Source organism: Rissa tridactyla, chromosome 3 (assembly GCF_028500815.1).
Source record: "Rissa tridactyla isolate bRisTri1 chromosome 3, bRisTri1.patW.cur.20221130, whole genome shotgun sequence".
Taxonomy (NCBI): Eukaryota; Metazoa; Chordata; class Aves; order Charadriiformes; family Laridae; genus Rissa; species Rissa tridactyla.
Genome location: NC_071468.1, coordinates 16,418,403 through 16,488,434, shown reverse-complemented (window position 1 = coordinate 16,488,434; position 70,032 = coordinate 16,418,403). Strand labels below are relative to the sequence as shown.

At 38.2% G+C, this 70,032-nt stretch overlaps 1 protein-coding gene across 1 annotated transcript; it reads right to left on the bottom strand.

Moving 5' to 3' along the window:
* Window positions 1-49,482: 49,482 nt before the first annotated feature.
* Window positions 49,483-67,148, bottom strand: LBR (lamin B receptor). The gene is made up of 14 exons (XM_054195088.1): window positions 66,303-67,148; window positions 64,829-65,009; window positions 63,096-63,284; window positions 61,382-61,465; window positions 60,529-60,706; window positions 59,746-59,942; window positions 58,916-58,970; window positions 56,705-56,899; window positions 55,294-55,397; window positions 54,952-55,077; window positions 54,687-54,855; window positions 54,285-54,365; window positions 54,067-54,189; window positions 49,483-51,961 (listed from the first exon to the last, which is right to left on the bottom strand). The coding sequence occupies exons 1-14, from the start codon at window positions 66,314-66,316 to the stop codon at window positions 51,801-51,803; spliced, it is 1,857 nt and encodes a 618-aa protein (XP_054051063.1). The 5' UTR covers window positions 66,317-67,148; the 3' UTR covers window positions 49,483-51,800.
* Between the last annotated feature and the right edge of the window lie 2,884 nt (window positions 67,149-70,032).

Below are 70,032 nucleotides of genomic sequence, written 5' to 3'. Positions count from 1 at the left end.
AGTGTCACTGTAATTAATGCGAAAGCAACTCAAGAGCGCAGTCCCAGGCTGCACTCATGATAGGAAAAGAGCCACTTGAAAAAAAGCAAAGCCAGAGAACACAACACTGTGCTGGCACTATGTTTTGCATGTGAGATTCAGCATGTTTTCAAGCTAAATGGAAGCAGTGATGCAGCAAAGGGATTCCCGAGGGGCTTTTGAACTGACTTGGCTAGGAGAGCCTCAGACGCTGCAGAGAAACTCTGGCTTCCACCATTTTTTCCCAAAAATCAATGGACACTTGGTGTTGCTCATACCTCTGCAAAAACCATTCACAAAGGCTTCTTCAAGAGATCTCTTCTCCAGTGGATCCTGCATGAGTGTCAGAAAGCTTCGGCCACGGAAGTTAGGCATACAGTTGCATAGCCTTTGCTATTTAGGGCCAGGGTTTGGTACTTCAGCACAACACAAGGTGAGATACTGTTTTTCTTTGGATGGGGTACTAATTTTGCTGGAATAGACATTTGATTCTGGTTTCATTTTATACCAGTGAGTAAAAATTTTCCTGTATCAGTTCCTGTGCTAGTGGACTCATAACGATGAATAGATTTCTTCTGAGTCCATAGCTGTTTATCCATGTCATTCTTGGGATTCCCAACACAGTGGAACCTTCATCTGTTACAAATATTCCTTCACATGACTACGATACAAATACTTAAGTGAAAATCTGTAGGATTTGGGTGGATCTAACTGCTGTGCTGGTTAGTGTGTTCTAGTAATTTTTTACTATACCTAGTGAATGCACTATTTAAAGATTTAAAGACTTTTACTTAAATACATTTGAACTTATGAATCAGACTGGAAAAACATGGTTCCTCTTAACATTACCCAATCATTCCTGAGTGCCCTGAGATTAGTTTTGTAATGATTTAGGTTCAAAATTCTTGTAGGAACATTACTTCATATCCCCTAACAAAGTACAGTGATTGCTTTAGCAAACTGTACATTTGTCAACATATGTTCATTTTAATTTTGTTTTCCTTATTTGGTTAGGAGCATGTAACGCTTCAATCAGTTTTGCAGTAATGTTATTTATCTCAGCACAAAGGGGACACAAAATTCCCATCCAAAGAGAAATCACCCTTCATAAATCTACAATGTGTAAATGTAGTCATATGTAACAAAAGAAGGTAAAATACTTGAAGTTAATTTCAAAGCCACATAGAATGTTTCTGGTTTCAAGTGTTAACCAGATTTGTGCAATTATATAAGCCAGCAAACATAGTGGGAACTTCTCAAATGTATTGCATCCAGATTCATAGCAGCACTTAGAAAAGATTTTTTATTCTTGGATTAAAAGTGTCTTTTCAGCTGAACCTGTCCTAGAATAATAGGATAATATTGAAAGTCTCAATTCTCAGGAGTCATCCTTTCTAAATCCTTCATAAACCCCAAACATTTATAAACAGAAAAATCTGCAGATACAAATTAAGCCATACATTTTAATGGCTGGAAAATACTAATTTTTTTTTAGCATTCCTATTTTCTGTATTCTTATAACTGCTCAATGTTAATTACAAGTAGCTTCAATGGGAACTTTGCATGTAAATCTCCTGTGCATAAGTGGAAAAACAGATAAGCTTCCTGCAAGTACTTAACTATTTTTTATAATCTCCTGAGGTTGCATTTCCTTGGTATGACACTTGTTACTGACTCACCAAGCCAGACTTATTCATATTAATGTGTTTGAAAAACTATATTTTATTTGAGTATAAGCATTTCACGTTAACAAGTAAAGGATTAGTCACCATTTGCATCTTTAGGGAAAAACATGTATGGTCAAATCAAGTATGGATGAGGTAATCCTGAGCAGACTTTTATTTTCCTTTTCAGATTTCTGTCAGTCTGGCAGATCAGATAAAATATCCTTACATTTCTTAAAGTATACTTTGTTCTTTTAATTATGAAATAATGTTGTGATTAATGAGAAACAAGTTGAAGGATATAATCTGTTTACACAGGGGACTCAAGAAAACTTGTAAGCAGACTGATTTCAAGATACTGAAGTACTAAATAGTTTTACCTTAAAAAAAATCCACTTTGGTGAGGGTGTAACAACATCTGATTATTTCATCTAAGTATTTGCTTTATTAATGTCTTCTTGAACTTCCCGCAGCTTGAAGTGTCTCTCCATGACACAGACCCATACTACAGAAATTGTTGAAGGAAGTTAATGAACTCATTTACTACTGGCTTTACTCAGCATTACCACGGAATGGTTTTCACCAAAAATTGAATGATTTTTTGCCAAAACTAACCTTACTTCATCTCTCCATTGCAGGGTTTTATTGCTGCATGACTACCCTCCAGTTGGAGGTCGGTACATCCCAAACCAAGGCCGGTGCTACAAAGGCCAGATGTCACAGCCTGGACAGGGAGAGCCGTTAGCCCTCAGCAACTCCCAGGGGTGCCCCCCAACGGCTCCCAACGGTCACCCTCAACCGTCCCCCACAACAGCTCCCTAACAACCACCACTTGTGGCCAGGGGCCCTGTCCTGTCCTGTCCTGTCCACCAGCTCCCGGCTGGAGATAAGGGCCAGATTAGTGGCCACAGAGATGGTGAGCAGAGACGGGGGGCTCTGGCTGCTTTTTCAGTGTGGAAAGAAAGCTTGAAAGATCAATCCTCATATGCAGAAATATCGAAGCAGTCATCTGTCATGTAAAAGTAGGGTTTCTTTTTAGCCATGGCTTAGCTTAGGTTAACTTTCCACCTTTCCTGCATTTACAGGGGGCTCCAATACGATGCCGGGAGTAGAAAGAAGTGGACTGTGCCTGTTAAAGCCAGGCATGGCATGGCTTACTATCCTGAACTCTTCAGGACAGTAAGAAAGCAAAACCAACCCTGAAGAGTGTAAGATTTTGTGATACTACAGGCAATAAAATAAATTATCAGCTGAGAGTTACTAAACCAGCGTAACTTCTGGTTCAAGGAGTGTCTGAGGGCTGGTAGTTGTCAGCATTGCTGTATGAATATCCTGGCGCTTGTGGTCTGTCTTTGAGCTTGGGTCACTGCTCCTTGTTAGAAAAAGCCAAGCAGTTAAGAAAGGTGTGTAAGAAGCCATTAAATAGTTCCCAACTACAATTAGATACAAGTTAAACAAGCATCTAACAACTGCTGAGGAAAAATCATCTTGCAAGATATCACTGATGTATCCTGGGTGTCCTGTCCCTCTTTATTACAGCACCAAACTTGCAGGTTTCCTTTTAGATGTGCCTAAATTTTGACACGCATGGATATCTACAATGCAGGTAGAGACTCTAACAAATCATACATTTTTCAAGTAGATATGCGTTTTATTATTTTCTCACCATTTTTTGCTGGCAATTGAAAAGATCCAGTATTTTGATTGACTGTCAGCTGGGTTTCAAATCTTTATATTATTTGATCAGCTGAGTCCTTAATAAATTATTGACTATTTTTTATACTTTGACTAATAAGTTTTGATCCTTACGCCAAAACGAAAGGCAGTTTTAAAAAGGCAGTTTGTGTTCAAGAAAAATGAATGGTGCCTTCAGTTTTCTTCAGTTTTCCGTCCTTTTCAGCTGGGCCATCTTGCTATGCTCTGAAAGTTAATTAAATGAGTGGGTCATAGTCTTCCTCTCTGTTTTCCCCAAGGATGTTACACCTCAAGCTTTTGCACAGTGAGCTACCATATGTTGAGCCAGATCCTACCCCTAGTTTTGCAGGTGTTGACCTGCGGTTACCTATTTTGATCTAAATTTGGGTTTATGCATACATATTTGCAGTTCATAATTAACTGTTGCAAATCAGAGACACCAGTTAGAGTTTATAATACTTAATAGTTCTACCTCGTTATGTGTTACCATGTCTGGGCTATGATGATGCTGTGATTCTGAAGCATGTGAGGGAATGGAGAAGGTAGACCTAACTGGGAAAGTAGGCTAATATGATATCTGAGTGAGACTTGCAAGTCAGGAATGAAGACCTTTGCTCTGTCCTGGTTTTGAATGCTTTTTTTTTACTTTGTACTAATATCTTCCTGGTTAGAATGTACAATGGTCTTTTTGAACTGGATTTTTCAGGGTGCTATTTTTGGCTGGATTCAGTATTTTAAAAAATCCTCAAAATATCTTTTCAGACTCTTCTAAACTTTCCATATATACTCTATATGGTATACGACTCTCAAAAAATTCAGAAATTCTTTTTTTTTCTTGTAGACCCCTTGTAAAAATTTATGTTCTTCTTTTATCTAAATTGTGATTAATGCAGTAATTGTTTGCTTTTGTAGTTCTACATTATTCATTTTTCAAAGCAAACAAATTTTTAATTTGCCACTTAGTGGACAATTAACTGTTTTTAATTTGTCAACTGTGTGAAATTTCAGTTCCAACACTGCAGAAACGAGTATCCAAACACCACCTGATTTCTAATAAGGCATGCAGATTTTCCAAGTATGAAGTTCACGCTGAGGGCATAGCGGGGAGACAGTCATTGCTGCAGATTTAATTCAATAGTTATTTTCTTACTGTTAAGATGAAGAATACCTACGGCAGATGGATGAGCGAAACAAAATGCTGAAAGAAAAATTAGTATCTCGTCTCCAGTTTGAACCAGAGAGGACAGAGGTACTGCTTATGGTAAAAGGCAGGTATAGTGTGTGTGAACCGTCTGACAGCAGTGAAAAAGACAACAGTGAACTGGTGAGAATATGCATGATTTTAAGCTAGATTATGTGTTAAAATTTTAATTGCAGTTTGTACCCTCCTAGCTATATTTCCATTATACTAAAAGTCTGACTTAGGGTTCGCTGTTACCATTATATATTTTCTTAAACTAGTGTTAAATACAAAAGTATTTACATTCCTGAATCCTTTATAAATCTGGGTGTCCAAAAGCCCAAAATTAGATCTTTAAAAATTCCGGTCAGTTGCTGCTAATCCTGGAGTCAGGGTTAGCTTGTGCACTGGTAAATTAAAGCCAGTGCTGTTGCACATGTGCTTCTGGACCCGACTCTGAGCTTGGGCAGCTGGGACTGTTGAAAGCGTAGCCTTGCTGATCTCTTCAGAGTGGTCCAAAAATGAAATATAAACAGATTTGTAGTGGAATACAGCTGTTTGTAGAGCCCCTCTGGGAGTTTGCAACAGCATTAATACTAAAGTAATTTTTGCACAACTGGTTTTATTTGCCAATGCAACCTTGGGGATATGGGGATGTTTTGTAAGACTGAAAAAAGTGATGTTAACCTAATGTAGACAGGCATCCTTTCTATGGACAACCTTGGTATATGTAGTATAATCCTGGATTTACAGTGTTTTTACGTACAGCAAGTTTTATTGCTTTTTTTAATCTGGGTTCTGCCTGGGAAAACGTTATCTGAATACATGTGAATTACATGTTTAGTGCCTGCACAGCTGTGGGAGCTAAATTCTTCCTCCTAGGAACCTTGCAAGGAAAACCTCAGAGGCTGCTATTTATCTTCAGGCATCTTCCTGGAGGAAGTGTTTGATACAGAGTAACAATTAAAATATGGGAATTTGGAAGAAAAGTGTTTTTGCTTAAAACCCAACTAAAGTCCTGCCATTGTTGATGGAATCTCCTTAATTTGTTCCTAACCCACTCCCCTCTGTCTCTCCAAAGCAGAGTACAATGGAGAGCCTCACATTCCTTAATTGCTCTTACCAAATATGCTACAGTATGAGTTCTCTTCATATACCAGTAAACTGCAGCTCTCAAATATGAGACACAGGTGTTATATTCCGTTTTACCTTATCTTAGCTTTTACTTGTCCTGTGTAAACTGTTTAGTCTCATGATTCATATAAAGTAGCAAGGTTCTGTTCTATGATGCTAATTTAACCAAAATCGTACCTCTACATTTTATGTATGTGAATCTCTTCTTACTCCATCTATAAATCCATGTAAATTAATCTGTTTTCATTTAGTTAGTGTTTGGCTCAACTGCCTGAAAAATAATGATTTGTTGTTCTAAATTTAGAATTTCTTTTTCTGAAGATTTGCAACTGTTTAGACTTAGGTTGATGGAAACAGGAGAATGCAATTTTATACTCCATGTGAAAATACTAGACATTAATTTTAGTGCTCTGAGCACAGTTATTTTAAAGTCATTTGCTAAGATTCTTTTTAATAAGTAAATTCTCATGCACATAAAATGCTGTATATCTTAAATATAACTCAAAAAAAATCAGTAATGAAAGATGAGTTAAGCTGTCAGTTGTGCTTTTGAAAATGTTTTCCATAGTTGTTAAAAAAAAAGTCTTCTCTGGGTTTTTTGGATTATAATGTATGACCGCTCACTCAATGGTTATTGAAATTAGTGTATTTCTCTGCCCTTTGTTCCCAGTCATCCTCAGTAGAGACAAAATACTCAATTCTTCGCACAGCAGTTTACAGAGGAAGCACAGAAAGGAAACACAAAGCAACAATAAAAGAGCAAGGCGTGTGTTTTGGAAATGGGTATGTGAAATGATACTTCTTTATCATAGCTTTTTGTTCTCTGCTACTTAAAATTTGAAATGGCAATGGATGTCTTCTACTGAATTATTCGACTGCTTCTTTGCAATTCTGTGAAGCTTGGATTGACACTTCAGCATAAACTTAATAATTTTTGCCCATTGCAATAGAGTCTGATGTTGTTTATGTCACTGAAAATCTGGAGAAGTGCTAGTGAAGTCCTTGCAAACAGAATCCAGTCTAGTCAATGGGGAATTATATACTATATGAACCAATGCAAATGTATTCCTATACACTGTGTTGTTTTCACCTGTGAAGAAGTCAAGTGCTAGTATTTTTCAAGTTTAATGATGGAATATAATGACTGAGGTGATTTAATTGTTTGATATTTATTGTCTCAAAGTGAAACTAAAGGAGTGTTCATATTGATCTCAAATATTGTATCAAAAACCTTTGAAGTGGCATGACAGGGTGAAGGGGTGAGGTATACTTGCCAAGAATTAAAGGTTCAGAAAAATTGCTATAGTGGGATCAGTGAAGTCCAGGATTCTCTCTCTAACAGTAGCAGGAGTAGAGGCTATTTAGGGAAACTGCATTCTGCAGTCCCTTTCCCTTTTACTTCCTTGGCATCCATAATTATTGGATTATGAATGTTTAGGGCTGCAGCTCTGCCATGTATCTGTTTATGAACTTGTTGACCAGGGACTTGTCTTCTCCCTTTTTGGACCTCCTCATACTGTCATCCTGCACAGATACCTGTGGCAGGTAGCTCTAGAAGTTTGTAATCCCCAGTCTTCTGGCACAGCTCATCTTTTGGTTTCCTTTCCCTTTCGTAGAGGTGATGAGGAAGGAAAATATTTTTCTGAGGCTGATGAGACAAGTTTGCCCTTCTTGCAGGCAAACCTCCGGTCCTGAATTGGATTAGAACCACACTTGGGGTATTTTATCCTAAATTCCTTTTTTAAAAAAATGAAGTTTGTCTATCAATTTCTTCTCAATGGATTTTTAACTAATTGATCTCTTGCATCGAAACTTATATGAGAGGTGATGTAGACATCTGGAAGATGTGAACTTCTCAATTTGTGAAAAATGAGATTTTGTGTAATGGAACCTCAATTTTCATCAGTCCTGAGCCAGACAGAATGGTCTCCATGCCAGATATCGGAAAGTTTCTGAACAGTAAAGATCTGCATTCTGGCTTGTATCACCATCCATAATACATGCTGCTAATTGTCTTGTTTATTTAGTAGGTGACGTGAAAGAAAGCTGAGAGGAGGAATTCGGGCATGGAAATTGAAGATGGAATTATTTCTGGGGAGTGATTAGGGAGTATTAAAGTACAGATTGGGAAACTGCCAGTCTTCATTAGTTTCAGTGCTCATAGTGCAACTTATTTTGCATTTCTGCATTTCGCCCAGATAAAATTTTTGGCTTCATACATCTGTTGAGAAAAGCACAGGAGTGCTGCTATTTGTGTATCAGGGGCTGCTAGCAGAGATTTCTGTCCTATCTTTCACATACTGGATTTGACTTTGCCAGCACTTTGTCATTCTTCAGTGAACAGAAGAATCTTACTGGGGGTTGCCATTTACGACCTGAAGTTTCACTTTTTTTTCTCTCACACTTCTCTTTTCAGAAGGCAAAACTCCTCTTAGCACAGAACTGTCTGCACCGGCTGCAGCATCCAGTTTAGTACAGTCTAGTTCTCCACTCCTTTTTTAAATTGTTCTGACAAGTTTCTTTAAGACATCTTCTCTGCTCTAACTGTGAGACTATGAAGAAGGGATTCTATAACAGTTAGGTCTTAGTCCAAAAAATAAAGAATGTCCCTATATCTTTGAATTAAGGAAGGTCAAGTCTACCTTCATAGACTCTACAAGATAATTACTAACTACCATAATCCTTCTTTGCAGCCAGGGAACCAACCAGCACCTCTTACCTTTTGGAATAAATTTTCATGTTTGATTGCATGCTATCACATGGAAAATGTAATTCATAGCGAAAGAGGGCCATTACTGAGGAAGATTCTACTAATCTAGTGGTCTAGGTAAGATGACAGCAGACCAGCACAGTTCAGCACTATGTCCTAGCTAGAAAGAAAAAAATTCTTTCCTCCTAACAGTTAGCAGAGGACAGCTGCATAATCTTGACCCAGGGAAGGGTAAACATGCAAAAATCAAACTTCATTTTAGTACAAAGAATGCAATTTATAAGACCATGTCAGAGTTTGGTCAATTTACGCTTCCTCCAAAAATTCCAGATCTGAGTGATGTTGGTGTCTCTCAAAGTGACAGTTTCATGAGGGAGATGAGGACTTACTTGTCTATTCTGAGACATGTTGTCTCCTGCATCTACATGCTGCTGTGTCACAGATTTTTCTCAGATATGTGCAAGGAAGTGACTCTGGTCTCTGCCAGATAACCAGTAAATGTATTGATATCTAGGTGATCGTTGTATGTGCTTATCTAGATTGTAGATAATCACAGCTCTGTTATCAGGTCCTCTCTCGCTTTTTCCCACCTTTTTGGAAAGTGGCTGCTGTTCCCATTCTTTCTGATTAGTCCCTGAACTAACACGTGGAACGTTCAAGGTCTCTAGTTCAAGGTCTCTAGAAGAGCCATACTGCGAATGCTCAGGTAGCTGTTACATCTAGCTAAGACTGCTGGTGTATCAGGCAAAGTTGCTCTTGTTGTCAAAGACCTGAAATCAGTCTTCAAAAGAACAGGCTGCTGCTGAAGAGCTACCCACAGCTAAGTGTGCATGAACCACAAGAAAGAAGTTATGGAATAGAGTAACTTCTTTGAGGTGTATTTTTGGTATGAACAGTGCTCACCCTTTCTTTCCTTTTAGTAGTTTGTATTATGGAACTCTGTACTGGAAGAGAAACTTCAAGACTTGTGCATTCATCGTTCATGCTTTTGTGGGAAGTGCGTATATAGCATGCGTCTGCTGCTAAAGCAAAAAGTTCTGGCACATGAGTTTTAGACAATTTCAGCTGCTCTAAGTCTTCTTCTTTGATGTCATTGCCACTTTAGATTTTGAATTATCTTGAATTAGATTTTGAATTAGATTTTGAATCTAGATTTTGAATTATGCTATTAGTCTGAATTATATAGTCTGAATTTTTTACAGCATATCCACAACAGAGTGAGACCAACATTTAGCTGAGGCATAGTTACCTTAATTAATTTTTCAACCATTGAAATCATTATTTCCTTTGTGGTTTTTATTTATTTTTCATTTTATCCTGACAAGTTAAATTAGTTGGAACAGATTAAAAATTTATCTAAGATGTGTACACTTAAATGTATGCAGAGGCTGTCACCTGCAAGATGTGTAAGAAGCTGGTGTTGCTTACTCTCCTGTGTCCTTTTCTTTGTATTTTAACTGCTGACGACTATTTTCCTTATGTTTCTGTTCAAGCTAATATAGTGCATGTATTTTTCAGAGCTCTCTAGCTTAATCTTGAATTACTTTTTCATTCATGTTGAACTTATTTAAGAGATTTTCAGATTAGTCTACAAATCTAAGAATGAGCTTGAAAAAAACCCCAACAAATCCTGTATTACAGTATTCTTACTTACTTTTTATGCTTTTTCTAGGAAAGAATTTAATTTTGAAAATACAACTTATTACTTGTTTTTCTGCTTTCATAGTAGATACCATGCTGATGGAATTACTAAGAATGAGAACAAATTATACCATTGATTTTTTGAAGTATTGTTTTCTTAGTTGTGTTTCACAGAGCTTAAACTTAGTTTAATCTTGAAGCTCTCTTACCTTTGAGACTAATAAAAAAAATTATCAGTTCTTATGTAATAATTCTTCTGATGCCTATAGTGTCAGAGCACAAGAGGTAGAGCTGTAATTTTATTTTTATTTCTTTTGCCACCCTCACTGTATATTTTATTCATCATGAATAAAGCTCTAACTCTGTGCCATAGGACAGCTGTATCTTAATCATAAATGCAAACCATTATACGAGTCATATTTTAGTTGATTGTTCTATTTTGCCTGTATGGCTGAATCTTCAGGTTTTACCCTACTAGAGTATATTGTTCAATTTTAGGCTCTCAAGAATACATAAGGAGGGAAGAGAAGAGTCTGTTTGTCAGCCTACTAGCATGTCAGAGCAAGAGACAATGAAGTTAAAAAGGAGCATAACAAAATCAGTGTCCTTAATGTCAAAGAATAAGAATTTGAAAAAGACAGTTCCCACAGCTTCTGCTTGCAAAGGAGTTCAGCATGGTTTTGGCTCATCACCTTCTTCTCCTGTATATGGTAAAGTACCCAAAATGACAGAAAGTGGAGTAATGAAAGATACGATTTTCTTTCTTCATCATTGTAGCAATTCTTTTCCAAGCACTTGTAAATATACAGTGTCTTTGAGTGCATTTTTAACAAAGAATACTGTAAGTCATGAGCATTCCAGTTTTTACTTCAAGTGTGGTCTGATGATGATTTTTTTTGTTTTTCTACTGAAAATAGCAGTCTTACTGTAGGGGAGAGATAATATTGCAATGGGCAGCCATAGTACAAACATACACCCTGTCCTCTCTAAAGCCTTTAGAAGCGAGCAAACAACGCTTTCTTTGTAGGTAGTGAATACATAAAAAGACTCCTGCAAAACTTTTAAAAAAACATATTTTAAAAAACAAAAAGAAAAAAAAGTGGAATAGTGGAGATATAACACTGACTTTAACTCTTTATACCAACTGCAAAGCCTATGCATAGAGTATGCATTTATTTTGGTTTTAAAAGGTTATAGTTATCCATACTTCTTTTCTGTGTAGGTTTGCCTATTCAAAGTTTCTTTAGGTGAGAAGGCTGTGTAATGGGTCTTGAATATATTTACTCCACCAGATGTTAATGAAAACTAAATATATGTTTGTCTTTCCTATTGTCCTCCAATCAGCTTGGGTTTTTTTGAAGTGTGAAGTGAGGTCATCTCTCTAAAATATAAAATCATAATTCATGGAAGTTGTATGTATGATGAAACAAAACTCACAAGGACTCGGTGGCCTTGTGATCACAATTCTTGTTCTTTGAAAGTCATTGCAAGTTTCAAACTGACTTCAACAGGTCAAAATTCAAGCAAGTCCGCAAGCTGGAGTTCATTTATATTAGTAATTCTGGGACCATGCTTTGAGTGAAACTTGCAGAAAACACTTTTGAATCAAGTGTGTCCTGTAAATCTTCAGCACCTAAAACATCACTATTGAGAAACTATGCCTTGTTAAACAAGGTATTGAAGTGTAGGGTTGTACGGGTTCTGGCTGGCATGGAGTTGATTTTCTTCAAAGTAGTACATATGATACTGTGCTTTATATGTGTGACTGGAAAAGCGTTGATAAGGCACCGATGCTTTGGCTACTGCTGCTTTCCTAGGGTCTAGGCTTTCTCTGTTTCAGAATGGATTAAAAGGTTTTTCTAGCAATAAAGAGGGACAAACAAATGACAAAAGTCAAAGTGAATGTCATCCTTTTTACTTCATGGGATACACAGGAAACAAGTATTACATTTCTTATCCAACCATGCTGAAGTAACTGATGTCAAGTGATGATCTGAGTACAAGTTTTAATGTATTATCTACAAAAAGAAACAGCTTCTTGTGTCTCTAAATACAAGTATTAAAACCATCAAAATGCATTTGGGGAAGCGGACACAAACATGTAAACTTGTAGGAAGGTTAACTTAAATTAGTGAAAAAATGTGCAAATGATCTGCTTTAAATTACTGATATTTTCCTTCTTAATGTGTTGGTTGCAGATCGTATTAGAAAGACTGAAATGCAAACAGCTGTTTTGGAATCAAGTTGCCTTAAAAAGACTCGTGAGCAATCAAAAGTTGAAAGATCTTCTAAAAAGACTTTGAGAAGCAAAGTTCATACTTATGATAGAACAGGTATGTAAGTTGTAGGATTGGGGGGGAAGACTGTGCTGTTAGTTATGCCCGTACAGCCAGTGTATTTACCTCAGATTTACATCGATATAAGGGAGAATATACTCACCTGCTACTGTCTTTCCTCATCTTCCTCCTGCCTTTACAGTTAAGAGTACACATGTAGGGCAGAGCTGATACAGCTGCAAATGAGAGAGTGCTGTCATTTTAAACCTTATTTCAAAGGCTAACAACTTCAGCCTCTGTATTCACCTTCTGATGTTTAGGTTTTTTATACCTGATCTCAGAGCAGACTTTCAGGCAGAATTTGAATTTTTATTTTGATGTTGTTTATATTTTATAGATAGTTACAGTAAGTTTTCTTTTAATTAGAAGATTTGTAAAGCGTAGTCGTGTTTTCCTACTTATCTTCCAAGATTAGTGTCAGGAAAAATAGATTTTGATCATTATTTCTCCATTAAAAATATCTGTTGCTGAGTCTGAAAGCTGGAAGGGAGTGATACCACAACTGGATTCCAATATTACTTTTTTTTCAAACTTTTTTTCTATGCACATTTTAATAGGGATTAAAAACCACAACAAAAATATTTCTAATGCTTTCCAGGACTTCTCAAATTGTTTTCCATAATGTTATAGAATCTTTTGTTCAACTGGAGTGTTCTTCTCCTATGCAGGACTAGTTTGGTCTGATTTCTGCAGGGGTAATATGTTTCCATGTAAAAAGGAATTTCTTTGAAATATTAGAAAGAAAAGTATTATTGGTATTCTTTCATTTTCAACAGTCTTTTTGTTTAGCTGAGATTTTGCTCTGCCTTCAGAAGTCTTTTCTCATTCTTTCAATGTTTTTAGCATTTGAGAACATCTTTGGCATGTAAATCATATTTTTTCTACTGAGTACTTTGAATTTTGATGTGTAAATTACACCAAAGATCAGTGTAAAATCACTGGAAATTGAAATTACTTTGAAGTCAATTGAAGCACTGTTCTTCAATTTCAGGAAAAAAAGCATTTGGAATATCTGATGGCTTTTTTTTTTTTTTTTTTTTTTTTTTTTTTGAGAAAGACTGTCTGAGACATGTCTTCAGGGTCTTCCAACTCGGTCTAAATAGCATTAGATGAACCTTCCACACTTGTTAAGGCTTATGCAATGAAACTAAAGAATGAATGGCTGGCTGGCTCGTACAATGAATCTAAAGGTTTTATATTTAAGGGGAAAAAAACAACACTTTTTTTTTTTCTTTTCTTGATGTACCAGAACCAATTGATGATGATGTTATAATGCATATTTTGAGGCTTCGAGGCAAACTTGGCTGGCAAACAAAGTTACCATTGTGTGAAGAGTTAGCTAGAGAGGCTGATGTCGCCCGACTTCAGATGTTCACACTTACGGTGAATTTTACTTTCCCTTCTCCACATCCTGTGCAGTTACACGTACTAGAAATGATGCTGGTTCTAATCTAAAACACTTATTTCCTGGAAGTTTTTTTCCTCTGAAAAAGGATAGCTCTGTCCTTAGAATCAACAAAATGTTTAAAGAGAATAAACTATTAGAATTCAAATTATCAGGATTGAAATACAATTCTTAAAAACAGGAATTGGAAGCTAAATTACCCTTTGCAATGGTCAGAGCCTTAGCAGCGTTCTGGGAGGAAATGGTCATAATAGTGGTACCCAGAATTATTTATTCCATCTCTGGGTGCACAGCAATCACTTAAACTTAGCACTTAGCCAGCGCTCCCCATAGTTGAGCTATTCTAGCACTGAGTTGAGTTGTGATTGTGTCTGTCCTGAGCAGACATGGCAAGAATGAGGCCAGTATTTGTTGTGAGTGGTACTGGGCAATCTGTTCTTGATGTAGCCAAATGGGATTCTGATTGTATTCTCTTACTAATTTGGTGTATTCAATGACTGACAGACACATATCTGGTTTAATTATAATTTGCATAAACACTTTTTCATGGAAAAAAATAAAATAGGCAATACAGAAAAAGTGCTTCTTTCAATGTGCACCATCTTGTGAAATATTTTGGATGCACAATAAAAATAAAATCTATGTTCTATTTTGTCCCTTGGGACTTCTGATTTCAGATATGTCTGCAGAACTTTTAGGAAGCATTACAGTTGTCCACAAAACTAAAATTTCTTCCAGTTATAATGACATATTTTCAAAACAACTAGGTATCACTGATACTTACAATCTTTAACCGTATAGGTGTTTGCTACTAAAGAGCTTTACAGTGTTTTTTTGATCTTAACAGTGCTTACCACTGTTTTTATAGATTGAGAAACTTAACTACTAAAAAGTTTTTCATTAGTTGTAAGTTGTAACATTAAGTTTTAACATTAATAGGGTTATATGAAACTGTTTCCTTAACAAGAACTAGTAATACTTAACTAGCTTTGGTGGAACTGAAAAATAATTGTTTAGATTGGAAATAACAGAAAAATGTGATGATAACAGAATAACTTTCTAGTCAATTCAGCACTTCTGCTAAGCTTTTTATCAGAACATTTGGGTACTTTTTATTTTTGTTCTCATAGTAAAATATATAGATATATAACTTGTAATCATGAAAAATAAATAATATATATACATGTAAATAATTCCCTCTCTTGACAGAGACCATTATTGCTAAAAGATACTGGGGAATATATATACTGTCTTCAGCGAAACAGGAACAACTTAAACGCTCCCTACAACCCATATGATTTACAGGCTGTCTCTACGAATACAGCTATGCAAAAGAAAGAATATTGGACAATTACAGCTTCATTTGTGTCTAAGGTAGCATGTTGTACAGCACACAGAGCAACATAAACCCAGAGATTTTCACAGAAAGAACATTTTTCTTTTTATTTATTATCATGTCACATTCCCATTGCAATTATGTTACCACCTTTGCTTAAGAGCTTACTGGTCCCTCCTAAAGACGAGTGCTCTGTTGGCTTTGAGCTTAACATAGCTCATCCTTTTGCTCATACATATATTAAGATCTTGAACCATGGTATCCAGTTTGAACCTTAGCACACTAGGCTTATCGGAAGATGGGTAACTTAAAACTTAGCACCCTGTAATCCACTAATTATCTACATTTCTGGGCATAGTAATGCACGACGGGGAATACATTCAATGTCCTGCATCTTCTCATCTCAGACAAGGACATACCCTCTGCTGATGGCTGTATATAGAAACTGGTAACGTTCATGTCTTATCTTTGCTTTTTCTGTTCTTTTACTCTTTGCATTGTAAATAGGTAAACCTTCAGTGACTTATTGATTAGTCTTCGTTTGGTCTTGACAGCATTTCCTTTTTAAAAAAATAAAAGAGCAAAGTTTATTCTCTAACTCAGGATGAGATTCCATGACTGGTTTAAGCCTGTGTAAGGCTGAGAAGAGAGTGGCTCTAAGACACCCTCTCCATTGCATTGACAGTGGTGATTTCGTGGCCAGTGTGTTGGATCATCTCACTAATTTAGCTGAAAATGAACGAAAATACTTTATATGTGTATTTATCCGCTTGCCAGGTTAATTTTCAGTCAGATTAGAGTGCTAATCCATCTCACCAGGAGCACAGAGTACTAAAATAATACCCTAATAAAAATAAAACACAGAAGCACTAAAAATAATACCCTTTAAGAATATGAGCACCTCATCGCATGACGTTTCATCAGTTCTTCAGTGTTTTTGAAGGCAACTCAACTTTGAAGCTCTTTTTCTCGTTAGCATCAGAGAAGTTTAGAACTAGTATGACACTAACCTTGCCTGGAAGAAGTGATAATTGCATAATTTACATAATTGGATTGTTGCTGGATGCTAAAGTTAAACTTTTTGTTGCATGTATGAGATACATGATTTGAATGTCAGAAAATTACAGACATGGCTTAGGAACTGATGCAATTACTGTTGTTAAAACGGGCAAGATGTTTTTGCTACCGGTGGAGGTACTAAGCTTTTATAAAACCAGACTGGAAGAAAAAAATAGATGTTGGGACCCTGACTGGGAAAAAAAGGCTGCGACCTTGCTCCTTCGCCTTTAGAATGCTTGCTGTAGCACAGAAATTTGAAGTACAGCCTTTATTTGAATCCAAAGTGATTTGTTCCAAAACGTCCATAATAAAAGATTTACTGCTTGCTTTGACTGAACCACAGAATGATTCATTCAAAACAATTAGTTACTGCTTAGTAGCCAACCTTCTCTCTCTTATACTCCTATGAAAGATAATAAAGATTTCTACAAAAGTACATCTGTCCATTGCCATTTTCATGTATTGTTGTCAGTCAGACTCCAGTCCATAATTTGAAAAGGAATTATGCTAATCTACAATTTGTAATTTTTATATCCTTTCACACAGGCATGAAAATTCTCTTTGGAGAACGAAAATCTATTTCCTTACCCCATTGTTGATTTGGTTATAAGATGCTGTTTGCCTACATGAAAAATACGGCAGAGGTTCAAGAAAGGGCGTTTTTTGAGTTTGCTGCTAGAAGGTGTTATGGTGACCACCCTCTGGGTGGGTTTATCTGCCTGCATTGTGTTGGAAATCTTTACACAAGTCTAATTCTCTTTTCCTCTTATTCAGTATTGTATCTTGAAGTGATGGGAAGAAATCGATATTCCATAGTTTTACTTGCTAACAGCGAATAAGTACATTCAGATTTCTTCTCCTTATATACTTTGTGTGAGATAAACCATTAAAGAAGAAAGATATTCAGTGGGCCTAAATAAATGGATTTTCAAATGTTCTGAGGGCCTTTCCTAACTACTGACAGACTTAAACATCTGCCAGAATACTTTCCTGAATAGCGTGTATGTGCCATAATGACATATTATAAATGATAGAAACATCTTAAAGTTTAAAATAATAAAACCATGTAGAAACTGGAAGCTTGTTCAAAATAAAACAAAACCTACATTGGTAGACAAAATAAAATGTGAATTTTGCCACCACTGATGTCATCAGTATTCATGCTTTTTTTCTTTGATAAAGAAGGTTCAAATTATTTTTGAAAGTGACTTGTATACTTTTTCTTAATGTTTTCCCTAGTTTTCCGCAAGCCATGAATTAGGAGAAATGGAAATAACACCAGTTCCACAATGGCTGCATGAAAGACAGATGTATTATAAGTTACTCAATTTTAATTTCTTTTCCAATTTCAGGTAAGGAAATGAAAAATTGAAGTTAACCAGTTAGAGTAATAATTTTTGATATATTTGTATGATAAAATACCAACTTAATGCTGTTTTAATTCCTGCATAGGCATTCAAGAATTTCAAGAATTACAATATCTAAAGACTACTCAAAATCTTTTTTCATTCTTATGTCTAAATCATTAAAGGAGCTAAATATCCTCTTTTCTCTTTTGTTATTTTTTGTTTCTTCTTATGTATTTATCCTTAGAAAAAGTAATAATATCTCTAGTAGTATCTTCCTATGCACTAAATTTTAGGAGGCAAGTTAATTCTTCTGTTTGTTCTCTTTCAAGTAATATAGACTATGTGAAAGAGCTAGTACTCTTCACCATACATAGAATGCATTCAAGCAAATTGTGTAGTGTAAAATAGAAGGAAATATTTAATGGTGAAATTGTCACATTCTTCTGTCTGGCTGTTTTGGAAACATCAGTAAAAACATGATAGCTGGATTGTAACCTCTTGCTTAGACAAATATTAAACACCCATCTCCTACACATTTGTTTTAATATTTTATTTTAGTTACTTTTTAGTGGAATATCCTTGTTTCTGGTTTATTTTTGGCTTTTATCTATAGACTATTGCTGGAATTGATTCAATTTTGGTACTTGACCCTGTGTCTCATGTTGGACTTGTTCATGCAAGTTTTTTGTGCATGCATCAGTCATCACAATGATGGCATCACAAATTTCACACATTTTTGAAATTGTATTTTATGTTTGCCAGTGCCACTTTCCACATACAAAAATTAACCAAAGTAATCATGATCTTATTTCATTACATTGCTCCACAAAATTCTGGTAATATTTGTTGTTACTTGTGTTTATGTGTCAAGTAGAGAACTAAAGATTGCTGTGATGGGAATGTTTAGAAGACAGATAAGCCGATTTTAAGCTTTTTAAAAAAAATTTGCTAGACTGTCATTCTTTAACAACACACTTTCATTATCGCTCCACATAGTCACACAGTCATGATCGCTCCATAGTCAGTTAGTCCTTCACAATCCCTATCTGTGAGTATGCAGTTCCACAGAGCTGATGCGGTGGGTGTGATTAGCACAGTTCTTGATTGCCTGGGGTTGAGGTGGTAAGACTCAAAACCTGCCTACCAAGGGAAGCTGAAATGATAGTGAACATGCTGCGTCTCTTCTCCCTGCCCGACCACATTGGAGATCCTACCCATTTGTAAATGTATTGTGTTTATATAGTTTCTAGACAATTGGCCTCTGCCTCTGGGCTAGGTGATGCAAAAGCTTAATGGGTACTTTTCCAAGCTGTAGCAGGTGTGTTATGCTGTAGCTTGGCTGGGTTTTTTTGTTTCTTTGTTGATTTTCCTTAGTTAGCTGCTGCTTCTCTTCTTAAAGCAAAAGCAATGTTTGCCCAGCCTTTGGGGTTGTGTTTTATCACTGCCCAGTCATCGACCATCAGTGAGTTCTGGGACCCCTTGCTTCAACCTGTGGCCATATTTTCAAGGCCTTTACTGTTACCCTGAGCTTAACGTACATCCCAACAAGAAATGTCTTGTACTAAGGTCCAGTTTACACAGGAAGTTCTCAGAACAAGTTGGTAACAAGCCTAACCAGCCAGGGCTGAGGCTTGGTGCAGTTAACATTGGGCACAGTTAGCGTAAAGCTTCTGATTTATTACTGGCAGTGGCAGTATTATTTTTACTTGGCACAAAAGTGCTTAAGCAGTTATGGTACATTAAGGAGCTTAAAACAAGCTAATATTAGTGTTTGCGTAGTGTACTTTGTCTTTTGTGGGTACAACAGGCCTCTGCTTTAGCTATACACTTCATACATCCATCAAGTTAGACGAAGAGGTGTGGAGGCAATGTTTGGGAGCAGATTTAGAAAGCAGAAATTGGCTAAATAGGTCTGCATCTGTCTCCCAACAGTGTAAGTGCCGTTACTGAGCTGTTGCAACAGCAGGTGTGACAGTCTGTAGAATTTACATGCATAAATAATTATTTCTGTTTCTTCTAGAATGAAGAAATACCTTCTAGTCTGGAAAATCAATGCTAGAAGAAGCAAGATGAACAAGACCGAGTCAGTTTGAGTGTAGGTTTTTCATGTGAAAAGGATTAAAGAATACATCTCCTGCTGTACACTTTAGCAATTTGTTTCTTATTTTCCTTAAATACTTTATAAATCAACAAAGACCATTATACAAATGGTGGATTACCTGTTGATAACAGCATGGCAGATTTACTCTAATAAAATTTTTATGGTACTTTCATCTTGCTGTGAAGGAGCCTGGAATTTTAATCTAGAGAAACATGAGCTTTAATTTGATGTTTGTCTAGTTCCAAGCACAGTGGGACTCTGCTTTATGACTAAGGATTTTCTGTATAAATGGGATGAAAATAATAATTAATACAGTGTTACATTGTAAGATGAGGGGGGTTGGACCAATTCCAGGCTGAATAGGGGCTGAATGAGAAGATGGAATTCAGTCTATATGTTGAGGTGAGTAAATAAAATCCCATCACACTTCATCTGTTTTCCTTAAGGTTGTCCATTATTGGCATGTAAATAATATTTGTATTGTGTAGGTTTGATGATGACAAAGACACTGTTAACCCTTCACGAGAAACGGAAGAGAATTTTTTTCCCCTTTTATGGAAATGTATCCTTTAGCTAAGCTTATTCTTACAGGTTTTTAATTAGCCCTTTTGTTAGGAAGACGCTGTTTCTGGGATTTATATCAAAATCATTAGTTTTGTGCTGAGAGCATATGGATTCAATCTTTCACTTGTACCTAGGGTTAAGGAACTGTGAAAGGCTGATGACCTTTTTCTTCCATTTGAATAGTCAAGAGGAAAAGGCATAAACTGTCAAGTAGTCCTTTGTCTAATTCTAAAGTTACATAAATAGGAAAAGTATTCAAGTAAACAGTGTTTTTAACTGTAAAATCTTAAAACTGTCATTTATGGAACGCATCATTAAAAATAATATATGATGAGTCAGCTTCTGAAAAAAAGTCATGTTTTCTCTTTGCCTGGCATTAGTCAGAGACACAATCATTAATTCATACATTAATGCTTAGCAGGTACATGGCACTTTACCTAAAAGCAGATTTTTTGTAGGTGGCAAGTTCATCAATATTCAGTTGGGGCACTTCAAATGACTGACTATAGAATATTTTTAGTATGTTTTGTCAAAATCAGATTTGTCTTTTGAGATGTTTTTATGTCCTAAAATCATATGACCTTAAACTGTAACCTTTTTATAAATTAGAAAGTAGTCCTGATACTCTCCACACTTCAGCATTTGAATAAATTTGGGAGTGAGTTGTTCCTGTAAACAAAGATGGTGAAAGAGAGTATAGTCCCTATAGAGTCCATAAATTTGTTTTGTTGAGTTTTTGAGTTTAGTTTTATTCCTCAGCATGTTACTGCTCACATAAAGTTATTGGACCTTCATGTAGGTAGATTAGTGCAGGACACTTTTTCAAAAGGAAATTGTTGACTACACAGCCTGTTTATGCAACTGATTGTTCATAAAATGATTTGGATCCCTATGCGTTAAGAAAAGCAATATAAAAGTTATTGTTTTGGATTTGTTCAAATTCTTTATATTTTTTAAATGTCATGTTGAGGCAAAGCTCTTTAAAGTTTATTCATGCAATAAGTAAGTTTGGTTATGCTATTCCTTATTTTAAAGTCATTAAACAGTATGCTCCAAACATGGGTAGTGAAATGCAAACCACTTGAACTACACTTTGACAGTTTGTTGTCTTTTCTGTCCTCTACACAAAGGTGTGCACATTGCTTCACACAAATCAGAAAAACAAAAGAAACCTCAGAGTGGTTATGTTTTGATTTGGAGACTATAAAATGGATTTTGTATTCCCCCACAGAATTTGAGATTAAGATTTTGTTATCAGGAGCATCTGCTGAAAAGACAGCCTTCTTTGGAATATCCCAGTGCTGTCAGACAGAGGCATAAAACTCAGTGCTGCTTCTCATCACTTTACAAGTCCTTCCTGGTATGTAGTGTGGCATGTTTTAACAGTGTTATTGTAAAGATGTTGTCTGTTAAATAAATATCTGGTATCATTTTAGTTGTCCTAAATTCTCAGATTTTGGATTATTAATGGTTTCAGTTATTTATACCATTGAACAATTGGTTATGTTAATCCAGACAAAACTGTCTAAGATGTACATAACTTATTTTCAAAGACTAGAGAGTGTTTAAATGAATCTTATGTAAACTAAAAAGAAAACAAATATTCTAGAAAAGACCAAGCACTTATCAGCTCTCCAGATTTGCTAGGGTAGAACATAAGATTATGCCTCATGGAATGAGGCATGGTGCTATATCTAGTTGTTCAAGGATTTTCAGAAGTATTAAAACCTGGCGCTTCACCTTTAAAAAAAAAATTAAGATCTTTAGACAACAAAGGAAATCATGAAAGTCAAAACCAAAGCCAGTACCGGTCTCCTAGCCATCTCCGTTAGCCCCTTTTAGATTCAAGGTCCATAAATCTGTAACCTGACTGATCTGAAGGGTGGCTAGACAAGGACCCATTCAGCAGCTGATGAGAAAAGCCACCAGGGCATCTCAGTGCTCACTTGCTCCCGACTGCTGTTGTTGCAAATGTGGTGAGAGTCATCTAAGTCTTGCTGATTCCACTACCGATTACTAGAGTCCTGTTATTCATAGTAACTGTTCCAGTGCTTTCCTATGACAGTGCATAATTTGTCACTGTTCCCCTGTAGCACCAGAATCAACCACATTCTGCTCAATCTGAGGATATACTGGTGAGTGTCGGCATTTTTTTCTTTTTCATGGTATCAGTACTAAGCTCTCCTTTGCTCATATCTAAAATTATTTGTGGCCTGTTACCTAGTGTTGGTGTTAATCCTGTTATGGCATGAGAGAAACGCCCCACCTTGCAAGGACTATGTCAGTAACAAAAACTAGATCCTGACCATGTTTTCCCTTCTTTGCCAACCAAGAGGCACTGATCTAGGAGGAGTACAATTCAGAATTATGAATAAACATAAGAAAGCTGTCTTCACAGTGTTTGATAACAGTCTGCATATTTGCAAGGCTGCTATAACGTTTCCTCTGGAGATACATGTTGTGGATAAAATCTTTAAACAATAGGTATTACTGTCACTTCTGGTTAAGGTTAACTAGATAATCTGTTAATGGGAACTTAAACAGACATAGCCATGTTACTATGACAAACCCCTTTCTTCAGAAAGAAAAATCAGCTGCTTTCAGATTTCAGAAAGAGCTTGCCAAAGAGAGCAAGGTCCTACAAGTAAAAATAAAACCTCAAATAATAGTATTTCTTTAGTAAGAAAAATGGCCAATAAGAAAAAACAGTACAAACAGAAATGTCAAATTATTGTCTTCCAGACAAGATATGATTTTATCAAGTGAAACTTTCTAAGTTTTCACTTTAAAAATTTCCATAATATTTGAAGGTGAAATTAAGATTTGTTACCATAGAGAAGGTTAACTTCTGGCAAAAATAGTGCTGGAGGAAACCCTGAATATGAAAACCAGAATCTTCTGGCACTTCAGTCAATAAAGTTGTCCAGACCTTTCTGACACCATTTTTCTGTAATGTTAGCAAACACATACATACTTTTAAATAAATAGAGTTTAAGAACTCTGAGTATTTCTACTTAGTCTAAAATAAAAATAACAAAAGCTGTAGCCCTGCTAGAGGCAATTGTTTTACCCCTCTAAAAGAACCAGATAAAGGAAGAAATATAATTTTTTTACATTTTTTTTCCCCCTTTCTGTTTATTGCTGCATTATATCAGCAGTCTCCTAACAACTTCAGGGCAGTTAATTTGGTCATTACGATTGACAAATGCTATGGATTTTTCTGTGTCACTTCTTTTTTGGGAATAGCAACAGAGTTATTAAATGGACATTCAGTTGCTCTGCCTCCTCCGCTTTCATCTCCATTCTTTGTTCTTATTTAGGACTTCCTCTGTCTCAAGCATAAGGGTCTCAGTTATTCGGAATTTTGAAATTGGGATTTGTTTTTTGGGTTGGGTTTTTTAAATGTGTGAATTAGAAATGTGCTGTCCCTAGTGTACTCCTTACTATGAAACTCTGGAGAGCATTTTTAAACTCATTTCCCCCTATAGCCAAGTATTACTTGGAATCCTCTATGTAAACACCCTGGTCATGTGCTATAGACCAGAATCTACATGAAACCTATGTCAACTATTCTTATTTTATAGTGAAGGAACTGAGAAGTGAAGGAAGAAGACCTGCTTTTTACTTTGTTTACTGAAGGTGCAGGACATTCATGGAACAACCACTATCCTGAAGGATGCTCTGGACCAATATGTTCATTTTATATACAGAAGATGCACAAAAATAGAATAGGAGAGCATATAAGAGAAAAGATACTTACTGTACAGTAACTGCAATTCCTTGAGAAAATTCCCCAAGAGGTAAGGCTGCCATTTTTACTGTGTGAGCCTTCTCCATCTGGTTTGAGTAGCTCTACAGGAACCTGTGTCATGATTCTTTACTATGAAGAGTGCAACAAAGAAGGGTGAGAACAGTGTCTAAAACAAAGACCAGATTGGGAACCACTTGTAGGAACAGACCTATGCTACCAAAACAATGCACAAGATTAAAAAATGCGGCTTACGTAGCAATGGTAGTTTAACTGTAGAAGAATAATTTCAGAAAGTCTATATTTAAGCCCCAGAAGTGTGTGCACTGCTATATAAAGTGAAGCAATATCTGTCCTGAAAAGTTAACATTATAATAGCAAAACATTGAGGGAGAATCTGAGAGGGAAGTGGTACTAAAAGTGTTGATAACAAAAATAAAGGATTTTTAGGAAGGCTTTGAAATAGTTGAAAGTGATTGTGCAGAAAAACACTTTGAACAAATGTAAGAAAATACAATTTTGTGCTCTTTGCAGCAGTTTGTCTTTTTGATAATGCTATTTCTCAGAGCTGTGGTAATTTAGAGTGTGTTTAAGTAATTGCTTGAAATTGAGTTGCTTATTCTATCTCATCTTACATATGACTGTGCATGCGTCAAGAACATTGCAATTGCAAGCAGAATGTGTTATAAGTATTCTTTAGCCTAACATAATCCTAACAATTCTTAGTATACAAATGGTTGCGGTTAAGAGTTAGACATTTTTAATGTACAGAATAAAATTTACAATTTTTTCTCTTGCAATGTTAAATCTGCAGATGGTAAGTCTTCTGGCTCTTAGCAGTTCAATGGCACTAGTAGAATCCTACAGCAGGCAGTTTATATTATTATCGTAGCGTGGAGAATAGTGCTAACATTGCAAGCATCAAAATCAACACTACAAAAGGAAGTATCTTCAGAAGATTTCAAGAACATTCTTGTTAAGTATACAAATGCCATGAAATAAGCTGTAGGAATGACTACTGAAAAGCATATCCACATGATCAAAGTCAAAAGCTTTACTATCAGAAAGACTGCCTTCCATATTTTGACAGCCTTCCATTTGGTTAAATAACACATTTATCTATGAATAATAAAATTGAAGAAATTAATTCACATCTGGATTTATAGCTGGTGAGACATAAACACTGATGGAGATAAGTGAAAATATGTTATGGTGATTGTATTCCATATTAAAAGTTCAGTGACACTTTGAAATCAATTGCTGCTTCTTGACAATGATGTCACTAGACATTTATAATGTCTGCTTGGCACTCTGAACTGCATTCTGCAGAAGTCATGGTTCTGTCTTGACACGACATGTACAATAAATAGCCTGTATGCATATTCATAAAGTGGATATGCACGTGTCTGCTCTGTCGAGACTTCTTAGGATGTCTGTAGTGGGTGCACTGATGCTTCACTTCCCTATCTCCTGAATATATGAGAAATAAGATAGTCATTCTATTTCCTTTCAGTTACTGAGTGGTGACAGACCATTTCACGCCTATGTTTTCCAAATGATTCAGCCACCTGTGCCTCCTCCTATGCCTTCTTTAAGTATTACACGATTTCAGAGCCATGCAGCACAGAAACGGTACTTGACGAAGTGGTTCAACAATTATTTCTGTGAAGGATTCCAGAACCAGCTGCCTAGCACAATTTTCTTGAGGCTTACTTTTGGAATCATCCATCATACAAATGCATATTGCTCAAGGAAATTATGCCCAGTAACTCATTAACTTTATTTTTTTGAATCTGTTGTCTACATTTCCTTCTCTTTTCCTCCTAGCAAAATCTCAGAATAACTCTGATATATTTGCAGTTCTGCATGTGCTAAGATTAAAATGGCATTGCGTGTGCTCTACCTTGTGCATTCCACAAAAGAGGCGGCATATGGATGCCTGTTCTATGATACTTCAAGGAGGAATCTCAGGAATAGTCAGGAATGGCAAGTGATAAAACCACTGCATTCCATTTTCCCCCTTGTCATGACAAATTGCCACTGTGTTCCATAAGTCTGTCTTTCAGAATGCCTCACATTGCCTATCTTTTCCTGGGATTTCTGTTTGCTTGCTTTTTTCAGCAGTCCCTCAATGTAATTGTACCCTCTTGCTGACATACGTGTTCTGGTTAGCAATATCTGTGCAGTATTTATTGAATATAAGATTTATTTTATTTTAATGATTCATATCTCATTCACTTTTTAGACATACAATAGTAAAAACTAACTGGTAATGTTGAGATCTCCAGCTTGTTCTCATTACCTTGTTTCTTTTGGGTTTTATATTCTTTTGCTGATTTCATAGCAAATATACATAAAGATTTAAACACTGTAGAATCTTTTTTTTCTGTCCTGGGTAATATTCTGAGGGATGAGAGTTGTGTGTATAGACAGAAACATTTGTCCAGCACTTTTAAATTAAGATTAAGTGATTTTACTGAGAGCTCTTGGGAAAATATTCTCCTACACTTAGGACTTGAGCAGGACTTACATTGATACAGGCTTGAAGCATGTGCGTATCCCACTGACCTCAGTTACACTGAAATATGGATCTCTCCAGGCTCAAAATCTTACACAGAATGTTTCTTTGACCACGCAGTTGTGTGTGTATGATGACTTGATATAAATATGCTAGAGCTGACTCAAGCTGTATGCGAAGCAGTATTGTCTAACTAAAACTAATAACTTGGTCACAAAGACTATTAGAGTTTGCTTTGTTATTTTTTTCCTGATTTTTTTTCTATTAAAAGATAGATTCTATTTATAGGCCAAAATTAGCAGTCCTAGTCATGCTATATAACCTTTTCCACCTCCAACAGTTATTTTTCTTTGCCATTTGACAGCTGTATCCCACGAGGTGAGGGAAAATACTTCTGGCAAAAATGCTAAACCAAGACATTTAGAAAAGTTTGACTTTTTAGCGTATTCTTCTGAATAATATTTACATATTCTGAATTGTACACAGGGTGCTTACTAGCAATATGGTTAACTGGGACAGAGCATAACCTTTCTGTCTTCAAGTCATAGTGTACGAGTCCATTCTAGCTGCAGGTGCCTTTGTGCTGTTTGAGATTGAGAAAAGTCCCTTTTATCCAGTCTCTGGAGTATGCAGCTGGTGAGCTCCAGCAGCTGCCAGTACCTGAGAACAAATCGGAGAGAAGGCTTCCTCCAAACTTGGAGTGCCCAACACTCCAGGTACTCGGTACCAAGCCATCCGTGCATTGGTCCGTCCTTTTGCGCTCACAACTGTACGGTGGGAGGTTGCCTGCTGAGATGCTCCAGCTTTAAACATAGTATCCCTTCTCCAGAAGAGGCTGATTTTAGGACTTCTTGGGACCATAAACCTGGCTGTCTTGTAAACTGTGCACCAAATTTGACAGGCTGCCTAATGTAGCTCTATGCCGAAAGACTGGATGGCAGATATTAGATCTATGTGACAATTACTGATTTTCCTTTCCTGTGCTTTGGTGAGTAATTGCAGCAAAGGAAAGGTCAAAGTCACCTGAGAACGACTCAGGCAAAAAAATACACTGGGTTTTTTCTTCAGATTTCTTAAGTTCAGACTTGCAAGTTATCAAAAGCTTTTTGTCAGATCTGAATTTAATGTCATGACATTTTAAAATTATATCAGCGAGCCCCAGAGACAGCTCTCCTGGCTTTCTCTTCAGCCTCCCTTTCAGGCTGTGACAGACACTGGTTACAGTCTCTTGTGTGTTGGAGGTAACAACTGCATACCTGCCAAGTCTGGTGCTCTCTCACAGGATTCTTTGAAAAATTGCAGACAGTTCTTGTCCCGTCAGAGGGTCTGAATTTTTTCAATGACAAAACAAATCAAATGATCCCGTTTGTTTTAGTAATTGCAGGCACCTTACCCTGAACTATTTCCTGCTGTTCAAGGCCTCACACTCTGCCATCCCAGCCCTCTTACCATCAGAAACTTCAAGGAGAAAGCAAAATCAAAGCCAAGACACTACCAGGCTGATCTGGCTGCTTCTGCTTTGGCTAATCTCGTTTTTCTCTTTCCCTGCCTCAAGGCATGATTATTGCCATTATCTTCTGACCTTCATAAATGCAGCGGTTCCTCCAAGAGACCTTGTCACTTTACAGTACTGGGGAGACCCTCTCAATGTGTGCATTGCCATGTCCTCCCAGCCCTCTCTGGCTGATCCAGGTCAGTGATGGTCACTGATCCCTTGGTCTTTGAATTGTGTGCCACACAGGCAGCTTGAGAACCCAGGACATGCGGGAAATCGAGGAGAGGAACCTTAATATCCAGATATCCTTAATATTGTTAATATCTCCTCCAGAGCTCAGAACACTGTGAAGTCAACCACTGATAAGTCATGACAGCTGTCATGCCGCGCTATCTTAAATTGAGAAACAGGGTGGGGAAAAGATCCTTTGCTCTCTGTTGAAAAGCTGTTTGGTTTGTTGGTTTGGTTCAGTTTTAGACTCTCAATGGTCTGCTTTACTGGCAGCATGCACCATGTTCACAAACAGCCTGAGCTCATTTCAGGTCGTTAGCAGAAAATAAGGGAGGGTGTTTCTTAGGAAATTTTTTAAAGACAAATGTATTTTCAGGGACGGTTCCTTCTATGAGCTATGCTAACATAGAGAGGCAGACTAGACATTGTAACTTACATAATTTTTGTCTTTAACATTATAGCTAATAATCTTGGATCCTAACAAGTGTCACACATAAATGGAAATATTTGCTGATGACAGTAGAGAGCAATTCACTAGATAAAATGAACTGGCTATAGTGAAATAACTTCTTTTGATATTATTCTACCAAATCAAAGTCAATGCTTTAGATTCTTGATTCCTCTCATATTATAGCCTACTTGCGTGGGCTGGAAGAATTTAGATTGTCCATGAGCTTGGGCTGCTTTTAGTTAGCAGAAACCTCTGCCCGACACCATTCTAGGGAGATTCTGAAATCCTCCTTTCTTCTCCATTCCAGTTTTCTTCAACTACACTAGGATTTAGGAGGATGTTTCCTTTCATCAAATATCTTATTGCTGAGTAGTTCTTTATGTCCATTTGTTATTCTGCTAATAATGTCTTAATTATTGGAGCTTTTTTTCCTCTTCCTCCAGACTTTTTGTCCTCCAGACAATTTCAGGGTGGAGAAATCATTGCACACTGTGAACATCAAGAGGAGTTTGTCATTTTACTTCCAAGGTCAAATCTTTCAGATGCTGCCCCAAATCTTTTCATTTAATTGCCAAAGCTCCAAGCTCTGTTTGTAAAGGAGCTGTGAAGTTGGACAGAAGTCTGTATTATTTATTCCCCCTTATGCCATGACCTATTTCCAAATAATCACCCCACAGACCTGAAGCTGCGTCAGCATTCTTGCTCAAGAATTGTTCCTTCCTAAGTATGTTCACAGAAACCATCTTGGTTTCTACTCCCATCCAGTAATCAGTATGTCATCCAGGGTCAATGCTGTGTTTGGCAAAAGGGTGTCAAGGTTTGTGATTGTATGAAGAGTTCTAAGATTTTCCTCTAATTTATTGTACCTTTATGACATTCAGCATCACCTAAATATCAAATTAATATATGTAAAATAATAAATAATAGTATGTAGACTATTACTTAGAGTAGAGAAAGTTATTACCAATAGCTGCAGTTCTTCAAGATCCATAATCTTACACTACCTCCCTCCTTCCCGTTTACTCTAGTTGAACACCCTGGGTCAGCCTGATGCAGTCGTGGCTGCAAGAAACAAGTAACAGAGCCTGCTTATGGTCACTATAACCGCTCATATGTAATTATGGAAAAAAAAAGTCAATCAGTTAATGAAATCAAATTGCTTGACTTTAGCTCGTTTCTACTTCTTTTCCTCCTCTCTCCACAGTGATGTAGCCAGCATCTGTAAATGCTTAAGACATTTTACTGAGATACTTCAATTTCAAATTGGTGTTTCCAACACCAAGATCATCTCAGGACCAGTGTCCTTGGCTTTGTGTATACTTACCAGAAACTTACTTCACAGAAAGATGCACGTTATTAAATTGTGGAAAAATTTTCTTTTAGAGTTGGGAGAACTTTAACAGAAGCTGATTTCTGGTCAAGAAAAGAATAACCACTCACAAAGAGCAGGTAGCTATATTCTTGAGCACTACACTTCTACTACTACTATAATCTAGAACTCTCCTTTTCAGGCATATTAGAAACTTTAGTTGTAGAGAATACTTTTGAGACAATAAGATCCTTTTAAAAATAGAGGTAGATATACTTCTACCTAAAGAATGCATTGTATGATCTTCTAAGGTCCCTCGGACCTACTGCAGTTTTTGAGAATGGTTACATCCTTTCTGTCAGTGATGACAGCGTTAAAATGACTCATTTCCAAATCTAAGATAGACTTGATTTAGTGCTTCAGTAGCTCCCTTTTTGTCTTTTTTTTCAGTTTATTCAGACACTGTGTCAAAAATTAAGAAAAACTACTATAAACAAATGTTATAAAACTTATTACTAGTAAAAACAATAAAGTTATAAGGAAAAATGTATTTCAGCAAATATGTTAGTAGACTTCATCTGGCTCCAATAACAAGCTTCTATAGACAATAGGTGAATCAAAGCTGAAAAAGCCTGTTTGTGACTGTAATACCACATATGCTAAATTTAAAGCTTGAATTCTCTTGTGAAGCAGGAACCTCAGTAGAAGGATTTCATTTGCTTTTGAAAAGCTTTTTTTGACAAGTGTATTTTTACATTAAAATCCTTAAACTGTTAAAATGCAATTTTTTCCCTTTTCACCGAGACAGATATGGCATCTTTATTTTATGATGTATCTCATCTCTCTTAGGATATGACATTCAATTAAAAACAGTATTAGAAAAAATGTTTTTCTGTAAAAGAAGACTTATAAAGGCATGCTTTTCTCTACAAGCAGCATTATAAAAGCGTGTTTTTCTGTACCTTTGTTTAGTTATCAAATAGGTGATTGGTAGAATAGAAATTTTTGGTAACAGGGAATGATTTCTATCTTACGTGCAATACCCAAAAGACTGTGACCACATAGACAGATTCTGCTGCTTGTGAGCTCTTTTTGTCTATCGCATATATTTTTGATATATGTATGTGTGCTCATGCATTCCTATACATATGTATGTGTATATGTATAAAAATTTTACCATCAAGCATCAGAATGATGTTTGAAGTCTTTCTCAAGCCAGTACTTTTACTGTTAGTAGGTGTGCAATCATCTTCGCAGTAAGAATGTAAGCTTTTCTCTTCTTTTAAACAAGATTTTATTATTTTAAAGGTAAAAGGCAGACAAGACACTAAGATGGTAAGAGACACAAAAATTTTAGTCTCAGGTGAATTCGTAACATAATGGGATTTTCAGGTTTTTCTGCTTTCTCTGCAATATTCATGTGTACCATTTTGCTCTGACAAATACAGGCATCTGGGTTTTTTTAAATTTAATAATCTCTTTTGCTATTACAATTTTAAACTTGCAGACTCTGCGTTCACATTGCTAGCTTGAGTATAACTGTCACCAAAGTCACAAAGATGAAATGTAAAAGCAATCATCCCAGAAGTGGCACTAGGCAACATGGCACTCAAGGACATGTATCTGTGTTGCAGTTCTTGTCCTGCTTTTTCTTCACCTTGTAATGATGCGGCAATTTTATTGTTTACTCTCTATAAAAAGCAATCTACTAAACCCTAAGGGACGCTTAAATGTTGCAGCAAGAGGGTAGCATGATTAAAGCTAGGATCCTGCCGATTTCTTCTTCCAATTACTAGTTGAAATTAAGGAGTGACTGATGCAGTGACTTTAAGTAACTGGTGTCTCAGTGCTTACTTGTGTTTGTTCACGGTCTTTTTGGAATCTTTGACAACAATAAGCATTTACTTCAAAGGGAGCAGGATTAAGCTTCACGATATGTATTCAATTATTCTGTGATTATATGCAGTTATACAGACTGTATTTGAAGATATAATGAAAAATACAGTCTTTTTCATTAACAGAATCAAAATAACGAAGGATGGAATCCTTCATTGTTAAAAGGCTATTAAAAGTTCAAAGAATAATTACACAGAAATTTAAAAGTTTGTTTCAAATAAGTTTGAGAAAGGACAAAAGTTTTTATAAAAATACAAAAAAATGCAGCCATTTCTGTGCATCAGAAGGGTATTGTGAAGAATCTCTGATGATGGTGTCGGACAGACTAAATAAATAGTAAACAAGTAAATTCCTTCTAACAATGGTGATCAGGATCACCATTGATCAGAATGTGTCTCCATGACAGGATTCTGTAGGAAAGTTCCTGCTGTTGCAGTGAACTCATACCATTGAAGGATAAAGATAATTCATTAATCTTGTATTGGTGCCATTAAAATAGGTGTAGTTTAGTGACTGCACTGAATTTCTTAGTGGTGTGTTCCATGGCATGTATGGTCCAAGCACTCGTCAGAGTAACACCACCTGGCATTTTGGATACCAGCTTATGAAGTCCCTTTCCTATCTTTCGAAACAGGCCTCTGATTTTCTACCATCTTGTTCCACATTTCCCAAGATGATACTGAACAGTCGCATGACTGAGCTTTATCTCCCCCAACTTGTGTATTGAGTTCTCTTTAAGATACGTAGGTTGCTGCAACCTTCTGGGTATGCAAACTGAAATATTAAATAAAGTCAGCTAATGGACTGTTTATAGTTTCTTTCAATTTAAGAATGTAAAGACCTAAATTTTTCACTTCATTCAAGAAGAAATCATACTTTTATGTATTTCTGTTCCATTCTAGTTTTGCTGACATCATGCAATAATTTTCTGTGGACACAGAACAGAATTCTACTGCTTGGAATTAATCAACCTAGGTGGAGGTATGTGTAACATTTGCTGTGAGACTCAGAAGTTTTTTGTCATAACAATATCTGCTCCCTACTCTGCAGTGAAATCTGCAGAAAATATATCCTTCTAATTATAAAATTAACTACCCTTGCCTCAAGACTCCTTACTGCCCACTGTTTGACCTTAGCAACATGAAGATACTTCTTGAGCTGGAAGTTACATCCAGAACAACACAGCAAACAGCTAAAGATGTAACGATCTCCCAGGAAGTTGTCTGATCCCTATGAGAAGACAGTTATACTTTCTGCTTTCACAGCATCCTGTGGGCAAAGTAAATGAGCTGTGTAATTTAATTAAGTTGTGTAAAAAATGTACTTTTATTTGATAGTTTTAACCAAACCTTGGTGTCCGGTAATTTCAGTTTAGTCAATCTAGTTTTCATTCAAGATTCACCTTCCAGATATTCTTGACTTTTAAAGATTGTGAAGTTTGGTGGGAGATAGCAAAGGTGAAGCCCAGATGTGGCTGAAGGACATTCTGTAAGACCCTAAGCCACACCTGTGGGCTCAAGAACATCTCTTCAGGCTCCTGGCTCCCTGCTTATATTTTCCCATGTATTACAACTTTAAGAGAAGTTTCAAGATTGGATTCTGTACCTGGGAAAGTGTTTGACCTGAAAGCTAATTAATATTATAACCCATGGGTTACATGCGGTTTGAAAGAGAAAAGAAAGTTATTGGCCAGAAAGTTATTTGCGATGGTGATATCTTTGCACGTTCTGCAGTCTGTTCCACCCCTATCTGGTTTTCCATGACAGTTGATACAACCTGGGATGCTCCAGCTGTGGGGAAAAAAAAAAACAAACCCAAAGAAAGAAACAACCCCAAACCCCAACAGATTATGTGCGTGATTCTTTCTGATCTTAGCAAAACACAGGGAAGAGCAGAATGCACATGCACAGTGTGGACACTGGTGAGACCAAAACCAAAAGACAACCAACCAGGAAAAACCTCAGCCTCAAACAGGTTAAGACCATGTGCACTTATAGTGGAGTGCTAGCAGGGTAGTTTACTTTTTTTGGTTTTTTTACACCTGAAAATGAGGAACAGTTATTCAGAAAGCAGTATAAATCTAGAACCATAATTTTAATATTTGATGCATCTTGAATTTTAGCAGCAGTACTGCAAAGTTATTTACCCTCTTCCTCTTAATAGTGATTTAATGTTTCACACTCCATTTGGCTTCTAGGAAGAAAGAACTACTGAAAATGCTAGCCAAATATATCTTAGTTTATATATAATATATCTTATATCTTAGTTTATGGCAATGAAATATTTGAAATTATAATAATCTGCTTAAATTATTAATCTTTTTTTCTGTTTCATTCATTTCAGGGGGAAAAAAAAGATATAATTTCTAGAAAGGTGTTCTGATAAGTTGCAGTCATTATAAGGGAAACTTCGTGTATTTGCATTTACTTGGGCAACTGGAGGTGTTTTGGGATGAGAGGATCATTATGAAGATGATTCTCTGATCAGCATAAACACCTTGAATGAAACTCTTCTAAAAATGACTTGAATAACATTTAGTTTCAATAATCTTGTGCATGACATATTTGAAGGATTACCCTTCAAAAAAATTACCCCTTCAAAATTTTTACATATGAAACATATTACATGTCTTTCATTAATATTATTGTGTTTCTGTTATGCTATTTAATTTTTTCAAGACCAAAGCCTTCAATTAATATGCACGATTGGTTTTAAAAGCCTTCTATTTGAATATGATTTTGAACATTTAAGAAGAAAATCCAATGAGTAATTCTCTCTCTATTTTCAGATTCAGTGCCAGCTTGTCTTCCACAAACCGTATCTGTCATTATGAGGATTAGACACAATCATATTCAAAATAATAGCATGATTGAGAAAAGGTAGAGCATTAGGTTATATCAGCCATGGTTTCTACTTTGAATGATATTTTTTGTGACTTGATGAACATCGTTCATATAGCAGCAGCTTATTACATTCTAATGGCTTTTATTATCAGTTGTGCATAACTCATGTAGTCCTATGTGTCCAGAAGAAAATACTGGCACCAGCAGAAGATACAAATATGATTTCCAATGAGCATTACAGCTATTCCGTTCACATTTGCATTTAAATTTCTAAGTAAAATCATGGATTTATCGATTACTTTACTTCTTTTAAGTATCTGGGCCTTAAGTCCAAAAATGCTCATATGAGATTATGTTACTAGGTAGGACTATGACATATCTTTATTACAAAATATAAAAATTTGTGAGAATATGAGCAGACAATAGCTTTTGTAGAGGTTTGTATGAATTTCTTTTGTGGCACACAGCTAAGCAACTTGGAAATTTAATTCTAGACCTGGCATGCCTGCCAAATGATTAGCGCAGTGGCATCATGGTCAAAGGTGGTTTACAATATAAAGAAGCCATCATCTCTATTCTGCTTGTTCCTCACCGTAAGTGGTTTTTCATATTTATTCATATGAACGCTTACCAGCAGACATTTGAGAGCAGCATCCCAGGCACCTGTATGTTAGAGAAATCTGGGGTTAACTGGGAGGTTAACTCACGTCCTCCTCTTGCGTATCTCTGAGAATTGAAAGAGCACAAAGACTATTTCTCTGACCTAACCGTAAGTCACAGACAAGTCAACAAAGCGTTATGACCCTAAATACCAAAAGCCATTGAAAGACTCTGCCTGATCTTCTGCTCTTGTCCAACACTAGAGGGAAAATATCAGCTGAAGCAATGGCTTTTGGGGGTTTCTGAATTGTGGATCTATATATTTTTGGCACAGACTAAACAAATGGGAGAAATGTAGAAGATGAATTGACATGAAGCAATTCTTACCTACATACAGAAAAAAACACAATTGTTTTTTATAGTGAAGGTTGGAATTGCTATCATTTGTCTCTTTCTGGCAGCCAGCTGATTTTACACTATCTTTATTATCACAGATCAACTGGAAATCTTGAGAAATATTTTTCCAGTCCTTTAAGATAAGTTAATGTAGGTGACAATGCAAATGGTAGTGCAAGTTTATTATATAAAATCTGACTTTTTCTACTTCACTGTAATTTTGATATTCGGTGTATTTCTAGACATTGAAAAGGTTTACTATTAAAAGTAGAGGTACAACATCTCTGTCTGCTTGTTGCCTGGGAAACCATATACAGGAATCAGAACAAAGTTCAGAAAGGAAACTTTGACTTCTAGATTTTTGTGCCAGTTGGGAAAATAGCAGTACTGAAATACTAAGGATATAGCAAAAGAATGAAAAAGCAAGATTGACGATTTGTCAGCTCTGTTTTGACTTTCAGCTGTGTGTGTGGCACAGAAGCCAGCGCGCAGCTGGCGAAACAGACATTCTGGCAAATGGAATTAGTTACATGACACCATTAGTTGACTTTTTATCTTTGTCCCTCATAGGTCCTTTTAAGGCCAGCTTTGAAGCAAAACATAAATATTTGCATTCATATTAATGGTTTTCTGCATTCAGAATTAGGTTAGAAGTATTTAATTACTTTTAAAAATAGTTTCAAGTGAGATTATTTAGTTATTACCGAACAGGTTTTTTATGTCCAAACTCTTTTCTTTCTTTCCCCCATTTAATCTAAAGTTTATGTATTTTTAGGCAATATTTTAAAGCTGTTGTCTGATCTTCTGTCAGACATAAACTTCCATTTATTCCAGATGGACCAAGAAGAAGATTTAAAAGTAGAAAAGTAGCAGCTATAATTGCATTTTGTTTTCTAAAATCTGATTTTATTTTGCAATGTTAGCTCAGTAGTTTAAGTTTCTCTTTTTTTCTTGTTTCTTTATACTTAGAAGGCCTAGGTTGTTTCCTTGGGTGCAGACTGTGCCTCTCCAAGTGTTGGAAGAAATGGCATCAGTTACTATCTTCTCTCATATTTTTGCACATTAGCTCTCCCTTCACCTTCTTTACAATCCTTGTAACAGGTTTTTCTGATAATAGGTCAGATATTTTGGAGGAATCAGCACATCAGATGGATATTTAAGAAAGAATGAATACTCTCTAATGTTTTCGGCAAAATAGTTGGGTTTTCTTTCATCTTGCACTCTGATGTTGCATGTACTCTTTGTACAATAAAGGAGGAGGATAAAATGCAGGAAGGCATTCACGTATCTCCCCCAAACGGATTGATATTTCTCAGTTGTAAGAAAATTTTCTGATCCAAGACAGTGATCAAATTGCCCCTCAGCACTGAGAAATATTTTAAAGTCTGAAAATAACTTCAATTTGAAAACCTAGAATTTGTTTCATTTCTCTTTGAGTATAACTGAAAAGGTATTGAAAGTCTGAGGATCCATTGTTCTGAAAATTGATCTGTTTTATTTGTATTTCTGTACTTACAATTCTCTAAGCCAAAGTGTTGATGGAAAGGGCTGAAATGGCTCACGCTGAGTGTTATTTGGTTGCAGCGGCTACGCTTAGTCACAAACACTTCACTGTGCTCCTGATATTTGTGGTAAACCGTATCCCATCTCCAGATGAAATGCCATCAATCACCGTGAGTTCCAAAGCCAAGTGCACTGCACAACTCGGACTGTCTCCTAGAAGGAATTCAGATGGATTCATTTTTTATGCTAGGTTGGATTTGTGTCCTGATGGTGATAAAACACCCAGTTGCACCCGTGCATAAATGTTACAGAGCCCCTCTGCAGCTTGTACCTGTTCAAAAACAAAGTCATGTTTTGTGTGTGAGAAACTCAACGGAAAGAGCAGGGATGAAAAGTGTGAAAAAACTGAAATCTCAGGTGGCATTTAACTGCATTAAACTGCAGTCACTTCAGCCAAGCATCTCTTAATGACCAGCTTTTAGTTACTCAACATTCACAGATTATTAGGAAGTTAGAAGTAAAAAAACCCAATTTAATCAAATTAATAGCTGAGAGGCCCAAAATTTCTCACCAATTTACCATGTCACGAATGGAAACTTGCAATGATCTTTCAACAACAATTTTTTAGGACTAAAGGTCTTTCAGGATCAAGCTTTTTTCTTCAGAAGTCAGCAGGAGACACACAAAACTGTTTTCCAGAGTCAGTCCCTCCTCTAGATATGTTCCTGACCCCAAGGCGGGAAAGTTTTTTCATATTTCTCTGTTTCTCACCAGGACGAAAAGCAAAGCAAAGCAAACAAACTGCTGATCCGGCTGGTCACAGACTGGCTCAGGTTGGCTTTACTCCAGGACTCACGGGTTGGTGAATTCAAGCACCCAGAGACATTTTGCCAGATCTTTCGCTGTACATTTAGAACAGCTTGAACATCAGAATCTGTCTTCTCCTCCTTCTGGTCTGGGTGCCTGGCCTCCAGGATTTACTACAGAGCTGCCATAATCCATGCTAGTATTATTAGGAAATTTCAAGAAAATCTTTTTTGTCAGATGGGCTCTGTTTTATGGTAGGTTTTACAACCAGATCGCATTCTCCTGTGTTACCATTCATGTCTTCCACTCTGACCTCTCTTAGAACTGAAAATATCTCCTAGACCTGAAAATATCAGGTCTCCGTTAGATTGCTCAGAGTTTATTTTGTGTTGTTTTCAGCCTTGTATCTCCAGATTTGGGGCTTGCGGTTGGGACAAAGTGGTCTTTTAAAAGTCCCTTCCAACACAAACCACTCTGTGATTCTATGATTAGATTGAATACTGTCCTGGTTTTCCTATGGAACATTTATGAAAAGTTTGATCCAAGTTTTTTTCTAATCCAGTCCACCAATGGGACTTCAGTCTTATGGAAAATTCTGTTTTCTTATTAATAGGAAAGTCCTTTATACCCATGGCAAATTTTTCCCATCTTCATTTATCTTCCTAATATCAACTTTATTTGCAAGAGAAGGGAAAAAATCAAACCTCTACTAGATTATTTTCTTTATACTGTTTCTTCAAGGATGAAGTAACTCTCAGGATGCTTCCAAGCACCTTGTGTGTGTCCATATTCCAAGCATGTCACAAAATTAATTTGCCTGTGATTTCTTCCAAACCCGTATGAATCCACTGCAGGAGCTTGCTGTCATACACTGAGTATTAGTTGTGCTTTATCTTTTTATACCCACAGGATAAAATCCTTTAAAGCCATTCCTTATCTTTTAGTGTCAGATGCTGAGAAGTCCTGAGATTTACATATTTCATTAAAGAGAATTTCTTCCTGGCATAACTGACTTGTGCAAACATGTTACGAGACCATTAAAAGGGAATCCTCTGCACCAGTCAGGGTTCATTCAACGAGAGCTCAGGCAAAAATGGGATTTTTTCGTTTTCATGGAGTATGCCTGCAGATGGAAACTGCAAAGCAGCCATTTGAAGCTCCACTTAATTCTGTATTTGTAATATTTTCCCACTGAGCTTTAACAAGCCGAACCTGAACTCCCAGGATTACAACTTTATCCATTGCTTTGGTGCCTGCCTCACATTGCCTGGATGTTGGCTTATTCTCAACGTTAAACCATCCTGCCTCTCTTTTGTGATTTAAAATACTATATATACTAGGAAAGAATCCCAGAAGTGTAGTTAAATGGCCACACAGAGTGTTTTTGGGATGTTCAGGAAAGTTCTGTCACTTCTTGAGACCTCTTCCAGCAACCATAGCAACTTCAAATTGGGATGATTAATTGTGTGAAGGCACATTTCATAGTCAATTCTGCTCATCACCTGCCTTAAGACAAAAAGTCGCACTTTCTTATCTGACCACAGAGAGATTCCTTGGGGCTTGCTCAACCAATGCAGACTAGTTAAGGATCTGCTCTCAGGAAATTTAAATTCACTTCTTTTAGCTGGCATGGGGAAGCCCTTCACTCTTACATCCTTTGTTGGTGTCTTTTCTTGATGCTGCACCATCCAAACCAGTAAGAAAACTCCAGGCTTCTGTTTCTGGTCTGCTCTTTTGGGATAAGGTTATTCCCAGGACACAGTCTAAATTTCTCCCTACAGTAGTGCATTGGGTCTGGCTGACATGGAGTTAGTTTTCCCCATAGCAGCCCTCATAGTGCTGTGCTTTGTACTGGTAGCTAGAAAGGTGTTCAGCCTGAAGAAGAGAAGGCTCCAGGGAGACGTTATAGCAGCCTTCCAGTACCTAAAGGGGGCCTACAGGAGAGATGGGGAGGGACTCTTGATCAGGGACCATAGTGACAGGAGGGCTAACAGTTTTAAACTGAAAGAGGGGAGATTCAGATTAGATATTAGGAAGAAATTCTTTACTGTCAGGGTGGTGAGGCACTGGAACAGGTTGCCCAGAGGAGTTGTAGATGTCCCATCCCTGTTCAAGGCCAGGCTGGATGGGGCTTTGAGCAACCTGGTCTGGTGGGAGGGGTCCCTGCCCAGGGCAGGGGGGTTGGAACGAGGTGATCTTTAAGGTCCCTTCCAACTCTAACCATTCTGTGATTCTGTGATAACACACCAGTGTTTTGGCTTCTGCAGAGCAGTGCTCCCACAGCACCCAGGCTGTCTCTCCAGCATTCCCCCCTCACCAGTAGGCTGGGGGTGGGCAAGATCTTGGGAGGGAACACAGCCAGGACAGCTGACACAAACTGACCAAAGGGATATCCCATACCATATGATGTTTCCTCAGCAATAAAAGCTAAGAGAAAGGAGGAGGAGGGGGGTACATTTGTTATTATGATGTTTGTCTTCCAAAGCAAATGCTACCATACCAGGACTTCATCTGCTGATGGGAAGTAGAGAATAAACTTTTTGGTTTCCTTTGCTGCCACACGCAGCCTTTGCTTTTGCTTTTTTAAACTGCCCTTTACCTCGACCCATGAATTTTTCCCACCTTCTTTTCTCCCCCCTTGCCCCCAGCCCTGCTGAGGAGTGGACTGAGGAGGCAGGTTGGTGGGCACCTGGTGTCCAGTCAAGGTCAACCCACCACAAATAGACTCCAAATTCTACCTTAGTCAGGAGTTAATATACTGGTGGTCTTTCCTGGATCTTATACCATGATGGCTCCAGCATCTTTTAAATTCCTCAGTATCAGACATGCCCAACCATTCTACCAATGAAGTAAAAAGACTTTCAGCAGGACTCCTTGCTGCGTTGCTTCCGCAGAGGCGATATTTGGACGTGCGTGTGTAGATCTGCTTTGTGGGCATCCAGGTACAGATAGCAATTGTTCTAGTCTTTATGTCCCTTTTCTGTAAAAGATGGATGAAAATTTTTATCACACATTGTTTATTTTAGATTTCAAAATCTTCTAGGCTTTGATTTTTATATGTATATTCTCACAGCACCATGAGGACCCTTAACTATAACAGTAATACAAACCCAGTGATAAATATATCTAGTCAGACTGAAGAGACCAACTTCAATTTAGTTTTCACGAACATAAATCATACTCCTGACCTGTGATGATACTTGCCTGAAGTGGGAGGGACCTTGCAGGACAATTCCTCGAAGACCAGCTGAGAATAAGCCGTTAGAATAAATTAGGTGTGGAGTAGAAAGACATTCATGAGAGGCAAATTGGGAGAATCAAGCAGATAAAATATTTCCGCATCTATTTCACATGTTCCCTGCCAGTTGCTATTTTAATCCATTATTACTTAGAAGCTGGTTTTGTTGATGGGATTTTTTTATCCTACTTTCTCATTTTCTCACTTAACGTTTCACTTAGAAGAAGCTGTGAAAATTAAGTATTTCTGTAATAGCAGATACAGGCACAACACACAACTAATTTGACGGAAGAAATTTTAGGCAAACATATTTATGGAGGAGCTTATGTATCCCTAACCTAGTGCTCTGTAACTTCTCAAAATAGAAATGTATAATGGAGAGACCTGATGCAGTCTTAAACATAATATTGAAAATGTTACACTATTGTAATTCACTAAGTCATATTATCTATAGTACTACCACTATTTCAATATTAATGGTGACATGTCATGAAGAAATACTTATTTTTGTTTCATTTAGTTCCATTTTCTACACGGCATAAAAGAATACCAGGTACACTTAGTAAAACAATGATTATCATGGAATAGACTGCAATTTTGTATTACCCTTCCTATTTTATAATTATATCTCTGAAGACAGACGTATGTGATCAGTAATATTAGCGTATTAGTGAATGTAATTAGAGTATGGATTTTACATACATATACGCTGTTGGAGTCACGTAGATAAATGGGGAGTCTTTGCGTTACCATTGCATAAAGGTAGCAGTTTCAGAAAGAGTATACTTATTTGGCATACTTTTTATAGGGTAGATAATGGCTCGTTATGGGCAAAAGTTGCTGAAAATTGTGTGGCCTGTGAAATATCGGTTGGGGGAGCACTGCAGCCAAAAAGAGTAGGACTTCATAAGGTACAGCTAATGTGGCTCAAATGATATAATCAAGTCCTTACTTCAAATTTAATGAGGTTTGTAGTAAACTACAGTTTGGACTAGACTGCTGACAAAAATTATGACGACATTAAGCAATTTCTTTCATTCGTTAGTACTTTTCATAAAATAACAACTGCATTAAAGGAACTGAGCACATAAAAATACCAGGTAAAGCATGGAGGTGAAGAATGAGATTGGAAATTTGTGGGTTTGCTATTGAAATAATGGAGACAAATTTATTTTGTTTTAATAAAGACATTTAAGAAGCATATTTACATTTAGGTAAATCTGGAAACATACCTTAATAACAATAGTTTTTTATAACAATAGAGGTTCAGAGATGTAAGGATATGCCAGCATCTTTGTCCATAGCTGTGTTCAGCAGGGAGTGTCCCAACGTGCCTCCAACACCAGCCAAGTGCAATCACACGTTGACTCGGTAAGATCTCTTCAAGATCTGCTGTATCCCTCTACGCGGTCAAAAGCACTGGAGGAATGTTTTGGCTTGTGTGTAGACTTAAGAGGAGAATACAGAAGCTGATAATTTTACTTCCACAATTGTCAAAGCTGTTCAAAATATGTTATTAAATGCAAAAGGAAAACAAAAGACAGAAGAGCTCCAGAAGTAAGCTCCTGCCCCATGGAGAGTCCAGAGAGCAGGAGAGCTGAGTGGGAATAACCCTTCTTACTGCTGCAAGTGTTCCAGCTCGAAATCCCAGGAACGAAACGCTCCCGGTGTCCTGTCTGTGGGCAAGCATGAAAGGACCTGGCCCAATTTCAGCCTTGACAAGAAGGTGCCGTATCTGGAGCTTTTGCTCCCCAGCCAAGTCCAGCCTGCGCATAAGAAATCACAAACATGTACTTTACCTGTTCTCATCTGACGGGCGTGATGCATAAGCCTTACAGCAGCATGCGGTTTACTTGATTGTATATTAGTAGGGTCAGTTGTATACAACCTTTATTCCTATGGAGTTAAGGGATACACTGGGGAAAGGCTTGGAGCAGCCTGGTCTAGTGGGAGGTGTCCCTGCCCATGGCAGGGGGGCTGGAACGAGATGATCTTTAAGGTCCCTTCCAACCTGAACCGTTCTGTGATTCTATAACTATAACATCACTAGTGGTAATTATAAAGAGGAATACAAATCACGTTTTCTTCATAGGCAAGAACAAAAAGAAATCAGTTGATACTTCTGTCAAAGGAGTAAAAAAGGTAATTCAAAGGTAATTTTTCTAGGCTTATTTAACAAGAATAATCCGTGAAATTGATTTTAAGGTGTGGGTTTTTTTAAGATTTTAAGATTTTTTTATATTTATTTAGAAAATATTAATAATCATATATTCACACACAGAGAATTATAGTTTGCTCTTAGACACTAAGAGCTAAATCTAAGAAGTTTAAAAGTTCTTCTTTCTCCCTCCTTAACTTGAAGGAAGCAAAGCACCTGCAGAAAGCCTTGGAGGCTTCAGGAACGCCTTCTAGGAAGCCTTGAGGATCCGGGACCACATATATTAGATATTGCTTGAGCAAATCCTGTGCTTAAGAAAAGTGTCGTTCCCACACTGCCACGCTTTGGAACCCACAGACAGGAGCACTGATTGACTGCCCAAGTAAGTATGTGGAGCTGAACCCAGGTATGGGCCTCCAGGGATGTACTCTGGATTTCAAAAAGCCACAGGCCGGCGTCAATTGTCAAGTTATAGAAGAAAACAGGGGCTGAAGAAAGCAGCCAAAAAAGAGTGAGGCAAAAGCTTCTCTGTCGCTCTGCTATCCCTGCCACAAGGGTTTCGGAGCTGCCCCGGGCTGAGGTTTGTGTTGAGGAGCACACCTCCGGGTTGGTGGCGTGTCCCTGGCCCTACGGTGGGGACGCGGGGCTGCAGCACGCAGGGTCATGGCTAGCTTTGCTCTTCCCGGCTGCCTGGGAAGGAAGGCTGGTATATCAGAGCCCTCTGCCGGGCACGCACAGCGGGCTACCGCTTTTTATTACAGTGGTGAATTTAACACACTCGCTAAAGCAACTAAAAAGCTGCTTTGAACCCAACGCTGTTGTATGTAACTGGCTTGAAAAGCTCCTGCGTGCTGCAAAAACCTGCCTTAGCCATGACTGACTTTTAATCAAACTGAGGCAGTATAAATAAAGCCTGTATTTTCTCTTTCTTTCCTTCTTCACAGTTACATTTCCTCATTTATGGTTAGTACAGAATTCAGACCTAGAAGCACCTGAAACTCTACAACTGAATTTAAAAATCGTTTAAATGGTAAATTTGATTCTTCCGGGTCTGATTATATGAGTACATATCAGAAACGATTCCACGGAAACTGATGTGGCTACAGTAACGGAATCTCAATAGGACCTGGAAAATATATCAGCTCACAGGATACAAACTTGTCATAAAAAATGTCTGTCATTTAAAAAAAAAAATCAGGATTCTTGCTTCTTACTGAAAAATAATTTTGACACTTATTGCATAAAGCTGCTCTTTATCAAGGAAAAATTAATCTGTGTACACTTGGCATAAAATGAAATCTTATGTTTTTCAAAACTAATGAGAAGACTTTCAACATCAGTGCCTATTCTACCCAAAGCTGTGTTATTAAATTCAACAATTCAGATTTTTTTTTCCTTAAAAAGTACACTATTGTAATTTGGCTTAGTTTTTATCACTTTGTGATGGATCGCAGAATTGAGCCATCTGTAGTGCTTAGCTTTCTCGTCACTAATCATAGGCTATTCCTTTTGGCATAAAATGGCTGTGGGCGACAACATAAATGCCAATAGTGCATGGTTCAACACATGTAACAATGTCAATTAAATGTGTATCTAAAGTACACCTAAATTAAAACTTTAACTACGTGGTTTTACATTTTTTTCTCACTTAAACTAAACTCTGTTCCAAAATTTAACTGCGTGTGTTGAAATCCACAAAAGCAGGTTGAGGATAACGAAGAGCCACCTGACCAACACAACACGGTGCAACTAAGTGACTCCCAGGCACCGCCTGAAGCTCCTCGGGACCTTCTCAAGGTGACCAGAGATATCAGAAAAGAAACCTCTGCGTAGGCGGTAACGAACCACCATCGTTTTCCTATTACACGCTTTGCGTGGAGCCCCCATGGTAGGGCAGGAGGCCGGCCTGACATTTAGAGAGAGAAACTTAATCTCTGCCCATGCAACGTGCCCGCACACGTCTAACCAGCGCTGTGCAGCAGGCAGGAGCAGCCTGAAGTTTACTGCAGGTAACTATGGAGTACAAACACCTCCAAGGTCACAAGTTCGGTGTCTATTTGTTTCTTAAAGCACCCAAACCCCCAGTCTTTTATTTAATCATTGCTTCAGCTCTACATTCAGGTTTAACCCCAAATGGCATTACAACCAGCTCAGGTACGTTTGTTAGGCAGAAGTAGCTAAGCCTGTGTAAATCGTATATTGGCTCTCCCTATTATTTAACGAGGGCAGGGATGCACACAATTATTTATAGTTCTGACTTACCGCGGGAGCAGGCGAACGCCCTTGGTTAGCTCTGCAGGCCGTGCTGCGTGTGTGCAGCTCATCGCGATGGCCTCTGAGCTGATGGAGGGGAAATTGTGCCAATTTTCCACTGCCACAGAATCTCAGCTTTCATCCTGCCAACAGACTATTCAGTATTAAAGCCGGTCGAAACGGCGAGCTGAATCTGGGCTATTAACAGCAAACGTAATAAAAGAATACAACTGTGAAATGCAATTAATTTTATTTTTAGGGATTGTTTTAATAATGGTCTATCCAAACACAGACGCAACACTTTCAGGTGCAGAAATGCAGGAGGAGTTACTTCTCCTTGGTCCTCAAATAGAACAAAAATCAAAGGTGGTTCAAAATACATTGTTGCTTTTGTTCAGTAGCGTGCTGAATCTTTAGTGGCGTCCTGTATTAGTTCACCTCAAAAATCTAATTCCTATACATAACTCTGTGGCTTGCTCTTAAAAATTAAAATTCAACCCCACCACCCCAACACTTCATGGACCCATGCGCGTATACAAAACCCTACCAGTCTGAGCTAAGAGAAGAGCTCAAATAGACGTGTGTGTGTGTGTGTGTGTATAAACACCCTCTTGCCAAGCAAGAGATTGAATGACAGTGAAGCGCAGTGACATTCCTTGTTGGCTCCTTCCGGAGACGTCAGTCACTCAGTAACTCTGTCACGTTTATTGAAATTGTATCAAGAGCACGTTTTCCTCCCGGAAAGGTTTTCCTCAGGCAGGAGAGAGGAGACATTGCAGAAGCTGCAGGGAGAATCACGAGCTGTGGAAAAGATTTGAACACTTGTTAACTAAGACGAGGAAATCACCGTTGTAGAAACAAGGATTGTGGCAGAATATGCTCGGGTTGGATGTCCCTAGTGATCACCTCCAGACTTGCATTTCCACAGACACAGGCATCAGCTGCTGAGACTCCACTCCCCTTTACCTGGGTGGGAATCGAGAAGTTGCAGCCTGGCAAAGTTCCATTCCCTGAAGGCGCAATAAGCAGCTACAAAGGCAAACCGAAACTGCCGTACGATTCCAGTGTCTGTATTCTTGTCTGCAATGTCAGGCTGCTCTCAGAGGAGGCGTCACAAGGCTATAAAAGCACAAGTAGAAAAGAGCATAGAACAGTGCTGCTTTGGTTCGTTAAATCATTACTCTATCTGAAAAACTTTGCGTGAGCATCATTTGTCTTGCCAGGAGAAAAGCTTTTCTATTAATAGTTATAATACGAGTATTTTTAATGCTGTGCTGCCAAAAGCAAATGGTTTGAATTTTAATATGCCTTTGAGTTCAACTTCTTTTCCTTTTTTCCCCTCTTTCTCTGCTCATTAATTTCCGCTTATATTCCTAAGGATCTACCAGGTATTGCAGTACTTTTAACAGGAATTCTCTTAATCTGATTTTGTGCTTTAGATGGATTCTCTTTCTGGTCAGTCAATTCACGTTTAAAACTTTCTGCAATTTGAAATATAGGCGCAAGAAGGTCCTTAGTCAGGCTGACTAAACCTAGCAATATTTGGCGCCAAGAGGGAATAACAAGGAAGAGTCCTGGGAAGCTTGTCCTAGGAAGAGCGGACAAGCCCATGTGTGCACAGGGCAAGTCTCAGGGATCTGGAGACAGGCTGGTGACGTGAATATTTGGTTGTGTAGTGAACGAGGCACTGTACATGTGTCGGTTTAAATGGCGCAGTACGCTCCCACTGATGAATAGCTGATCAGTCGTGTTTCTCACCTTCGGGATCGCTGTTAAAAGATTTTCTCCTGAACATCTGCAAAGACCTTTCTCATGGCCGTTGAGCGGACTGACCAAAATTCTCTTGGCATCTGCATCTTCCACAAGTATTTTACAAGGGAAATATTACTGGCTTAAAATTCCCGATTTTCAATGGCAAGTCACCTCCATTTACCTTTCACACAGGTCCAAGAGCTGTTCTTTAAGGCATTACTGCTGCACCTTCAGCTTTCCGTCCTTTGGCCGAGGAGGGAACGGAAGAACACATGGACTCACTGAACCATTACCCTCTCACAATCCTTTATGCAGAAGGCAAGCAGACACGCAAATGGGAAAAAAAGTAATCTTCCAACCGTAAGGCATGCTAGTCATTAGTGTGGCCATGCCCAGCTGACACCGTGAAGTAATGAGGAACTAGTAAATAACCTGCTCCACCAAGTCCACGTCACCTGAAATGCAACAGTGCCAAGGACGCGAGGAGGTTCTGCTGCAGCCCGTCTGCCTCTCACCCCAACGGATGGTGCCATCTCCCGCCCCAAGGCAGGCGGCAGGAGAACAAACCACCTCAAGGTGCAAAAGGAAAATTACTTGGAACATTTGGCTACCGTGGCACCAGATAGTCTTCTGAGGAGAATGACGGATGGTGTGGTGACACGACCTGAATGTGACAGCTACAAAACACACAGAAAAGGAGCTGGAGTACTGAGCCGGCTTGGCAACGTCAGCCTTTTCTTCAAAAGGTTTCCCCACTCCCATGACAGGGCATGAAATCATTTTCTCATGGTACTCCGTAGCATTGTTTTTGCTCACATTTTTATATACAAAAGGGTAGAACTGATGATTTAAAAAAAGCTTCTCAAAAAAAATAATACAAATCCCGCATTCAGCTTTTCTGAAATGTTAAAAACATCAAAGCAGATCAAAGTATTTTAGAGAACTTCCCCACCAGAAGAGTGTTGGAGTTTTTGGTTTATCTACAGACAGCGCAAGATGTTCCCCACCCACACACAGGAGAGGTTTTACACCCACTCCCCCAAACAGCTTTTGCTCCCCGAGAGGCACTACCTATGCTTCTGGTGAGGTTTTCATGAGCTGTGCTAGATGTAGCTTAAGCAAACATTTTTATTACCTGTAGTAAGTAACTTTCGGTAGGCAAAATTATGATTCCTGTTCCTTTCACCATGGATCCTATTTCCACTAGAGTCCTGTTCACGTTAGGTGAAATTAGCACATTTATTTCCCGTGCAGCATCCCTTAAGCTGTAGCCCATGACTACATGGAGCATTGTTTGGTTTTGACTTCTGATAGAAGCTGTGGGAAAAAATACAATATAATACAGGCCGAACAAGCATTACCTTCTGTCTTTTTACAGTTAAAATGAATTTTATTTTTGGATTATCAGAATAGAGGAACAAAAAGAGGTAATGCATTAGCCTTGCCCGCTTCACTGGACGCCCTAAAGACCCACAACACCGTCACCAATTCACTTTGTAACAGCCATCAACCTACCCCGCCAGCAAGGACAGTCAGAGCGACAAAAGCCGGTGCCCCGATGCCCTGCTGTGCCAGCTCCACGTCTGACAACTCCCAGATACCTTAAATGAGCATTTCATTTCTCTGAAGCCATCATCTTTTCCAGTAATGACAATCGCTTTTCCCTAACTTAGCATCAACTGAAGTTACTGTCCACTGCAGGTTTCAGCCTGCTTTTCTTTCCCCTGCCACGCCACCTACTTCTTAGCACTTGATTTTCTTCAGTGCAGGCCGACGAGCAAGACAGGTGATGCAGACGCAGCTGCTTCAAAGAGCAAACGTGCTCTCAGGCTGACAGAGCATCTGTAAACTTTCGCGTAGAGAGAAGCAGAAAAGGGAGAAATGGAGATGTCCCTTTTATATGGAGAGACATCCTTTCATTAACGTTCTCAGAGAGGCTAAGAGGAGCACCATGCGTGACCTTGTAATGCTCACCCCACAGCCACAGATACAAAAGGAACTTCAACAAACTCGCATCTTTACTGAATAAGATAAACCACTTCTTTTTTTTCAGACACCACTGTGAACAGGGGGAAAAAAAAAAAAGCACTACTTAATTTTCAGCAAAAGCTTTATTCAGTTCATAGGCTTGTTTGTATTAAAAACAGTTACTTCAAAATCAAATTCACATAAAACTCGGCATGTAAATAAACTGGAGTTATCATTGGTCAAGCTCTGTTCCTGAAAGACAAGGGCTCCAAATTACATTTTAACAACCTTGTGTAGCAACAGATAAAACTGGGACGGCCGTAGCATCTCCTAGCTTAAAGGCTGAGGACTTAAACTGCCCCCTCCACCCACCCCCTCCCGGTACATTTTAAAACACCAGCTGCAAACTGGTGCAGTTAAATGATTGCTCTATTTTCCATTAACCCACTGGGCAACCATTGAAAAAAGTATCCCAGTTTAATCTGCGACTTCACAGGAGTAAATGCTCTTCAGCGTTGTTACAGGCACTGCTGTTTTCTTCCAGGAATCAAAGTACTTGTCTCAAAACATTTTCCTTACAACACTAACACACAGATTTTCGGAGGAGACTGTCACAATCAAGCTACATTATATACACTTCAAATGTACAATTCTCTGTTAAAAAAATGCCTGTGTACAAAATAGAGGGATCTTTTATTTAAAAAAATGCCATGCTAGATTTCATTACATCAACATTTTAAAAGAATTTAAATCAATTGATGAGTAATAGCAACATCCTGATTTATTAGGAACCTTCCTGCAAGCAAATGTAGAGGTACCCGCTCTGTATTTAAAATTCTAATAAGCTTTTTTTGGACAATTTGTGCTATAAACCTCATGTATGAGGTATGTGAAAAGTTGTGACGACAGAAGAAAAGTTAGTTAATGCAAAATTATTTTGGTAAAATATAAAATTATTCTACTTATGAAGTAAATCCTGCAAGGGCATCTCATTTACAGCCAGTTAGACAAAAACACAACTAGTGCCTAGTTACACATACATTAGTTAAAAAGTCAAATATATACAAAAATATATTAGAAAGTGGTTGAGTTTAACCACAGGCTCATGTAAAAAAATGTTGTTTTAAATAGCAATAGCAAAAAAATAGCTATTTTCTCTATCTGCAACAGTACAAAAGGCAAAACCTACATATGAGGTAGCAATGCCGAATTAAAAAAAAACAACTTTGGATTGAGGAGCATTTCCTGCATTTTCATAGCATATCTGTCAATACAAATATTTAAATGAACACTTCAATTGTTTCAAGAATTAATACATTAATTTACAAAAACCTTTATTCAATTAACGTTTTTAAAAAGAATTACTGGCAATGGATTTAGTTACTGATTTCCCTTGTTTCTAAAAAAAAGCTATCGCATTTTCAAATCCAAACACTGTACAGCAAAAAGGTGGAGGCTTTATTATACACACTCGGTAAACGCTATGGTACATTAAGACATAATTTACAAAGATGTGACTAAGCCAACTGTGGTCATTTCATTCTTTTCTGCCAAATACGCACACACTGCGCCTTTTGCTACCCCGTGTTCAGTGCTCGTTGCAGGATAAGGTTCACTACTCGCTTCCACAGCTCTGCCCACAGCTGAAACAAGTGTTTGTATCATCTACCTTCAGGAGCCTGAGCCAGAAGCGCGGCTCCTCTCTGGGGTCAGGGACGCTGCCAGGCAGCAGCTCAGAGTCCCCCCTGGTCCGTGCTGAAACTGCCTCAAGAATGCAGGGATGGGATGGGATGGGAAGGGACAGCTGTGCCCCTTCACATCTCCTGAGCCCATCCCTGCAGGGGCCACCTGAGCCTCCCTGACCAAAAAAAAAAGTCCCATTAATGAAAAGGCAGGAGGGGGACAATCACCCAGCTGAGCTGTGCCAGCTCCGGGCCCAGGCCCCTCAGGTGAGCCAAATCCTCTGCTTCCAGATCCACTGACCAAAAAGACCCTGCTGCTTTGGCAACCAAGTCAGACATCTGAAGTTAGATGGTACAAGTAACACCAAAAAATGAACTGGATGGAATTTCTGTATTTATTGCATTAAGAAAATAATATACTTTACATCACAGTGCTTAATTAAATGCAATAAAAAAATGTAAACTCAGGATGCTAGATAAAATTTAACTTGAAAAATTAGGGCTCCGAGACTTTTAAAAATTCACAATATTTTAAAAATTGAAGTCACAGACAGTCAGTTCACATAACTCACGTATTTAAGATGACTTGTAAATACCTGTTGATGCACTCCAATGTTTGGTCACTTTTTTCTTTCTTTTTTTTTTTTTTTAAAAAAAAGCCTAAATAACAAATAGACCAAGTGCAAAGGTAAGAGGTATATTTTTATTTGCAAAGAAACTAACTTTAGAAGTAATTTGCAAATCAGGCATCTGGAGTGCTCTAGTAGATGTAAGGAAATATGCGGTATGGTACACGCTGACAATACCTTTCCCATGCCAAGCCATATTTTTGCTTACAGTGATGTTCATCACGAGCTTCTCGATGAATAAGCAAACAGATGAAATATATCACGTAGAAATATGGTAAAATGTGATTAAAACCTGTAGAATAAAGTGAGAAAGTCACTTTAAATACAGAAAAAAAATTATCCAGAAGTGTTTGCTATTAACAACATCTACTAAGCTGGTGACATATGCTTGGTATGGCCTGCTGCATTTATACTCATATTGTAAAGCATCAAATACTCAAGGGATAGTGCAAAAATTGTGTGACATGTTTACATAGAGATAGGAAAAGACCCACAAAAACCATACTTAAAATTCAGTCTCAAAATCTGCCAACTTCATTCTCAATGCACATGCAAAGCAGGCACATATTTTAAGCTCTTTAGCTATCAAAACCAGGGAAATAGTTAAACCCCTGCAGCACCAAGCTGCCCCACAAAAGCCCCACTGGGTTTTCTCTATTTTGGCTGTAGGTGGTAACTCTAGCTTTGCTCAGAGCACACGACTTGACTTGTGGATGAAAAACTGGACATGGGCCAGCAATGTGAGCTCGCAGCCCAGAAAGCCAACCCCATCCTGGGCTGCATCACAAGAAGCGTGGCCAGCAGGTCGAGGGATGTGATTCTGCCCCTCTGCTCTGGTGAGACCCCACCTGGAGTACTGCGTCCAGCTCTGGAACCCTCAGCACATGAAAGATGTGGACCTGTTGGAGCAGGTCCAGAGGAGGGCCACAAAAAATGCTCAGAGGGCTGGAGCACCTCTGCTATGAGGACAGGCTGAGAGAGTTGGGGTTGTTCAGCCTGGAAAAGAGAAGGCTCCAGGGAGACCGTATTGTGGCATTTCAGCGGGCCTACAGGAAACACAGGGACAAACTTTTCAGCAGGGCCTGTTGCAATAGGACAAGGGGAAATGGTTTTAAACTAAAAGACGGTAGATTCAGGCTAGATAAAAGAAGAAATTTTTTACAATGAGGGTGGTGAAGCACTGGCACAGGTTGCCCAGAGCGGTAGTAGATGCCCCATCCCTGGAAACATTCATGGTCAGGCTGGACAGGGCTCTGAGCAACCTCACCTAGTTGAAGATGTCCCTGCTCATTGCAGAGGGGTTGGACTGGATGACATTTAAAAGTCCTTTTGAATCCAAACTATTCTATGATTCTATGATCCCTTCCCACCCATTCTCACCCACCAGGTAGCTATGGCAACACTTCCACTTCTGCCATTATGAGTCTGACAGAAGATGAGAGTCCTTCATTTTCATGGGGGAAATCCTCTTTCAGGGTACTGTCTACAAGCATATATGCTAATTTAGTATCATCTACTTCCAATTAAAATCCAAAATAAAATTAACCCCTGGAGGAACACCTGAACTCCAGCATCTGCTTTCAGCTGATGTCCGTGGTCAGGGCCTTAACCACTTGGTGACAAAGTCCCACTCTACCAAAACTCCATGTATCCCATAGTCTGCGAAAGTCAGACTGTGCCTCAGCTCTGTCTCAGAAGAGCATCTGTTGTGCTCATTTCCGTGCTTTAATAGAAGAGAAACTCCTTCAGACAAGGGAGGAGTCCGAAGCCATTTTTCAAACTTGAATGAGAGGGGGTCAGGACTACCATGATCAGATGTAATTTCTGAAACTCTCACTGCTCTTTCTAAACTCTGGCAAAGAATCAGGACTACAAAACCCCAGTGGACAAAAGGCTCCCTAATTTCCTTCAAGTGTAAACTTCATGGAAACTAGGAAGTAGTCATTAACAAAAAACTGACACAGAATTCCATTCCTTTCTGTTTGATGACTTTTTTTCATGTGTACTTTGCTTGAAGTCTATCCCTATATGTGGTAGCCCTTGTCTCCAAGGAAACTCCCACTTTCTGGGAACTTCCTTTGAAAACACTATAGCATAGCCACTAGCCTAAAAAAGTGTAAGGAGCAACTTATTAGCAAGCCCCATCGATACCAAATGATAAAGTGTCAGAAAGAAGAGTCAAATCTACAGTGTGATATGTCAAATCTATAGTAAGATATAAAGTATAAGGTGTAACAGAAAATAGGTGTCGCATTAAGCTTACAATATAGGAATTTGGATTCAGTTAATTATAGGTTTTAGTATCTCAAATAATTATCACTCTGTATTTCAAACCCAGTCAGATGCCAACACATACAAGCATTTTTGATAAAATCCACTTTAGTTTCAGGAACTTACCACAGGGTAGGGACCATGCTAGAGCCATGATGATGTCACCGAGATAATTAGGGTGACGAACAAAACCCCACCAACCCGTGACAAGAAGCCCCTTTCCAGTTGCAGTGGGTATAAATTTCAGATCTGTGAATAGAGTATTGTGGTCAAAACAACAATTGAAATGTGTATTTAACAAAGAGACGTTGTATAGCAATTGAACAAATAAAAAATGCACTTACAGGCCAATTTGGGATCTGCTGGATTCCTTCGGAAACTATTTTTCTGAGAATTTGCACTACGGAATATGTAATACCCAATACCTGAAAATAAATATTATTTTGTATTTTCAGTATTTTCCAGTTCTCCTTCCTTCAACAAAAGCACTCTGCTACATTTCATTCAAAACATTTAAGTCACTTCTACAACTGCAGACAGCATCCATCTAAAGATGCATTTCATAAAATGAGAATTTATTATTTTTTTTTGTATTAAACAGTAGCCAGACACATGCTTCCACCAGCTGTGGTAATACAGAAGACAGGATCATTGCACCTTAGCTAAAGCTTCACTTCACAACTCAAAGAAACAAAATCAGTGCTACACTGTTACCACCAGTAACAATAACATTTACCATAACTTACAGTTCAGAATGGTAATTGCAGCAGCAACAGGCCAAGAAATTGCAGTAGGATGACCAACTAAATAGAAGGCCTGCAGACTGTAGACAAACGGAACCCACACCAAATCTCCAAATGCTAGCATGAATCCAAATCCATCATGGGTAATGTCCATCGTAGTCAAAATCGCTTCCTAGAAACCAGGAGGAAGGAATTTAGAATTTACAAAGCGTCATTCATTTAACGTGATAATTAGACTTGGTAACAGTTTAATACAATTGCTATTTACCTCATTCCAAAGAGCATCCACCACATAAAGAAGCTGAAAGCTGTTCACGAGTATCATTGACAGAGATGGCATACTTTGATTGTGTATCTTCATCTCAGCCAATAGCATTGCCAAGTTTATAACAACCTAGTTTAGAAAGTATTTATTACAAATTTTCCTTTTAAGAGACAGCAGTGTTTTTGTTACATTACAGGACGTTTTAATACAGATGTTTTTGACCAATATTTGAGTTAAAAAAAAAAATAACAACCTATTTCACAAGCAATAGTTTGCAACTAACTACCAATAATAATTTGTGTGATACTTAAGCAGATAGAATAAAAATAACAATTACTGACTCACCCAGCCAATTAATCCTGGACGCAACTCACAGAAGTATTTGAGGTCAAAACTGCCAATACGAGGGTTTAATTCATGTCCAGTAAAAAAATCATAAACAAAATACCCTGCAGATAAGACATACTCTTTGTTAGCAATACTATTCCTTTTATTCTCTACTACACTCCCTACAGAGAAGTTCCTACTTTCTACTAACATTGGCTCATTAGAAATAAAAAAAGCATTTAATTTGTCAAGAAAAATGTAAGAGTATATGCAAAATACAAAGCAAAACCCACATGGTTTATATTTTAAGAAGCCCAAGTATTTTATTTGTTAGGAGGACTAAACACTTTCGAAGTTACTATAGTCTTATTTCTTCTGACATTTGTTCCTTCTTTATTTTCAGCCTTCTCCTGAACCTCACATCATAGTTACCATAGTCATGATCTTATAGTACTAATTAATTCTACTTTTCTTCCTCCTTCATTGCTCTTCTCTGCGAGCAAGAATTCCTTTAGCTGTAACAACAACCTGTCCATCAAAAGAGATGGACAAGAAGGAAAAAAACAATACCTTGACTTCAAGATATCCTACACTGAGTTAGCAAATAACAAACACTTTGGCAGAACAGTTAGAGAAAGCTACTGCATCACTTGCACAGACTAGAACTGCACTTTTCAAAGAAAAAATTATTTATGATCATTGTATTATTTCCCTTCACACACATACACACTGCACTGACAAGGAACTGAGGATATTTGAATATTTCATTTTATTACACTAAGTCTTCTGTCCATAAACTCCATTTCTTAGTCACCGTATGATCACTTTTAAAAGCAGTTTGTTTAATATTTAACATGAATTGATTTCTCAACCTATCTTTTGACCTACAAAAACATATGCATATAATTTGACACTTTCTAGGTAGGCACTCTCAAGACTGAATCAAAATCTCTTTTGAAAACTCAAGTCAGCTAACTAGATTTAAAAGTGCACAGCAAAGTAAGAGTTTTGAAATACACTGTAATTTCAAGTTCTGTACCTGACTTCCCACTGCCAAAATACCTAGATTTTTCAGTTTTTCTTTCTATTCTGAGCTGTTTCAGGAAAAGGCCTGTGAGCAGGGGCACTATGAAGCGAATGAGACAGCCCTCAGACAAATGCTTAAAACTGAAAGGAAGGAACGGTCCTGTCATCGCTAGGGTACTAGACCAGCCGAGATATTTTTGCATAAGCTATTCAAGACAATCCAACTAAAATTTTAAACATTTTACAGTATCCGAGTGTGAACAAAAAATTGCCGTTTGACTTGCAACATGAATTTTACATTGGTAGAAAGTCACAAAAGGCCCTAAATCTAGCCTTTAATTCATAAAAAATGAAACTGTAGCAAACAATTGGAAAGAAATTACCCAAAATATTTATTACTCACCAGAATTTCCACCTGGTGCTAGTTCTTCCTCAGGTGCTTTCAGGGACCGAATGTACAGATAAATGCTCAAGCCCATAGAGAAAGCTGCAGCTGACACTGCAAACTGCATGAAGTGATCATACAAATAATGAAGTTCAAATTCAAAGTATAATAAAGTTCCAATAGCTGCAGCAGTCAAAACAAAAGCATAAAACCCTAAAGGATGCAGAAGAAAAACATTATTAGCCAAAATAAAAAAATCATTCTGGTAGAACCTAACCCAATCCAGCCTTTCTGCATTTTTATGTCTATATTCCAATAATGTCTTACACATCCCATGCTCCTGAGGTTCAAACTCCTGGAGCACAGCAATATACCTATGATATTCTATCTATGCCCTGAAATTTCCTGTGCTTCAGGAAAGAACAGTAGGCAGGGACACTGAACGCTCCTGAATTTTTTACAACATAGGATCTAATTTCAGATTTTAGTGGAAAAATGGACACTGACACTACTACTGGATAACGACAGCAGGTCACAAAATCTTATCTGTGGGACAGCACAGATAACCATATTTTCTTCTTGGAATTATCTTCATATATACCTCAATACAGATAGCAGTAATTAAAGTATTAAAATAACTATCAAGTCAAGACTTCTGTACTTAGCAGTATAAAATCATGTAGAACAGAACGATGTCCAAATAGAAGCAGGCAGTTCTATACTGCTCTCACTTAAGTACCTTCTACGAACAACTTCCCAGGGTCACAAAGGCTGAGGTTAGAAGGGACCTCCACAGTCCATCTAGTCCAACTCCCCTGCTCAAGCAGGGCTACCTAGAACCGGCTGTCCAGGACCATGTCCACATGGCTTTTGAATATCTCCAAGGATGGAGACTCCACAACTTCTCTGTGCAACCTGCGCCCGTGCTCAGTTCCCCTCACAGTAAAAAAAAGTGTTTCCTGATGTTCAGATGGAACTTCCCATATTTCAGTTTGTGCCCATTGCATCTTATCCTGTCACTGGTCTTCCTTCTTTCCTCAGAGCTGCTTTGAGAATTTGCCTTTGAAGCAGCAAGAAGATGGCTTCTCTCTCTCTCTTTTTTTTTTTTTTTTTAAACTATCCAAACCATGTGGGTTATTTCCTCCCTTTATCAGAATGTGGAAAAAAACCCTGCAGGACTATGCCCCTACTAAAGACATAAGTCCAAAACAAAAAAGTTATGAGGCAACCTCCATATGACTCACTTTTGCAGGATGCAATTCATTCTGCCTCTGTGATTTACAGCCCTATTCCATCTTAAAAATGTGTCTTTAAAATGGTGCATCTTAACAGACTATGACAAAATCCCACTCAGCTTTTTAATATAATATTTGGATTCCATTACCATCAGACAGCCTCCTTGACAGACTAGTCAACTAAAGAGGTAGTCTGCAATACTCGCGAGGCATCAAAGTAGACTTCTCTGTTTAAGCCTGAAAAAGCAGGATGGCTGAAACATGTTAAACCCTACTCTAAACCTAGATGAGAAATTTGCCTTTTTTGTAGGAAGTGAAATCTGATCTGAATAAGGACCTCAGAACTATTCTCTGCCAGGCAAGAATAACAACATCTTAAATCAAGACACACTTCTTATTTGTCTATAAATCAGAGACATCCAAGATGAGATACAACACTTGGGATAAGATCTCTTCAGATCACTCCTTAACACCTCCCTCTGGGACAAGTATCCTTATTACACGGGTGTTACTAATGCTGCCTATCAGCAACTGCCTGTTTAGCAATTATGCAGGCAATATTGACAGGAGTCACCAGTCACAACTGGATGCAGACCAGGTACCCTATATAGCATAACATTTTGCTCTTGGGGCAGTTAGTTCCTGATCTTTCCTAACCACGTTCTTCCAAGAAAAAGTTCATCCTATCTTATGAAAGATTTACAACAGATACCTAGTGTCATGGTTTCAGCGTGGCTTTTGCTCTACCTATTAAGTTGTCTTTATCCCAACCCTCGAGTTTTTCCCTTCACTTTTACTCTTCTGATTCTCTCCCCCACCACAACTGGGGTGAGCAAGTGAGCAGCTGCTTGGTTCTAGCTGATGGCTGGGGTTAAACCATGACACCTAGTTTGATCGTAGAGCATATCTTTCATCACTTGTATCTTATGGTACTGAGAACTGAAAATCAGATAGCAGTATCACATTTCAGAATAAGCAACTGCAACACACTTACCATTTATCCGGTAGTGCAGTTTCCTTCCATTTGAAAGGGGCAGGCCTTCTACAACCTAGGAAGAATAAAATACTAGTGTTTCAACCAAGTACTTGCCAGGGGGCACCGGCAGAGGAGGGAAATGAAGCACCTCTCTGCCACAAAGATATTCAATCAAGGTAACCAACTGGACGCATTCAAATCTGGAGATCATGGATTGTTCTCAAAAGCATACTTTGGTTATCAAAAGGGTAACAGTTTCAAATAGAAACACTAAAAAAAAAACCTCTTCCTAACCAGCCTCAAGAAAACATAACGGCTCCAATCATTGTAAACATGTATAGCAACAGAACAACATGACTGAACGATCTATTTATTCTTGAGTTCTTTCAGAATCTGCCAGTATCCCTCAAGTCACAAAAAGAGGGAAACAAGCATTTGCCCAATACACATATGGCTAGAATCATTTGTAGATTCCTGTAAGTGAAGATTACATTCCAAACTACTGGCTATCAATAAGAAACTAAGTATCAAAGACTTTGTTGATTTAAAAGTCAGATACCTGAAATTCTTCTAGAATTCTATCAAGCAAATTTTACCCATGTTTTGATTTGAACTCCCATATAATGCCTTCTGCCTTTTCTACTGTAACTATGAAACGCATAGGCATTAAGTTCTTAACAAACTGTGCTATTTCAAGGTTACAGAAATCTGCAGTAGCCATATTCCAGCTTAATATGGAAGACTAATTGATTTCCTTTCAAATTCACTGCTTTAAGAACATACCCTATCTTCAAGCCTAACGCACAAATGAATTATCCATGAGACCCAATTGCTACTGAACAGCTTACCTTTCCAATTGGCAGTAAGTAAAACAGAGCTTGAAGGAAAAACCACAGAAGAAAAACACCAAACACTCTAGCCTCCCAAAGGCTTTCAAGTGCTGGGAGAGGAAGAGGGACGTTCATAAGACTGGGGTCATCTTGTTTGCACATCAACAGCAAGTAGAATACAGTAGCAGGCAGGAAAAATATCAGCATGAAGGTCCCTGTAAATAGGCATCATGCCATATTAGAAGATAAACATAGAAAATAAAAAAAAAATAGTTTCAATCCCACTACTAAAGCTTGATATTAACTTTAGTAACAAAGAAGAGGTTGTTATTTTCTATTTCTGAAGCCAGACACCATCAATTCCCCCATCACTTAATGGGACACAGAGACATTCTTCTCACTCCTATATGGGGTCATATAACCAAACCAAAGGATCACACCCACTGCATCCCTTTAGAACCGTATAAAATATACTTTACTGTCAAGTTCAAAGCACTTAGGTTTTGAAAACGTAAAAACTTCGCTAGTTAATTCTTAAATTTAATTTGGAAATATTTAAATCTCATTGTGCAAGGGAAGGCTCAAGATCTTCACTGTATTTCACAAAAGAAACAAGTGTAACAACAGTTCTTTGACTGCCACCAATACCAGTACGGACTACGTGAAGCACTGTCATATGACTCTGGATTCTGCAGCCATGGTCCAAAATCAGAAAAACAGTTCTTGACACCGCAGTATGGTCAATAAGTAAAAACCATAAAAGTACTATTTTTCCACTACTACAACAGTTTGCACACATACCAATTCTTCCACCAAACTCTAGTTCCTTTGTTTTTGATGATGCTTTCTCAATTGTTTTTATTGTCTCAAAAATCTTTTTCTCCGAATATATCTCTTCTTTTTTCTTTTCTTCTTTTCTTGGGCGCAAGCTGTACTGTTCAAGTACACGCTCTGTTTCCAGGTCTGGCTTCAACTTTTGCTGTTAATAAATAAAAATAATTTACTAACAAGATTCCCAGTGATTTTACCTTATTTTACTCCCACGTTTAATATTTAAGAGGACATAATCCACTATAAAACACCAATATACAATGTCTTCTACTTCTACACAGTACTTAAGTTTATGCATTTATATGGAGAGCCTGCTAAGACCAGTTTCATTGTGACTACGTAAGGCCATGATTACTTACCAGCAGCAGTCCCAGTACAGGTCATCCATTCCCACCCTCCTCCCCTCCTTTCTTCCATAACTCCGTGCATTAGCTAGCAATCAGGACAAAAGAACTGATTTCGGGGAAAAAAACCACAAAAAACAAACCAAAATCAAAAACCACACCCCCCAAAAAAACCCACTTCCTATGGCCAAACATTCACACTGTAAAAACATGGGAATGAGCACAAGTCACCAGTGAGGGTCTGATGGAAAAAACAAACAAACAAACAAGAAAAACGAGTGTTATGTAGCTCCAGTACTCTTCCCTTCTGACAATTTCATCTGCCTCTCCCCTAAACTTAGCTAGCTGAACTTATTTGACCACTAAGTTTTATGCTGCATTCTATTCATCCTTGGTTACTGTATTACCCTTTTCTAAGGATTCTGAGAAAGCCAAGTTAAAATGTGACATAAAACTAAGAGCAAATACAATGTTCATACCTCCAAAGTTATGCGTGATGTGTCATTTCTTTCCGTACTTTCAGGTTCACCATTGTACCTTCTGGTGTTATTCTCACTTGGTTTCTAGTTTAAACAAAAAACATGGGTTTAGCTTGCTGAAAATAACAGCTGCATTAAGTATAACACGAATAATTAAAAACACTATCTAGTCTTTTTCAACTGTAACTGCTCTGGTTTTCTCCACAGGAAAACAAGTGGGTTCAATACCCAAAGTACAAACAGTATGGACAGTTTCAGCTCACAAACAAGGGAAGAAAACTTACTAAGGGAAAGGTTACTAATTTTTTTTTTTTTAATAAACAGTGAAGTTATGAGAAAATACAGCTTCCCAGTTACTTTTTACTCATCCTTAGGAACTGCCAGGTACAAAATATATGTCTATAATAATTTTATTAGGAAATTGGAAGAAAATTCAGTGTCCTATACATAATGCTGCTCTGCAGGACCGAAAGTTTGGTTTTTCGTTAAAAATCTTTCTAAGAAACAAATTCACTTACAAAAATTCTTTTAATGAGTCTAGCTAACACAACTCTGAGAAGACACAACTCATGTTTTATTTCAACTTAAGCTTTGTTGAAAAGGACCAGGTCATTCCAGTCATACAACAACCAATAGATCAATCCTACTCCTCAATTAGAAGCCAGGAGAAAAACACCAAAGATATTTTAACATTTTTGTCCAAAGTAAAATGTATCTGCTGGCTACAAACTACTTAAAATGAGCATATGGTCCACAGGCTATGCAGTGGGTCACACAGCTCAAAGCAGTTCACTGCAAAACAAAAACCGCAGCAACTTCAGTGCCAAAGAATGCTTTTTGTAGTAGCAATTTACTAAATCTATCTATTTATATTCAGTTTACATTGGGCCAGTTAAGTTTAGTTGAAACCTTACTAAAACCTATGTATTTTCAATAGATCATCAGAAAACATGTCCTATTCAAAGAACTGTGTCTCAGACAAGTATCATTTGAAGCTTTCGAGAGCACAAGAGGCAGAAGAAATGCTGTTTGTATCTTAATGGAGAAACACCAGCACCATTTTTAGAACTCAATATAACGTTCACAAAAAGGCCAAGAACAAACATGACGAACTTCAGCTAAAAACCAGATATTTGATAAACTTATAAATCCTTACAGGATGGTTTTTATAATGAAAACAGTTCTGCAGTATCATCAGTCAGCAAGGCCATATATATATATATATATATATTCCACGATTGCAGCAATTCTCTCACAGAAGCTTCACGTCTTCCATTACTATTTTAATGAACTGTATACGAAAACAGAACTCATTTTATTTCAAATTCTAATACCTATCTGCTACATATTGATCAATACATCTTGAAAGTAGGCTAACTTCCTTTGCCCCATTTCACAAGTGAGAACATATGAATGACTTCGATATTAAAATATTAAAGAATTTGTGTTTGAGTTCTGCGAACTTCACGGTACCACCAAATTCAAATAGAACTTAACAACATACATTTGCTTTTCAAGAATTTCCTCACAACTTAGCGAGCTAGAAAGCCTATTTTCAAAGAAAAAAATGCAGTTATGAGATACACTTTTGCAGCTAATCTTGTTGTTCAGGGAACATGACCTACAGCTGGCTTTTACAATAATAAACCCAGCATGCATCAAACAAATCTTTTGCAACCCCCCCCCTCCCAGAACAAACAAACAAAACTAATACCAGTAGAGCTATGTTGGTTTCCTGAATGGTCTTCTTTTTGTCATCTTTACGTTCTCTGCTTTGGGAAGAAGAACGACGCCTGCCTTTTGCTGGCCGACCAGGAGATCTAGATCGAGACCTGCTAGTACTTCTTCTGGATGGAGAACTTGAAGAGGACTGGCTTTTCCTGTGCTTGAACGATGACTGTGACTAAAAGAAAAAGAGTAAGAAAGCAAAATCTTATCTTAGGTGTTCCAAAGAACAATGTTAGAAGCTTGGGGGTTTTGTGATGAGGACTCTGGCATATAGTTCTACAGAATTGTCCATTATTTACCAATGCTGTACAAAGGCTGTTAAGAAAGAGCAACTACAGCACACTCATTTTGCTGGCAATACCCAAATAATCCTGTCCGAAGTCCAACTACTGACAATTCTTGTCAAAGCTACAGAAATCAGGATACGGATGTAAGCTATCAATGTAAGTACTGAGCTCTTAAGCATGCTGCCCTCTTAAGCCTTTGCACAAGTAAATGAAATTACAGCCATCTCTTAAGCCTTAAGAGACAGCAATTATTTCAATTACTTAGCTTTATTAATACATTTGGCATATTGAGATGCAATGATCCGATTTAGACAACACAGTTCAGATCAACATTAAAAAAAACCAAGTCGGCTAAATCATTAAAGTAGATGTGATAACCAATTTCGTTAAGTTTTCCCCAAAAGCACCCAGTTCTATTTTTCTGTGAAGCTTACAATGCTTATTTTCCCATGTAAAATTTCCACAACACAATTTTTATAAAGCACAAATGTTTATGACAAAAGAAAGGTATCTTCTCAGCTTTAGTCTGCTAACCTGCAAGCACAAAGTAAACCAGCTAGAGAGTCTTAAAGTAGTGAAAATGTTTGTCTAGCTCAAGGCATAAATATTGTGTCCCAAAAGAAAAGGTCAGTTACAGGGCATGTACACACTGCCACTAAAAAGTGGAACTAAAGTTCACATAAAGACACACAAATTAGCTTTGAAATTACACAGGTTCCAGAACAGGTCTTAAAAACCAACTACAGCAAACACTGAAATAGCTTTTTCACTCGTGCATTATCACATGTTAAATGAAACTTGTACACAGAGTTTTAAAGGCCTTTATTAGTAACAGATGATGAAATAATAAACATATATAAAGAGGAAGTGATGTGCTCACGTACGTATAACATGACCCTTTTTCAAAAGTCCGTAACCATCACAAAGCAAAATACCTTATGAAGCCTTTGGGGACCTAAAACAGTATAAGTTATTGACATATGTTTTTAAGCATGTGCTGAAAGGATATGCACTATTTATATTTACAGTAATCCTTAAATACATGCTTGCATTTGTTTTCAAATTTTCTTATTTAGAAGTGGAAAAAAGTCAAATTAGTATCAACCCTCTAATAACTAGTTGAAAAAAAATTTTCACGAACAATCATGCTGTAGAATTCCTGAATAATTAGACTTGGTTTTCCCCAAATGTATCACTGTTTTTCCAACAGAGAGAAAACAATCGCACTTCTTTAAAGACAGGGTCAGCATTCTGAACCTAAACTTGCGATGTCACGTAGGAAAAAGATATTATTTCGCACCAATTCATTGAAGAAACAGTTAATGAAAACTTGCAAAGCAACTATCCAATTATAAGTTGTATTTTATCCACATCACAAAATCAGCATCGTCTTCCATTAGAAATATTGGTAATTACATAGAAGCGTACTAACCCTTATATCACTTTCTTTCAACTCAAGTTCAGTCCCATCTTTGTACTTAACAGTATAAAGATGAGAAACATCATTGTAACTAGTCACTTGTACTTCATAGTACAGGACACTTCCTGGCCAACGGCCCATCACCATCTCGCCATCAGCAAACCTCCGGTTTGGCATTTTCCAAAAGGAATACCTAGAAAAGAAATAAATCAACACATGTGTCAGCAAAACATTAGACTTGATTTTTTGCCTACTCTCTTTTGTATCATTTAGGCTGGAGCAGGTAAATTTTAAAGTAAACAACTCTTCACATTAAATAGGCAAAAAGCTGCCTGGTAAGAAAAAAGGCAATCAACTCTTTTCCAAATTAATAGTAGACAGAAGAAATAGGCTTAAAGTAGAGCAAAGATTTAAGTTAGATGTTATGAATAAATGGTAAATTGTATCAATAGTATATCTAGACCAGTATTCAGCTATGATATACAATCTCCATCATCAGAGACCATCAAAAGTAGGGAAAAGCATATATTTGACCAAAATTACATAACACAGTTGATCTTATCTTGATCTTATCTAGAGGGAAAAAAGTAAATTAGATGGTATCTAAGTGTCTTTTAACCCCCTTTTCCTGTGGTTCTACAAAGATTATAGAAGTGATGATTTCTAAGTGTTAAAATATCCCAAATCTATTCAGTACACACAGCCACATTACATACTTTCTTCAATTTGTTATGCCAAACACTCAAACACCAGAATTTAGGCTCCTGTCTGGGTTGAATATTTTCTCTTTTCCACCTATTTAGCACAAGGCATGTAATGCCTTCTGCAGGGGCCTTTAGGAAAACAAAGTACAGCATCAGAACAATCACATAATAGCCTGAAAAACTGAATTCTATCCACCTATCTGCACCGTAAGGTTTTCACTTGATATTAGCAAAACAGGGTTTAAGTGACTACCACCCTTAGTCTATCGTTCCAGGTTGCTGGGAAAAAAAACCCCAACTGCAACATAAGGGAAGTTATGTTTTTAAATGTAAAGTCCTGTGTGACTCTTTGGAAAGTGCCTTGTATTATGTAATTGCCATTTGAAAACAGGCATCCATAGCACAAGATACTTTTAACTTGAACTTCTGTGACTCAGGCCTCAATGTATAAAGTGAAGGTATCTTAAAAGTCTAACGTAAAATACATGCTAATTTATGCATTATCACCATTCGTATGATGAACATCGGAAATTAGAATACGAAGAGGGAGAACCAAACAAACCAGCAAATGTTTTTGTTTCTAGGTGTTTTAACTCATTTGCTGTAAATAAGATGTAAAGCCACTCAAAATGAGGTGAAAGCAAATATTTAACTCATTCATTACACATTAACTAACCTGCAGTGAAGACTTAGATTCTTTGGCAAAAAAATACTGTTAATACGCCATCACAGACCTTCATAACACATTGGGGGATGGGACTAAATGAGGCTTTCCAACCAACCTGCATTCTGGCATTTCCTGAAGCTGCTGCTGCTGCTGTTGGATTTTACAACTGTGAAGCTCTCCAAGTCAAAGAAGAAACCAAAATCTCAGCAAAATTCCCTCATGTGGACTTTACAGCTAATATTCCTAATTGCTTCAGAACAGAAACATGTAGCCACCTCCTTTGCTGTATAATATTTGAAGGAGCAAAAAGATTAAGTTTTATCATTTGGTTTCACTGACACTTGCCAGTTAGAAAAATGATGAGAGTTCTAGTCCATGCTTGTATGCACATACTCTTCCAGCTCATCTGTCTTCTACCTAGTGATTCTTGTCCCAGTCTCTTCTTATTTTCTTACTTTCTGAATTCCTACTCCTCTGACCCTATTTTATCGCAGTCAGTTGAACCTCAAACTGATATATTAGTTTCTTATGACTTAGTAAAATACAATCTACGTATTTTCATTTTAAATTCTTCTCCATTCTTTCCTTACCACCCTTTTAATTCCTTGGGGGTTTTCATCCTTTTCTGCTCTAGTTCGCCAAACTAGTTCCAGTTGCTCATCACCATCTGGGCTCAAGATTTGATCTCAATCCTCATCTCCTTGTCCCATCTTCTCACCCGAAAGACAGTTCTTTAGGAGATCCACATCTACTACTGCTCTTTCCCCAGTCTCTTGCACAGTTCCAGCTTCTTCCTTCTCTTCCATAAATAGTCTATACACAGGTCCTCCACCAAGTCCAGTTACAGCTTTCACTATCTGTCATAACCTGATCTATGACTTGATTTCCTCTTTGCCATTTACTTCCTACGCTCCAGCCAACTGTTTCTTCTCTTGACCTGGAACACATCAGGCATCGTCTGTAAACTCAGAGCCTGACCAGGACAAAGCTGCCAGATCCTAGGGCAAAGGATGTGAAGTTGTGAAAAACAGAATCTTTGGAGTTTAAGTCCTTTTTGAAAAAGGGAAACATTTTTTCACAAAGTTGTTACTAATGACAGTTAAACTGATTTTTATGATTTAGAACAACCACTTCAAAATTTAGATAATTTCATAGGCATAATAAACAAACTTCAAACCCCAGCATTTTTGTATACAAACATTAAGATAGCCCAAAGGAAAGATAACCTGATGATTTAATTCTTTTTAAAAGCAGAAAGACCTTCCCCTCCTCCAACCTTTTTCTCAAAAGGAGCTGATAGTTTTAAGTTGGAAAACTGTGGCTGAAGGACCTGAAGCTAAATCAATATTATGTAATTCAGCCTGAGGTAGATATCAACAATATGAAATTCCAGAACAAATAGTTTTAAGCAAGTGGAAATATTATCCTGTGATTCAAAAGTAATGAACAATCTTATTAATGGAAATACCTACTTATTTTTCCATTTTTTTCCTTAAATATTAAAGCTTAATAATGAGAACAAATATTAAACACTAAAAAAGTAAATACTACTTCTTACCCTATCAAAAGTTACCACCTTGTTCTGCACCTCTGTGCCTCCTCTGAGGGAGGTTTGTAACGCTCATTCCATATATCCCACTTCAAAAAGCTACACCTTTTAAAGGCAGCTTTCATCTGTTCAGATAACAAAAAACATTACTGTCATCAAGAAAAATAAAGGTAGGGAGTCTTTAAAAAAAATACAGTTTAGAAATTACATTTTAAATTTACTGCTCTTTCAAGCTCTACACACAACCCTGGTAATTTTTAGGGTACCAGCTGTCACCAGCCTAATGTTCAAAGTAGTCCTATACAAACCTTTTAATTCACAGAGCTTCAAAATATATCTCCAAGTGACCTCAAAAGGCAAATTATTTCATACAATGACTCCTGTACTATACAGATATCTAATTGCAAATATATTCACTTTCTCCTAAGATGAAGTTTCTGTTTTCTGCACCATTATGATTTTCCTTTAGGAACCCAGATTCTAAGGGAATGGGTCAAAAGGATTTTGTATCCTCCACTAAGCCAAGACAATTAATGCAAAACTCCCTGGAGCTTAAAAGTTGGTCAAGAAAAGTTACTGCTGACTCAACCAAGAATGAAACAAAGAGAAACATGGCAGAGAAACATACTGCCCCATACATTCATTTCTGGTCCTTCTTAATGACCCTCTCACTAGATATGGGGAAAGATAGTTCACTCCTGCCAAGAAAATAAAATGACTGCTATCTTGTAGTCACTACAAGTTTGTACCACATCAGCAAAAGTTAGGTGCATAATTTTAAGAAAAAATTTAAAAGAAACCCCAAACATCAAAGTTTTCCCTCTTGGAAGAGCTGTGAGATGTTTATACACATCCAGTGATTCTACTTATTAATTCTAACATCTCACTATTGGTAGCTAATGTTGTGTGTGTCAGAAGAGGGAACCAGTTGAATGCAAGAAAAAATGCAGGAAAATAATAAAAAAACCACCCCCAACAACATTGACAGTCAAGGGTAACAAGCCACGGATCCCTATAAGTAAAGTTACTACCGAGTTCACCAAAGAGACAAAACTGCGTAGGACCTTTTCGGGATCACCATTACTCATTCCACATTTCTGGCTCTCTACCTCCATAACGGTGAAGGCATCTACCCCTGTTCAAGCCTGGCTCCACACAACAGCCAAATTAGCTTCACCGCTAAAAACAAGCGCAAAGAAGCCTCAAGGCAAAACAAAAAGGTATCGATCCTCAGGCAGGGAAACGAGGTTTTTCCCTTTAAAAAGCGGACTTCACCAGAAGCACGGAAAGCGGAGGGAAAGCGCCAGCAGCTCGGGCTCCCACGGCGACAGGGTGAAGGCCGCGGGGCGCGGTGCTGACAGGAAAGGACCCACGTGCCGGGGGCGGGGGGGAGGCCCGGCCCCTCGGCCCCGCTCCGCGGCCCCGCCCCGACCGCACTCCCGGCCCGGGCCTGGCGCGGGGCCTCCGCCGCGGGGGAAGGGAGGGGCCGCGCCGGGCTAGGCCGCCCCTCTCCCACGGCGCGCCCCCGCCACACCGGGTGGCCGCAGCCTTTCCCGACGCCGCTGCGGAGCAGAAGGGGACGGCGGCGTTCCGAACAAAGCAGGGGGAGCCCAGCCCCCCCCCCCCCCCCCCGCCCCCATCCCCTGGGCCCAAGCAAGCGGTCCGCGCAGCGGAAAAGGGCGCCGCTCACCCGCCCGCCCACCGGGAGAGAGGCCCTGAGCGGGCCCGCGGCCCGACACCCGCGCACGGGGGCGGGGAGAGGAGGCGGCGGCGATTGGCCGCAGCGCTTCCCCCCCGGGAAGGCCGCGGAGGGGATGTGCGTCCCGGTCCGCTCATGCCCCGGTACCGCCATTTCCTTACCTGGCGCCCACCCGCACCGGGCCGGGCAGGAGGCACGTCCGCGGAGCGGCGGGAGCCGGGCCCGAGCGCGGCGCTCTCCGCTGAGGGGAACAACCGCCCTGAGCGACGGTTACGGCCGCGCAACGGTCCGTCCCCTCGCCCCGCCCCTTCCCGCCCGCCAACCGCTCTTATTGGTCAGGAGGCTCCATTTGAATCGTGGGTGGCCGCACGCTATTGGCTGCCGATCGATGGCGCGGTCCTCCCGCCAGAGGCCCGGCGGCCGCCCGAGGCCCCGGTGTGGAGACGAGCCGGGAGGCTCGGTCCCCTCACGGCGACGGGGAGCGGGGGGGGGCTGATAACGGGTGCGAGGGAGGAGAAGGTCGGGGAGGGGGAGCGGGGAGAAGAGGCCGTGGTCGCCATGGCGGCGGCGGGGGGCCGCCTGCGCCACACAGGCCCC

What these genes read in the sequence shown, in the direction of transcription:
- LBR (XM_054195088.1), bottom strand. An exon ending in TGGATGCTCTTTGGAATGAG is followed by an intron (nt 54,856 to 54,951) that starts GTAAATAGCAAT and finishes CCTGGTTTCTAG; the next exon opens with GAAGCGATTTTGACTACGAT. An exon ending in AGCATGGTCCCTACCCTGTG is followed by an intron (nt 51,962 to 54,066) that starts GTAAGTTCCTGA and finishes TTTATTCTACAG; the next exon opens with GTTTTAATCACATTTTACCA.